Consider the following 67,991-nt stretch of genomic DNA (forward strand, 5'->3'; position numbering starts at 1 on the left):
GGAAGGAGAGGAAGGAGTGATGCAGGTTGGGGAGGAGAGGAAGGAGTGATGCAGGTTGGGAAGGAGAGGAAGGAGTGATACAGGGAGGGAAGGAGTGATACATGGAGGGAAGGAGAGGAAGGAGTGATGCAGGGAGGAAAGGAGCGGAAGGAGTGATACAGTGAGGGAAGGAGAGGAAGGAGTGATACAGGGAGGGAAGGAGAGGAAGGAGTGATGCAGGGAGGAAAGGAGCGGAAGGAGTGATACAGGGAGGGAAGGAGTGATACATGGAGGGAAGGAGAGGAAGGAGTGATGCAGGGAGGAAAGGAGCGGAAGGAGTGATACAGTGAGGGAAGGAGAGGAAGGAGTGATACAGGGAGGGAAGGAGAGGAAGGAGTGATGCAGGTGGGGGAGGAGAGGAAGGAGTGATACAGGGAGGGAAGGAGTGATACATGGAGGGAAGGAGAGGAAGGAGTGATGCAGGGAGGAAAGGAGCGGAAGGAGTGATACAGGGAGGGAAGGAGTGATACATGGAGGGAAGGAGAGGAAGGAGTGATACAGGGAGGGAAGGAGAGGAAGGAGTGATGCAGGTTGGGGAGGAGAGGAAGGAGTGATGCAGGTTGGGGAGGAGAGGAAGGAGTGATACATGGAGGGAAGGAGAGGAAGGAGTGATGCAGGGAGGGAAGGAGAGGAAGGAGTGATGCAGGGAGGGAAGGAGAGGAAGGAGTGATACAGGGAGGGAAGGAGAGGAAGGAGTGATACAGGGAGGAAAGGAGGGGAAAGAGTGATGCAGGTTGGGGAGGAGAGGAAGGAGTGATACAGGGAGGGAAGGAGAGGAAGGAGTGATGCAGGTTGGGGAGGAGAGGATGGAGTGATACAGGGAGGGAAGGAGAGGAAGGAGTGATACAGGGAGAGAAGGAGAGGAAGGAGTGATGCAGGTTGGGGAGGAGAGGAAGGAGTGATGCAGGTTGGGAAGGAGAGGAAGGAGTGATGCAGGTTGGGGAGGAGAGGAAGGAGTGATACAGGGAGGGAAGGCGAGGAAGGAGTGATACAGGGAGGGAAGGAGAGGAAGGAGTGATGCAGGTTGGGGAGGAGAGGAAGGAGTGATACAGGGAGGGAAGGAGAGGAAGGAGTGATACAGGGAGGGAAGGAGAGGAAGGAGTAATACAGGTTGGGAAGGAAAGGAAGGAGTGATACAGGGAGGGAAGGAGAGGAAGGAGTGATACAGGGAGGAAAGGAGGGGAAGGAGTGATGCAGGTTGGGGAGGAGAGGAAGGAGTGATACAGGGAGGGAAGGAGAGGAAGGAGTGATACAGGGAGGGAAGGAGAGGAAGGAGTGATGCAGGTTGGGGAGGAGAGGAAGGAGTGATACAGGGAGGGAAGGAGAGGAAGGAGTGATGCAGGTAGGGGAGGAGAGGAAGGAGTGATGCAGGTTGGGGAGGAGAGGAAGGAGTGATACAGGGAGGGAAGGAAAGGAAGGAGTGATACAGGGAGGGAAGGAGAGGAAGGAGTGATACAGGGAGGAAAGGAGGGGAAGGAGTGATACAGGAAGGAGAGTAGAATAAAGATGGAGCAGAGTGAGTCGGCTATAGACTGACCTCTACTTCTGGCTGTATGGATAACTCTTAGCCTTCATTGAAATAACGTCACGTCAACCTGAGCCAAGGCAACGTACAGACAGTAGAGTAAGTGAATGAAGAGGATGAACTCAAGGATTTTATTTTGACGTTGGTCGTAAATCTTAACGCTCTCCCTCTCATATGCTCTCAAATGGTATGGCAAATCTATCTAGTAGGGACTGGCAAGGGACGATACCATAAATACCATTCTCAATATACAGTGCCTTGCGAAAGTATTCGGCCCCCTTGAACTTTGCAACCTTTTGCCACATTTCAGGCTTCAAACATAAAGATATAAAACTGTATTTTTTTGTGAAGAATCAACAACAAGTGGGACACAATCATGAAGTGGAACGACATTTATTGGATATTTCAAACTTTTTTAACAAATCAAAAACTGAAAAATTGGGCGTGCAAAATTATTCAGCCCCTTTACTTTCAGTGCAGCAAACTCTCTCCAGAAGTTCAGTGAGGATCTCTGAATGATCCAATGTTGACCTAAATGACTAATGATGATAAATACAATCCACCTGTGTGTAATCAAGTCTCCGTATAAATGCACCTGCACTGTGATAGTCTCAGAGGTCCGTTAAAAGCGCAGAGAGCATCATGAAGAACAAGGAACACACCAGGCAGGTCCGAGATACTGTTGTGAAGATGTTTAAAGCCGGGTTTGGATACAAACAGATTTCCCAAGCTTTAAACATCCCAAGGAGCACTGTGCAAGCGATAATATTGAAATGGAAGGAGTATCAGACCACTGCAAATCTACCAAGACCTGGCCGTCCCTCTAAACTTTCAGCTCATACAAGGAGAAGACTGATCAGAGATGCAGCCAAGAGGCCCATGATCACTCTGGATGAACTGCAGAGATCTACAGCTGAGGTGGGAGACTCTGTCCATAGGACAACAATCAGTCGTATATTGCACAAATCTGGCCTTTATGGAGGAGTGGCAAGAAGAAAGCCATTTCTTAAAGATATCCATAAAAAGTGTCGTTTAAAGTTTGCCACAAGCCACCTGGGAGACACACCAAACATGTGGAAGAAGGTGCTCTGGTCAGATGAAACCAAAATTGAACTTTTTGGCAACAATGCAAAACGTTATGTTTGGCGTAAAAGCAACACAGCTCATCACCTTGAACACACCATCCCCACTGTCAAACATGGTGGTAGCAGCATCATGGTTTGGGCCTGCTTTTCTTCAGCAGGGACAGGGAAGATGGTTAAAATTGATGGGAAGATGGATGGAGCCAAATACAGGACCATTCTGGAAGAAAACCTGATGGAGTCTGCAAAAGACCTGAGACTGGGATGGAGATTTGTCTTCCAACAAGACAATGATCCAAAACATAAAGCAAAATCTACAATGGAATGGTTCAGAAATAAACATATCCAGGTGTTAGAATGGCCAAGTCAAAGTCCAGACCTGAATCCAATCGAGAATCTGTGGAAAGAACTGAAAACTGCTGTTCACAAATGCTCTCCATCCAACCTCACTGAGCTCGAGCTGTTTTGCAAGGAGGAATGGGAAAAAATGTCAGTCTCTCGATGTGCAAAACTGATAGAGACATACCCCAAGCGACTTACAGCTGTAATCACAGCAAAAGGTGGCGTTACAATGTATTAACTTAAGGGGGCTGAATAATTTTGCACGCCCAATTATTCAGTTTTTGATTTGTTAAAAAAGTTTGAAATATCCAATAAATGTCGTTCCACTTCATGATTGTGTCCCACTTGTTGTTGATTCTTCACAAAAAAAATACAGTTTTATATCTTTATGTTTGAAGCCTGAAATGTGGCAAAAGGTTGCAAAGTTCAAGGGGGGCGAAAACTTTCGCAAGGCACTGTATATTGTTCCTCTTTATCTCGGCTAGGTCTGTGTTAGAGCATACAAACAGCATGTGCATTCACTGACATCAAAATTCAGGGATTATAAACATTCAGGGACAATAAATAAACCATGTAGAGTATGAATAATGAATGGAAATTATGACCATCAGAGCTACGTTGGTGGGAAATATGACCATCAGAGCTACCTTGGTGGGAATTATAACCGTCAGAGCTACCTTGGTGGGAATTATGACCATCAGAGCTACATTGGTGGGAATTATGACCGTCAGAGCTACGTTGGTGGGAATTATGACCATCAGAGCTATGTTGGTGGGAAATATGATTCATCAGAACTACGTTGGTGGGAATTATGATTCATCAGCTACATTGGTGGGAATTATGACCGTCAGAGCTACATTGGTGGGAATTATGATTTATCAGAGCTACTTTGGTGTGAATTATGACCATCAGAGCTACGTTGGTGGGAATTATAACCATCAGAGCTGCGTTGGTGGGAATTATGAACATCAGAGCTACCTTGGTGGGAATTATAACCATCAGAGCTACGTTGTTGGGAATTATGACCATCAGAGCTACGTTGGTGGGAATTATGACCATCAGAGCTATGTTGGTGGGAATTATGACCGTCAGAGCTACGTTGGTGGGAATTATGACCATCAGAGCTACCTTGGTGGGAATTATGATTCATCAGAACTACATTGGTGGGAATTATGATTCAGCAGAGATACATTGGTGGGAATTATAACCATCAGATCTACGTTGTTGGGAATAATGACCACCAGAGCTACGTTGGTGGGAATTATGACCATCAGAGCTACATTGGTGGGAATTATGACCGTCAGAGCAACGTTGGTGGGAATTATGACCATCAGAGCTACTTTGGTGGGAATTATAATTCATCAGAGCTACATTGGTGGGAATTATGACCGTCAGAGCTACGATGGTGGGAATTATGACCGTCAGAGCTACGTTGGTGGGAATTATGACCGTCAGAGCTACGTTGGTGGGAATTATGACCATCGGAGCTACTTTGGTGGGAATTATGACCAGCAGAGCTACATTGGTGGGAATTATGAACATCAGAGCTATGTTGGTGGGAAATATGACCTTCAGAGCTACGTTGGTGGGAATTATGACCATCAGAGCTACGTTGGTGGGAATTATGATCATCAGAGCTACAATGGTGGGAATTATGATTCATCAGATCTATGTTGGTGGGAATTATGATTCATCAGAGCTACGTTGTTGGGAATTATGAACATCAGAGCTACGTTGGTGGGAGTTAGGATTCATCAGAACTACGTTGTTGGGAATTATGACCATCAGAACTACGTTGTTTGGAATTATGACCATTAGAGCTACGTTGGTGGGAATTATAACCAAAAAAGCTATGTTGGTGGGAATTAGAACCATCAGAGCTATGTTGGTGGGAATTATGACCATCAGAGCTACGTTGGTGGGAATTATGACCATCAGAGCTACGTTGGTGGGAAATATGACCATCAGAGCTACGTTGGTGGGAATTAGGACCATCAGAGCTACGTTGGTGGGAAATATGACCATCAGAGCTACCTTGGTGGGAATTATAACCATCAGAGCTACATTGGTGGGAATTATGACCGTCAGAGCTACGTTGGTGGGAATTATGACCATCAGAGCTACGTTGGTGGGAAATATGATTCATCAGAACTACGTTGGTGGGAATTATGATTCATCAGCTACGTTGGTGGGAATTATGACCGTCAGAGCTACGTTGGTGGGAATTATGATTTATCAGAGCTACTTTGGTGGGAATTATAATTCATCAGAGCTACGTTGGTGGGAATTAGGACCATCAGAGCTACGTTGGTGGGAAATATGACCATCAGAGCTACCTTGGTGGGAATTATAACCATCAGAGCTACATTGGTGGGAATTATGACCGTCAGAGCTACGTTGGTGGGAATTATGACCATCAGAGCTACGTTGGTGGGAATTATGATTCATCAGAACTACGTTGGTGGGAATTATGATTCATCAGCTACGTTGGTGGGAATTATGACCGTCAGAGCTACGTTGGTGGGAATTATGATTTATCAGAGCTACCTTGGTGGGAATTATGATTCATCAGAACTACGTTGGTGGGAATTATGACCATCAGAGCTACGTTGGTGGGAGTTATGACCATCAGAGCTACATTGGTGGGAATTATGACCGTCAGAGCTACGTTGGTGGGAGTTATGACCATCAGAGCTACGATGGGGGGAATTATGATTCATCAGAGCTACCTTGGTGGGAATTATGATTCATCAGAACTATGTTGGTGGGAATTATGACCATCAGAGCTACGTTGGTGGGAATTATAACCATCAGAGCTACGTTGGTGGGAATTATGACCATCAGAGCTACCTTGGTGGGAATTATAACCATCAGAGCTATGTTGGTGGGAATTATAACCATCAGAGCTACGTTGGTGGGAATTATGACCATCAGAGCTACATTGGTGGGAATTATGACCGTCAGAGCAACGTTGGTGGGAATTATGACCATCAGAGCTACTTTGGTGGGAATTATAATTCATCAGAACTACGTTGGTGGGAATTATGATTCATCAGAGCTACATTGGTGGGAATTATGACCGTCAGAGCTACGTTGGTGGGAATTATGACCATCAGAGCTACTTTGGTGGGAATTATGATTCATCAGAGCTACGTTGGTGGGAATTATGATTCATCAGAACTACGTTGGTGGGAATTATGATCATCAGAGCTACGTTGGTTGGAATTATGACCATCAGAGCTACATTGGTGGGAATCATGACCATCAGAGCCACAGATACAAAACATTTATTCAAGAGAAATAGAATAGGCCTTGGTCATTCTCTTTAGATTGAATGTGGTTTACAAAAACACCTACTGTAGGTCAAATTAAAGCAGGGGTGTCAAACTCATTCCATGGAGGGCCGAGTGTCTGTGTTTTTTTTTTCTTCTTTCAATTAAGACCGAGACAATCAGGTGAGGGGAGTTGCTTTCTAATTAGTGACCTTAATTCATCAATCATTTACATTTACATTTAAGTCATTTAGCAGACGCTCTTATCCAGAGCGACTTACAAATTGGTGCATTCACCTTATGACCTCCAGTGGAACAGTAGTGCATCTAAATATTTTCAGGGGGAGGGGGGGTGAGAGGGATTACTTTATCCTATCCTAGGTATTCCTTAAAGAGGTGGGGTTTCAGGTGTCTCCGGAAGGTGGTGATTGACTCCGCTGTCCTGGCGTCGTGAGGGAGTTTGTTCCACCATTGGGGGGCCAGAGCAGCGAACAGTTTTGACTGGGCTGAGCGGGAACTGTACTTCCTCAGTGGTAGGGAGGCGAGCAGGCCAGAGGTGGATGAACGCAGTGCCCTTGTTTGGGTGTAGGGCCTGATCAGAGCCTGGAGGTACTGAGGTGCCGTTCCCCTCACAGCTCCGTAGGCAAGCACCATGGTCTTGTAGCGGATGCGAGCTTCAACTGGAAGCCAGTGGAGGGAGCGGAGGAGCGGGGTGACGTGAGAGAACTTGGGAAGGTTGAACACCAGACGGGCTGCGGCGTTCTGGATGAGTTGTAGGGGTTTAATGGCACAGGCAGGGAGCCCAGCCAACAGCGAGTTGCAGTAATCCAGACGGGAGATGACAAGTGCCTGGATTAGGACCTGCGCCGCTTCCTGTGTGAGGCAGGGTCGTACTCTGCGGATGTTGTAGAGCATGAACCTACAGGAACGGGCCACCGCCTTGATGTTAGTTGAGAACGACAGGGTGTTGTCCAGGATCACGCCAAGGTTCTTAGCGCTCTGGGAGGAGGACACAATGGAGTTGTCAACCGTGATGGCGAGATCATGGAACGGGCAGTCCTTCCCCGGGAGGAAGAGCAGCTCCGTCTTGCCGAGGTTCAGCTTGAGGTGGTGATCCGTCATCCACACGGATATGTCTGCCAGACATGCAGAGATGCGATTCGCCACCTGGTCATCAGAAGGGGGAAAGGAGAAGATTAATTGTGTGTCGTCTGCATAGCAATGATAGGAGAGACCATGTGAGGTTATGACAGAGCCAAGTGACTTGGTGTATAGCGAGAATAGGAGAGGGCCTAGAACAGAGCCCTGGGGGACACCAGTGGTGAGAGCACGTGGTGTGGAGACGGATTCTCGCCACGCCACCTGGTAGGAGCGACCTGTCAGGTAGGACGCAATCCAAGCGTGGGCCGCGCCGGAGATGCCCAACTCGGAGAGGGTGGAGAGGAGGATCTGATGGTTCACAGTATCGAAGGCAGCCGATAGGTCTAGAAGGATGAGAGCAGAGGAGAGAGAGTTAGCTTTAGCAGTGCGGAGCGCCTCCGTGATACAGAGAAGAGCAGTCTCAGTTGAATGACTAGTCTTGAAACCTGACTGATTTGGATCAAGAAGGTCATTCTGAGAGAGATAGCGGGAGAGCTGGCCAAGGACGGCACGTTCAAGAGTTTTGGAGAGAAAAGAAAGAAGGGATACTGGTCTGTAGTTGTTGACATCGGAGGGATCGAGTGTAGGTTTTTTCAGAAGGGGTGCAACTCTCGCTCTCTTGAAGACGGAAGGGACGTAGCCAGCGGTCAGGGATGAGTTGATGAGCGAGGTGAGGTAAGGGAGGAGGTCTCCGGAAATGGTCTGGAGAAGAGCGGAGGGGATAGGGTCAAGCGGGCAGGTTGTAGGGCGGCCGGCCGTCACAAGACGCGAGATTTCATCTGGAGAGAGAGGGGAGAAAGAGGTCAGAGCACAGGGTAGGGCAGTGTGAGCAGAACCAGCGGTGTCGTTTGACTTAGCAAACGAGGATCGGATGTCGTCGACCTTCTTTTTCAAAATGGTTGACGAAGTCATCTGCAGAGAGGGAGGAGGGGGAGGGGGAGGAGGATTCAGGAGGGAGGAGAAGGTTGCAAAGAGCTTCCTAGGGTTAGAGGCAGATGCTTGGAATTTAGAGTGGTAGAAAGTGGCTTTAGCAGCAGAGAGAGAAGAGGAAAATGTAGAGAGGAGGGAGTGAAAGGATGTCAGGTCCGCAGGGAGGCGAGTTTTCCTCCATTTCCGCTCGGCTGCCCGGAGCCCTGTTCTGTGAGCTCGCAATGAGTCGTCCGAGCCACGGAGCGGGAGGGGAGGACCGAGCCGGCCTGGAGGATAGGGGACATAGAGAGTCAAAGGATGCAGAAAGGGAGGAGAGGAGGGTTGAGGAGGCAGAATCAGGAGATAGGTTGGAGAAGGTTTGAGCAGAGGGAAGAGATGATAGGATGGAAGAGGAGAGAGTAGCGGGGAGAGAGAGCGAAGGTTGGGACGGCGCGATACCATCCGAGTAGGGGCAGTGTGGGAAGTGTTGGATGAGAGCGAGAGGGAAAAGGATACAAGGTAGTGGTCGGAGACTTGGAGGGGAGTTGCAACGAGGTTAGTGGAGGAACAGCATCTAGTAAAGATGAGGTCGAGCGTATTTCCTGCCTTGTGAGTAGGGGGAAGGTGAGAGGGTGAGGTCAAAAGAGGAGAGGAGTGGAAAGAAGGAGGCAGAGAGGAATGAGTCAAAGGTAGGCGTGGGGAGGTTAAAGTCGCCCAGAACTGTGAGAGGTGAGCCGTCCTCAGGAAAGGAGCTTATCAAGGCATCAAGCTCATTGATGAACTCTCCGAGGGAACCTGGAGGGCGATAAATGATAAGGATGTTAAGCTTGAAAGGGCTGGTAACTGTGACAGCATGGAATTCAAAGGAGGCGATAGACAGATGGGTAAGGGGAGAAAGAGAGAATGACCACTTGGGAGAGATGAGGATCCCGGTGCCACCACCCCGCTGACCAGAAGCTCTCGGGTGTGCGAGAACACGTGGGCAGACGAAGAGAGAGCAGTAGGAGTAGCAGTGTTGTCTGTGGTGATCCATGTTTCCGTCAGTGCCAAGAAGTCGAGGGACTGGAGGGAGACATAGGCGGAGATGAACTCTGCCTTGTTGGCCGCAGATCGGCAGTTCCAGAGGCTACCGGAGACCTGGAACTCCACGTGGGTCGTGCGCGCTGGGACCACCAGATTAGGGTGGCCGCGGCCACGCGGTGTGGAGCGTTTGTATGGTCTGTGCAGAGAGGAGAGAACAGGGATAGACAGACACATAGTTGACAGGCTACACAAGAGGCTACGCTAATGCAAAGGAGATTGGAATGACAAGTGGACTACACGTCACGAGTGTTCAGAGAGTTAAGCTTACGTAGCAAGAATCTTATTGACTAAAATGATTAAAATGATACAGTACTGCTGAAGTAGGCTAGCTGGCAGAGGCTGCGTTGTTGACTAAGTAGGCTAGTTGGCATTGGCTGCGTTGTTGACACTACACTAATCAAGTCGTTCCGTTGAGTGTAATAGTTTCTACTGTGCTGCTATTCGGGCTAGCTGGCTAGCTAGCAGTGTTGATTACGTTACGTTGCGTTAAAAGAACGACAATAGCTGGCTAACTAACCTAGGAAATCGCTCTAGACTACACAATTATCTTTGATACAAAGACGGCTATGTAGCTAGCTATGTAGCTAGCTACGATCAAACAAATCAAGCCGTTGTACTGTAATGAAATGAAATGAAAAATGTGATACTACCTGTGGAGCGAAGCGAAATGCGACCGGATTGTTGAGTGCAGAAGTTCTGTTCGGTAGACGTTGGCTAGCTGTTGGCTAGCTAGCAGAGTCTCCTGCGGACCGAGTGCAGATGCGACCGCTCGCTCCAACCCGGAAGTTGATACTACCTGACAAAAATCGCCGCTGTGTACTTCGCTCTTCGTTTTTGAACATCAGCGTCAACTAGCTAGCTGTAAATTTAAATGAATCAATAAAGTACAAGGGTAGAGCGAAAACCCACAGACACTCGACCTGCCGTGGAATGTGTTTGACACACGTGCCTTAAAGTGTTTGTAGGGTTTTTGTATTCAAAGGGGCAATTTTTGGGATGGTTCATTCCACTCCAACAAATGACTTTTAACCAATAAACCAGAAACCGACAGACAGATGCCTGCATCATCTGTCCATCCTTTCCTATTCTCCAAGCACGAGATAGGCCATGTGACCCAGTCACAAACAGTTGCCATGGTGAATTGTGCTGGGGGAAAAAAACAGAAACAGCATCTTCAGAAAGAAAACCAGTGAATGAGGAAAACTCCAAACTGTGACTTCTAATCAAAGATTTAAGAGAGGACCACATCAGATTTTTCTTTTTTTCTTTCAAGCCTCAATTACCCAGAAAAACAACAACAAAACATGAAAAGTAAATAGGTTATATCCGTTATGTTTAACCCTCTAATGACGGGTTTCTGTTTAACCCTCTAATGGTTGATTAATGTTTAACCCTCTAATGGCTGGTTTCTGTTTAACTCTCTAATGGCTGACTTGTGTTTAACCCTCTAATGGCTGTTTTCTGTTTAACCCTCTAATGGCTGGTTTCTGTTTAACTCTCTAATGGCTGACTTATGTTTAACCCTCTAATGGCTGGTTTCTGTTTAACCCTCTAATGGCTGGTTTCTGTTTAACCCTCTAATGGCTGGTTTCTGTTTAACCCTCTAATGGCGGGTTTTTGTTTAACCCTCTAATGGCTGGTTTCTGTTTAACCCTCTAATGACTGGTTTCTGTTTCACCCTCTAATGGCGGGTTTCTGTTTAACCCTCTAATGGCAGGTTTTTGTTTAACCCTCTAATGGCTGGTTTCTGTTTAACACCAGTCTAATTGCTGTTTTTTGTTTAACCCCAGTCTAATTACTGGTTTCTGTTTAACTCTGTAATGGCTTGTTCCTGATTAACCATCTAATGGCTGTTTAACCCTCTAATGGCTGGTTTCTGTTTAAGCGTCTAATGGCTTGTTCCTGTTTAACCCTCTAATGACCGATTAATGTTTAACCCTCTAATGGCTGGTTTCTGTTTATCGGTCTAATGGCTTGTTTCTGTTCGACCCTCTAATGGCTGGTTTCTGTTCGACCCTCTAATGGCTGGTTTCTGTTTAACCCTCTAATGGCTGGTTTCTGTTTAACCCTCTAATGGCTGGTTTCTGTTTAACCCTCTAATGGCTTGTTTCTGTTTAACCCCAGTCTAATTGCTGGTTTCTGTTTAACCCTCTAATGGCTGGTTTCTGTTTAACCCTAAATTGCTGGTTTCATTGACTCCCGCTTGGCTGTAGCACACCACCCATTCACAGAAGATCCTGTTTGTCCAGTTGAATTAACTGAAGGACATGAAGCAGAACAGGGTGTGTTTCTGTTTCCACTAGAAGGAAGATGCAAAAGCATTGTAAATTTGGTACTACAACATTACAAACAGAAGAATGGTGTAGGAAGACTATGACATTTCAAAGTGAACAAAAGGGTCGGTAATTAATTACAAGGTAATAGAGAAATTATGTCACTTGAACCCAACATTTTGAAAGAATAACCTTTGGCAGAAAAAAGGGGTTGTAGGCTACAGCAGTAAATTCGATTACTTTGGTAGCTTTTCAAAGTTATATCTCTGAGGGAGGTTCTAAAAAAACAGGAATGAGGTGGACAGAGAAGGAGGGGAGGGGGAGGACAGAGAAGGGGGACAGAGGAGTGAAAGATAGTGGAGGAGGACAGAGGAGCAGGAGGACAGAGGAGCGGGAGGAGGACAAAGGAGCGGGAGGAGGAGGACAGAGGAACAGGAGAACGATGACAGAGAAGGAGGTCAGAGGAGCGGGGGGAGGAGGTCTAAAGTGAGTCAGCTATCATACTCTGATGTGAGAGTTACAGTTTGGTGTAAACTGTGATGCTTAGAGAGCCCATAGAGTTGCACTGTGGCCCATAGGCTCTCAAATGATCAATAGGCTCTACTCAAGAATACATATAATGCATCCCTTGCCATAAATGGGCTATTTTTGCATTTTTTAAAACACCTTTTTCCTGCAACCTAGAGACATAATCATTATACTTAATTCTATGTAAAAAATAAAAAAGTATATTTATCTGCATATCTAAGCATACCTCTTCAACTGTCCGTTCCTCCTGCTTCTTTTTTTAGAGAAGCAAAATATGTTTCTCTGCTCAAATTTGGGTAAAAGATTAAAAGGAATGTGAGTCTTATTCAGTACATTTAGTTATTGCTTGCTTTTCTGAAGTCTACAAACCTGGCCAACAGGCATGTCAGCTAAGATAGTTAGAAAAGTTAACTACTCTAACTTGATTGACAGCCTGAAAAGGCTTCTTGGTAGCTAGTTATGATGTTGGGAACCTATCTGAGCTAACTTCATAAAATGTCAAGGTGTCTAGTCATATTACAGAAAAAACATTTTAAAAAAATGAAAATTCTGAAGGGGCACATGCCCCTGTTTCCCCTATGGGCATGAGGCCTCTGGGTGGAGTCCCCCGCCAAAGTGAAGCAGATGCCTTTTCTTTCCTTTTTAATCCCCACTTTCACTACCAAATGCTGTGCAGTTTATTCTAACAGTTGGAATTAACTGTATTATTTGGAGACATAAACAATGGTACTGTGCGCTTGTTCAATCTAATTGCGTTTACAATACGCCATATTCTAGTTAGGCTACATAATGAACTCCTGTGAATAAAAAATAAATACAAATTGTGTAGCGGCGATCGCGTGCACAAATCAACGCTGTTCTTCCGAGCTGCGGCCAGATGCCAGAGGGTATGGAAGGGAGGGGTTATGATTGGCTGAAGTGGGTTTGTTGCCTTGGCGACGGAGAGGGGTTTGGTAGCGTTGCTGTGCGGCGTGATCTGCGCGTTGCGTGTATGAGGAAGCAGCTGCGGATGTGATCTCCGACACTGAGAAACTGAGACAGACACCTGAACACACGATTCCAGCCATACTGCTATTTTACAGGAACCGCGTGCATGATTGTAAGTAGTTGAAAATATATGCTTATTTCATTTCATGGTGTGAGATATAACGGAATGCGTTGTGTTTTCCATGGCCGGTGAAAGGCAGCGCGAAGTAAATGAGAGCAGTAACATGGCAGCATGGCAGTTCTATAGCGGACAAACATGTAACGTTACTTCCCCCATTTGTTATCCGAACTCTAGCTTTGCGTTATGGTAAGCTACATAAACAATGTTCCATGGAAACGTTTCAATGATTTAGTATGCGTTTTAATATGTTTTTACTTGAGTTGCTCAACTCCACAATATATACTGTACTAGAGCTAGAGCCTTGTGCTGAGAAGTTGTTTTGGCGTCTTGTCGTCCATGTGGCATTAGCTATCGAGCTAACTTGTAGCGAACTAATTTTGTGACCGAGCAGTAGCCAACAAGATACAATTGACCGTCCAATGTTTTTATTCCGATTTGAGCATGCATTAAACACATTTACAGACGTATATATCAATTGCAACAATGTGTAGCGACGGTGGAAGTAGCTTCGCTACTTTCCTAACAGTTTTAAGGGTCATATCAAATGGCAAGTTTTCGCATGCAGTCATTCGATGAACACGTATCGTTGTCGTTTCTTGAATGTGTTATGTTTACTCCCCGGTTTCATTCGACGTTAGATTGCCATGAGTCATGACACGAGTCTGCCTGCAAGTTCAACCATTTGTCAGACACCACATCGATAACTGCCTGAACTTTATTCATGTATTAAATGAGGTCATGCCATCTGTGTAATTTGCAGCATGGAGATTTTTTAAAGTAATCTGAAATAGTATTTTAAACCTTAGCAATAACGCTTTTTCATTTGAGGAGAAAATGTAGGACAATTTTGTTGGACGACAGTTGCAGTGTTACCATGTCTGACTCTGTAGCCCATTTGCGGTGTTGTCGGTCTATCAAACGGCGATAGTCGCTTTGATAACTTTTTTTTTTTGTGTGTGAAAATGATGAGTGGATTATTTCTCTGTTATTGATTCCTCATTGAGTGAATTTTCCCGTGACACGTGGTCCAGGGGATATCGAAGAGCTGATCAAGCGAAAGATTGGTTGCTAACCTTTAATTTCTTCCGCTCAACCTCCTCTAATGTCCCATGAGTTGGCCTGCACTCAATGCAATATATATCTGTATGGACGTTGAGTCAAATCTTCAATCACTCACATGCAGATTGTCCCACGTTGCAATTTTGTCAGTTGAAATGGAGCGTGGTCTTTGACAATGCATTATGGGACAGCGACACAGCTCACTGATGATGGAAGAAGTCACCACAGCAACTCTGAAGAAGACCCTCATATATTGGAACATATCAGCACATCCCAAGACATTCAATGGGTTTAGTGTCAAATTGCCTTTGGAGTAGCTACATGTAACTGCCAAAATAAAGGGAACACCAACGTGGTGTCTTAAAGGAAAGATTTGGACTGTTGTTTTTGTGCATCTCTAAGCAATGTTCTATCGATTTCCATTAAAGCAGGTAGAAATTCAGCCGGTATGACTTAGCTTTGCGATAAAGCCGCTCTCATTACACTGGAAGTTAATCAGAATGTGACTTCTAGCAAAAACATATATCATGCATGTCGGATGTAAATATTTTTGCGATATTCCTACGTCAAGATATGTGTAATTTAAGAGGTGCCACCTTTTCAGTCTAGGGTGCATTGCATGGTACTGTTGTGAATGTCAGATTCCACACTCCACACATTGATCTGCAGGTTGAACATGGTGAAATTGTAGACTCCTGAATTTGTTTACCGGATTTTTACAGCCATTGTATTGTGGGTTTTGTAGTTGACTTGAGCTGCAACAGATTTCCACAACAATTTTCACATGTTGCTACCAACCTTATTAAAACTATAAAATGAATGATTTGTTAACAAAAACTATTATTCTCACGTATTAGTGTTATATAACATGGTAAATTATAGGAATGAGTGGTTTTGGGTGGATCATTCCAATTAATAGGGCATTGGGCCACCACGAGCATCCAGCACATCTTCAATGCGCCTTGGCATAGATCAGGGATGGGCAACTGCCCCCCCCCCCCAAAAATAAAATAAAAAATAATATAATAATATATACACTGGGGCTGCGGGAACTTAAAACAAATTCTGTAATCCTCCAACCAGGAATTCTGGGAATTTATTGAAATATCCTGGAATTTTGCTACCCACACATTTTTTGGGAACTTAGTCGGGGTCTCACCTTATTGTTGAGAGTTATATTTCTATATTTGGTTATCAGTATTTATTTTCTTATCAGTCACTCAATTAGCCGTGTCAGCTAAAAAAGAAACAACCTTAAGTGTTCAATTGAGTTGAGATCTGGTGATTGAGACACTTAGACACACACACTTTAAACCCCCTATGCTCCTTTGAGACCACTATTTCAAAGTCACTGAGATCTTGTCTACCATGGTAGCCAGAATAATGGCCAACTGGGCATTTTTATACATGAACCTAAGCATGGTGGGATGTTAATTGCTTAATTAACCCAGGAACCACACCTGTGTGGAAGCACCTGCTTCCAATACACTTTGTATCCCTCATTTCCTGAAGTGTTTCCTTTATTTCGACAGGGGGACTCTGAATTTGTGAGGTGGGCACTGCCTTGTGCTTGACCTCAACGGTTGATGAAACCAGTTTTAAAATGTCTGTAGCAAATTGAGTTATAAAACTATGATTTAACAGCAAAAATCAACCATCATTCTGAGGACTAAGATGTCACATTTTTGGGCAAGTGCCATATTTTAAATGGTACGTTTTCACCCCAAAGTTATAGTATGGAGTACGCACTAACACTGTGTCTGTGGACATGTCTTATTACGTAACACTTTCAAGTTCCTGTAAAAACTTGTCAGTTTTTAAATAACGTTTTATTTACCCATCATCTAAATGAGTAGTCCTTAGATGAGCACAAGTTAAGTTAATTTATTTGCTTATATGCCTTCAGAATGAAGTTATATTCTCAAACACCCCCTTGGGTGTCAGATTATTAAAATTATATTATTATTGATAACTTCATTTGAAATATTTTTTTTGTTTTCGGCATTATGTTTGACCCAGGCCTTTTCATTAGGGTAGCGTTGTTTATAAAAAAAATATAAATATTAATTTGTAACTTTTCGGGATTTATGGTAATGATATTTGGAATGTTTTTAAAATGCGTAATATCTGACCGCAAAACATAATATTTATGAAATAGATAAGTACATATCCTAATCTCAAGAGATTCCAGAGGGCATTTTGTGAAAGTTGATTCTTGAGATTATTTATTTTATTTGACCTTTTATTTAACTAGGCAAGTCAGTTAACCTCTTGCTCCTACCTGACAAGCAGGCGTCCCATCTGGAAATGCAAATGCGCTACGCTAAATGCTAATAGTACTAGTTAAAACTCAAACGTTCATTAAAATACATATGCAGGGTAGTGAATTAAAGCTACACTCGTTGTGAATCCAGGCAACAAGTCAGATTTTTAAAATGCTTTTCGGCGAAAGCATGAGAAGCTATTATCTGATAGCATGTAACACCCCAAAAGACCCGCAGGGGACGTAAACAAAATAATTAGCATAGTCGGCGCTACACAAAACGCACAAATAAAATATAAAACATTCATTACCTTTGACCATCTTCTTTGTTGGCACTCCTAGATGTCCCATAAACATCACTATTGGGTCTTTTTTTCGTTTAAATCGGTCCATATATAGCCTAGATATCAATCTATGAAGACTGTAATCAAGGAAAAAAACAGTTTTATAACGCGACGTCATTTTTTTAAATAAAAAAAGTAGACGGTAAACTTTCACAAAACACTTCAAAATACTTTTGTAATGCAACTTTAGGTATTAGTAAACGTTAATAAGCGATCAAATTGATCACGAGGCGATATATATTCTATAGCTGTACGTCTGGAAATAATGTCCGGGTAAATCTCAACCAAAATATCCGGTCGGAGACCTGAAGAAATGGGCTGTCTCTTGTTCGTTTGACCAAGAAACAAAGCCTAGGCAAATGACAAGACTGTTGACATCGTGTGGAAGCTGTAGGTATTGCAACCTCGGCCCCATTTAATGTGGTTCACCTTTATCAATCGGTTGAAGTGGCGCATGGATATATTTTTCAATTTTCAGTGATCAGATTTTCCTGCACTTTTCGGTGAAACGCACGTTCTGTTATAGTCACAGCCGTGATTTAACCAGTTTTATAAACGTCTGAGTGTTTTCTATCCACACATACTAATCATATGCATATACTATATTCCTGGCATGAGTAGCAGGGCGCTGAAATGTTGCGCGATTTTTAACAGAATGTTCGAAAAAGTAGGGGGTAGGAGTAACAGGTTAAGAACAAATTCTTATTTTCAATGACGGCCTAGGAACAGTGGGTTAGCTGCCTGTTTTCTGAGAATGACTGCTACACTAAATCCATGAGGTAATGGATTATCACAAGATTGTCTGACTGTTGGTGGCCAATTCAAAATTTTTTGTTCTCCATTAGGTGTGGCAGTTGGTGTGATAACATACAATAATAATCAAATCAAATCAAATTTTATTTGTCACATACACATGTTTAGCAGATGTTAATGCGAGTGTAGCGAAATGCTTGTGCCTCTAGTTCCAACAATGCAGTAATAACCAACAAGTAATCTAACTAACAATTCCAAAACTACTGTCTTATACACAGTGTAAGGGGATAAAGAATATGTACATAAGGATTCCCATAAGGATTCGTGTCCCTTTCTCTTACAAAACAGGATGATGATTTGGATTGAAACGTGTTGCCTACTGTAGTTGTCTTGTTACGCAGGCAAGTGCGTGTGTGAGATTAGGGTGGGGAGGGGCAGTGTTCCTGTTTTGTCAAACAGATGCTGTTTGCTGACAAATGTGCCACAGATAAACAGGCCTGAGACAAAAGTAGGGAAACAGAAGTGATCAACCTGTCATTAGTTTACTGCCAGGAATTCAGGCCCATCGTGTGTTTGTGTGTGAGCACACTGTACATGATTGGTTTTCTTTGAACCATATGCTGTTAAAAATGTTTCTACCCTGTGCGTTTGCAAGGGAAAAAAATGTATGTACCATAATGTGCACAAGTATACATACTTCTAGAGGAGGGCTGCAGTCAGACGGGTAAGTATCTTAGCTGCCTGAAGTAGTTTGAGACGTTCTCTCTTTCATGGCATTCATGACTATAAATATGCCCTGCCCATAACCCTAGTAATGCTGCTGCTAACCCTGCTATGTAATGGCTATCTCTCAGCACAGGCACGTGGTGGAAAGATTGTCACAAGTGTGTGTGTGCGTGCGTGTAGGGGTGTATGTGTTGTTGATCATCTTGGCTGCTCAACATAATAAGGTTATTTCAATCGCTGGCATTAGATTCTAGAATCGAAATCCCCCCCTCACCCCTTTATTTGCACTCAGCACTATGTTGACAACAACACACTAACCATTTTGGTGAATATTCTGTCCTTGTCTTCTGGGACATGTTGAAGTGTACCAGACTGACATTATCCATCTCACTCTGGAGACTAGGGAATGGAACACTAATGGTTCTGAGACATGTAGGAGGCTATAGGTGCTTTGTTACTCTTAATACATTCATCATGCCTTGCCTATAGGCGATAGTTCCATCATAAACATGTGTTTCACAAGGTAATATGCCAGTTATTCCGCTTTCCAAGAAGTAAATACTGTTAGATTGCATGTTCTTCACGTGCATTAGTGTTAAGGACTTATAAGGCTTGTATGTCTGTTACTTTAAGGCCTACCAGTCTGTGAATACAAAGCATTCCCTATTACGTTAACAACAATGCCATGTTATCACAGTGTGATGGACTTCGACCCAGAATGATGAAAGGTTAGCCTATACCTCTTCAGAACTATAGTAGTGGTCTGTATAGGGGATTGTGTTTCAGCTGGGGCTGTTTAATGGAGGCCATTAGGATTAGCAGCAGTCCTTAAATAAGTTGACATGTCTGGAAGTCTGTTACGGAGACCGAAATAGTTAACTAACCTCTGTCACTCCTATTATTCTATTGACTCCGGTGTGCTAAGGTGCTGCACTCAACACCCTTTATACCCAATTAACACTCAAGGTGTGAAAATAACTGGTGGTCTGATGATGTGTGTAGCGACTGGGCCTATCTGAACATTCTGGAGTAGCGTTTGGGGTTTGAGATGGTGTTAGAATTAGAAAACACACTACCTGTAGGAACAAAAACGGGTGAGTTTTGTGCCGTTCATGTAGTTAACTAAAGTACCAGTCTGATCAACAGCCAGTCTTGAAAAGGTCTGTGATTTAACAATGACCTTCAAACATTGTGTTCTCTATGCGTGGTTGGTTGGTTTATTTTTGTAATTAAACTAGTAATATCATCAACCACGTGTAGTTATCTAGCTTCTCCTGCGTTGCATTTAATCGATGCGGTGCCGGTTAATTTCTCATCGAATCTACAGCCTACTTCTCCAAACGTGTGAAGATTTCTCGAAAAAAGCACTGTCGTTGCACCAATGTCGACCTTGCCATAAACATCAATGCCTTTTTAAAAAATCAATACACAAGTATATATTTTTGAACCTGCATATTTAGTTAATATTGCCTGCTAAAATGCATTTCTTTTAACCTCTCTTGGGTAGTGGGCAGTATTTTCACGTCCGGATGAAAAGCGTGCCCAGAGTAAACTGCCTGTTATTCAGGCCCAGAAGCTGGGATATGCATATAATTGGTAGATTTGGATAGAAAACACTCTAAAGTTTCTAACACTGTTAAAATGATGTCTGAGTATAACAGAACTGACATGGCAGGCAAAACCCCAAGGACAAACCATCCCAAAAATATATAATTTCAGCCTTCCACCGTTTCCAATGGCTTTCATGTTTATTATGAGAAGTCCTCCCAGATTGCAGTTCCTAGGGCTTCCACTAGATGCCAACAGTCTTTAGAAAGAGTTTCAGGCTGGTTTTTGGGAAAATGGAGCTAGAGGTTGTAGTTTTTCTAAGTGGCTCCCATTTTGGCTGTAGTGTTTCCATGCGCGTGGGTGAAAGTGCATTCTTTGTTATTTATCTCCAGGTAATGAACATACTATTGTCAGTCTTAAATTTGATAGTTAATTTACGTATTAGGGTACCTGAGGTTTGATTATAAACATTGTTTGACTTGTTTGGATAAGTTTATTGGTAACGTTTGGGATTCATTTTGAAGGAGGGAAACCGGTGGACTATTGAATGAACCGCGCCAGCTAAACTGAGTTTTTATGGATATAAAGAAGGACATTGTCGAACAAAAGGACAATTTGTGATGTAACTGAGGCCTTTTGGAGTGCCAACAGAAGAAGATCAAAGGTAAGGCATTTATTATACCGCTATTTCTGACTTTCTGCAATTGCTCTGCAATTTCACCGGATGTTGGCCAGGTGGGACGCTACTTAACATTGAAGGCTGTGCAATGTAACAGCAATATTTAGACTTAGGGATGCCACCCGTTTGATAAAATACGGAACGGTTCCGTATTTCACTGAAAGAATTATAACCTTTTGTTTTCGAAATGATAGTTCCCGGATTTGACCATATTAATGACCTAGGGCTCGCATTTCTGTGTCTTATGTTATAATTAAGTCTATAATTTGATACAGAAGTCTAACTGAGCGGTGCTAGGCAGCAGCAGGCTCGTAAGCATTCATTCAAAAAGCACTTTCGTGCATTTGCCAGCAGCTCTTTGCTGTGCTTCAAGCATTGAGCTGTTTATGACTTCAAGCCTATCAACTCCCGAGATTAGGCTGGTGTAACCAATGTGAAATGGCTAGCTAGTTAGCGGGGTGCGTGCTAATAGCGTTTCAAATCGGTGACGTCACTCGCTCTGAGACCTTGAAGTAGTTGTTCCCCTTGCTCTGCAAGGGCCGTAGCTTTTGTGGAGCAATGGGTAACGATGCTTCGAGGGTGGCTGTTGTCAATGTGCTCCTGGTTCGAGCCCAGGTAGGGGCGAGGAGAGGGACGGAAGCTATACTGTTACACTGGCAATACTAGTGCCTACGAACATCCAATAGTCAAAGGTATATGAAATACAAATGGTATTGTTGTAATTGTCATTACAAATTTATTAATAAAAACAATTATTTTGTCCAATTAATCGGTATCGGCTTTTTTTGGTCCTCCAATAACCGGTATCTGCGTTGAAAAATCATAATCGGTCGACCTCTACTTCTGACCCACTGGAATTGTGATACAGTGAATTATAAGTGAAATAGTCTGTCTGTAGACAATTGTTGGAATGCACAAAGTAGATGTCCTAACCGACTTGCCAAAACTATTTTTTTTGTTAACCAGAAATTTGTGGAGTGGTTAAAAAAATTAGTTTTAATGGCTCCATCCTAAGTGTATGCAAACTTCCGACTTCAACTGTAGACGTAGAGTAATGGGTGTGCATATAGGATGTAGAGTAATGGGTGTGCATATAGGATGTAGAGTAATGGGTGTGCATATAGGACGTAGAGTAATGGGTGTGCATATAGGACGTAGAGTAATGGGTGTGCATATAGGACGTAGAGTAATGGGTGTGCATATAGGACGTAGAGTAATGGGTGTGCATATAGGACGTAGAGTAATTGGTGTGCATATAGGACGTAGAGTAATTGATGTGCATATAGGACGTAGAGTAATTGATGTGCATATAGGACGTAGAGTAATTGATTTATTGATGGTCTCAGCATGACTCCCTGGCTAAAGGGTTAACTAGTGATTATTTTAAGATTGATTGTTTTTTATAAGGTAACTTTAATGGTAGCTAGCAACTTACCTTGGCTTCTTGCTGCACTCGCGTAACAGGTAGAGCCTGCCACGCAGTCTCCTCGTGGAGTGCAATGTAATCGGCCACAATCGTTGTCCAAAAAATGCTGATTACCGATTGTTATGAATACTTGAAATAGGCCCTAATTACTCTGCCATTCCGATTAATCAGTCAACCTCTAGTCAGAAGTTTACATACACTAAAGATATCCTATCAGAAGCTTCTAAAGTCAATTGACATAATTTGAGTCAATTGGAGGTGTACCTGTGGATGTATTTCAAGGCCTACCTTCGAACTCAGTGCATCTTTGCTTGACATCATGGGAAATTCAAAAGAAATCAGGCAAGACTCCAGAAAAAAAATAGTGGACCTCCACAAGTCTGGTTCATCCTTGGGAGTAATTACCAAACGCCTGAAGGTACCATGTTCATCTGTACAAACAATAGTACGCATGTATAAACAAAATGGGACCACGCAGCCGTCATACCGCTCAGGAAGGCGACATTTTACATTTACATTTAAGTCATTTAGCAGACGCTCTTATCCAGAGCGACTTACAAATTGGTGCTTTCACCTTATGACATCCAGTGGAACAGCCACTTTACAATAGTGACCCGTTCTGTCTCCTAGAGACGAACGTACTTTGGTGCGAAAAGTGCTAATCAAATCAAATTTATATAGCCCTTCGTACATCAGCTGATATCTCAAAGTGCTGTACAGAAACCCAGCCTAAAACCCCAAACAGCAAACAATGCAGGTGTAGAAGCACGGTGGCTAGGAAAAACTCCCTAGAAAGGCCAAAACCTAGGAAGAAACCTAGAGAGGAACCAGGCTATGTGGGGTGGCCAGTCCTCTTCTGGCTGTGCCGGGTGGAGATTATAACAGAACATGGCCAAGATGTTCAAATGTTCATAAATGACCAGCATGGTCCAATAATAATAATCACAGGCAGAACAGTTGAAACTGGAGCAGTAGCACGGCCAGGTGGACTGGGGACAGCAAGGAGTCATCATGCCAGGTAGTCCTGAGGCATGGTCCTAGGGCTCAGGTCCTCCCGAGAGAGAGCAAGAAAGAGAGAATTAGAGAGAGCACATTTAAATTCACACAGGACACCGAATAGGACAGGAGAAGTACTCCAGATATAACAAACTGACCCTAGCCCCCCGACACATAAACTACTGCAGCATAAATACTGGAGGCTGAGACAGGAGGGGTCGGGAGACACTGTGGCCCCATCCGATGACACCCCCGGACAGGGCCAAACAGGAAGGATATAACCCCACCCACTTTGTCAAAGCACAGCCCCCACCCTATTTCATTGTGGAGCTTTTTTACTAGGATTAAATGTCAGGAATTGTGAAACTGAGTTTAAATGTATTTGGTTAAGGTATATGTAAACTTCTGAATTCAACTGTTTATACACATCAATTAGTCTTCAGTGGAAGAAAGATTACTAAGACACACTCAATCACATGAAGGCACAGATGACTGGTTTTCATGGACAGACACAGTAGCAAGATGTTCACCACTCTGTTTACTGTTTCTCAGGCCATCTAGACTTAACCGTTCATGTAGTTTTAGTATTCTGATCTTAGAGTTTTGATCATGGAATTCCCAGTGCGTCATGCATCTGCAACTGCATGTAAATGTGTCCACAGTGTGTCCAGATGACCTTTTCCCGGGCTGTATTCAAATGGAATTGGCCAGTCCGCAAACGAGCAGGCAATGTTAAAGGGATTGCAAATGGGTTAGCTTAACTCTTGGATTTCTAAATATTAGTTAGCTTGCTAGCATTTGAGGCCAGCACACACGTTCCTCACACGCTGGGAATGAATTTCCTCCAACATTATTATGCCTCTGGAGAATTGTGGGAAAAGTGCTGATGATTTCACCCACTGTATGTGCTTTTGGTAGCCTGATTGCGTTCAGACTGAGGAGAAATCCGCACACGGATGCATCCCTGACTACCCCCTGACGTGTCAGCCAGATCTGAACACAATCGGACCATAAAGCGACTTGTGCGTCTAGACCCGTATTTTCAATGTGATCTTTGTATTAGGATAGCAGAAGTCCCATGTAAGTGTCAAGTGTAGACACCACCTCAGTGTTGCATGAAAAAGTGTAACAATTCAACCTGTATTCAACTCAGGCTGTGTGATTTAAAGGTATGTGGAAATCGCACCGCTATTTCCTGGTCGCAAAATTATAATAGTTCGCCAAATTTTAGTTTGTGACAAAAGAAGTATAGAGAATCATTGTCCCTTGTATCTAATCTGCTGTGAAGTATCTTTTAAATAACCAAAAATATTGTATTTTAAGCTTTTTGAAGCTGGTGTACAAAACTGAAAGTATGACACAAACAAAACTAAGAACGGGAAGTATAGAACAGATCTAACGCTTCTTAGACTTGCTTTCAATGAGAGAGACAGATCTACTGTCTAACTCACATTTCTATGTGAATTTGGTCAGTCAGCCCAAAAAGTTACATATTGCAGCTTTAAAGGAAGTGAAAGAAGAGCAGAAAAACAACAGCGGTGTGCTGTCTTGGTTCTTTATTTTAGTCTTCCTGATTCATGTCAGGACCATATCTCCTTCTTGTCTTCTCTGAGAGTTGTCCCCTTTGGGTTAGTAAGCTCTCCTCTTCTCCTGCTCCTCTCTGGCCATATCTGGTGGTTTCTGGTTTATCCCACTGAAGCAGCCAATTTGTCTGTTGCCGCTGCCTCCTCTATCAACCCATCAAGGCTCTTGTCTGTCTGCTGATATGATCTGGCCTTTGTTTGGAGGTTACTGCTTTTAATGACTGCAGCTGCTCACATATTTCATCTCCTAACACACACACACACACTGCTCAGAGCCACGGACCAGACGTTGTGTACCTTCTGAAAGCTTCTCTGATCCTGTCTATTTAAGACTAGTGTGACTTTATTAGTAGTGGAGGAAAAATTGATACAGTTACATACCGTGATATTGTACTGTATAATATTGACAATATCGTAATATTTTTGTGCTAGTTGCACCAAAAATCCAGTTTCTTTCATAGCTTAACCAAGTTTATAATGGTGTAGGCCTATGTTCAAAGAATGCACAACGACTCACATTGGTGTCAAATTATTACATTGGTGTCAAGTTATTACATTGCAATCTATGTCAAGAAAAAAGCTGAGACGAGAGGGTTTCTAGATGAAATAATTATTCTGTTACGTCATTGATTTGAATAGACTAGTATTAACAAGCGTTGCTGAAATTCTCCACATGTTTCTCCCACATCTTCTGGAATGAGCACATGCATTTTAATTTGTTCCGAAAGTTGCGTAGTACTACCCTTTTAATACATGATTCTGCAGCTTGTGAGTGTTCTGCCACGTAGCCCTGTGTTAGCTGGGGCAATGTTTGCACACAGACTGACTGAACTCTAAATCACATGACCCTTAAGAGAGAGCCATCGCTGAACACTGATAGTCTGAGTTGTACTTTGGAAGGCCAGAGCTGGCAAGTGTCTTCGCTGACATTTTCAACCTCTCCCTGACCCAGTCTGTAATATGTACATGTTTCAAGCAGACCACCATAGTCCCTGTGCCCAAGAACGCCAAGGTAACCTGTCTAAATGACTATTACCCCGTAAAACACTCATCTGTAGCCATGAATTGCTTTGAAATGCTGGTCATGGCTCACATTTTATTTATTTTATTTTACCTTTATTTAACTAGGCAAGTCAGTTAAGAACAAATTCTTATTTTCAATGACGGCCTAGGAACAGTGGGTTAACTGCCTGTTCAGGGGCAGAACGACAGATTTGTACCTTGTCAGCTCGGGGGTTTGAACTTGCAACCTCCCGGTTACTAGTCCAACGCTCTAACCACTAGGCTACCCTGCCGCCCCACATCAACACCATCATCCCAGACACCCTGGACCCACTCCAACTTGCATACTGCCCTAAAAGATCCACAGATGACGTAATCTCTATTGCACTCAACACTGCCCTTTCCCACCTGGACAAAAGGAACACCTACGTGAGAATGCTGTTCAGACTACAGCTCAGCGTTCAACAGTATAGTGCCTTCCGAGCTGACAAGGTAAAAATCTGTTGTCTGCCCCTGTTGTCTGCCCCCCTTTTCTCCCCAATTTCGATCTTGTCTCATCGCTGCAACTCCCTAACTGGCTCGGGAGGCGAAGGTCGAGTCGTGCATCCTCCGAAACGTGACCCTCCAAACCGCACTTCTTAACACCCACTTAACCCGGAGGCCAGCCGCACCAATGCGTCGGAGGAAACGCCAACCGATGTCAGCCTGCAAGTGCCCGGCCTGCCACAAGGAGTCGCTAGAGCGCGACGACGCTGGGCCAATTGTGCACCGACCAATGGGACTCCCGATCATGGCCTGTTGTGATACATCCCGGGATCAAACCCGGGTCTGTAGATGCAGTACCTTAGACCGCTGCACCACTGGGGAGGCCTAGGTTAGGCTATCCATCTCACTCTCTCCACTAGTATGTGAGCTAAAGGACCGTGTTTGTCCTCACCACATACTTTCCCTAACGGACTCGCGCTATATATACCCTGCTCAAAAAAATAAAGGGAACACTAAAATAACACATCCTAGATCTGAATGAATTAAATATTCTTATTAAATACTTTTTTCTTTACATAGTTGAATGTGCTGACAACAAAATCACACATTATCAATGGAAATCAAATTTATCAACCCATGGTGGTCTGGATTTGGAGTCACACTCAAAATTAGTGGAAAACCACACTACAGGCTGATCCAACTTTGATGTAATGTCCTTAAAACAAGTCAAAATGAGGCTGTGGTGTGTGTGGCCTCCACGTGCCTGTATGACTTCCCAACAACGCCTGGGCATGCTCCTGATGAGGTGGCGGATGGTCTCCTGAGGGATCTCCTCCCAGACCTGGACTAAAGCATCCGCCAACTCCTGGACAGTCTGTGGTGCAACGTGGCATTGGTGGATGGAGCGAGACATGATGTAGGACCATGCCCCAGGACTACCTGACATGATGACTCCTTGCTGTCCCCAGTCCACCTGGCCATGCTGCTGCTCCAGTTTCAACTGGCCTGGGTCCTAGGACCATGTCCCAGGACTACCTGACATGATGACTCCTTGCTGTCCCCAGTCCACCTGGCCATGCTGCTGCTCCAGTTTTAACTGTTCTGCCTTACTATTATTCAACCATGCTGGTCATTTATGAACATTTGAACATCTTGGCCACGTTCTGTTATAATCTCCACCCGGCACAGCCAGAAGAGGACTGGCCACCCCACATATGCTCTCTCTAATTCTCTCTTTCTTTCTCTCTCTCGGAGGACCTGAGCCCTAGGACCGTGCCCCAGGACTACCTGACATGATGACTCCTTGCTGTCCCCAGTCCACCTGACTGTGCTGCTGCTCCAGTTTCAACTGTTCTGCCTTATTATTATTCGACCATGCTGGTCATTTATGAACATTTGAACATCTTGGTCATGTTCTGTTATAATCTCTACCCGGCACAGCCAGAAGAGGACTGGCCACCCCACATAGCCTGGTTCCTCTCTAGGTTTCTTCCTAGGTTTTGGCCTTTCTAGGGAGTTTTTCCTAGCCACCGTGCTTTTACACCTGCATTGTTTGCTGTTTGGGGTTTTAGGCTGGGTTTCTGTACAGCACTTTGAGATATCAGCTGATGTACGAAGGGCTATATAAATAAATTTGATTTGATTTGATTTTGATGTCCCAGATGTGCTCAATTGGATTCCGGTCTGGGAAACGGGCGGGCCAGTCCATAGCATCAATGCCTTCCTCTTGCAGGAACTGCTGACACACTCCAGCCACATGAGGTCTAGCATTGTCTTGCATTAGGAGGAACCCAGGGCCAACCGCACCAGCATATGGTCTCACAAGGGATCTGGGGATCTCATCTCTGTACCTAATGGCAGTCAGGCTACCTCTGGTGAGCACATGGAGGGCTGTGCGGCCCCCCAAAGAAATGCCACCCGGCACCATGACTGACCCACCGTCAAACCGGTCATGCTGGAGGATGTTGCAGGCAGCAGAATGTTCTCCACAGCGTCTCCAGACTGTCACGTCTGTCACGTGCTCAGTGTGAACCTGCTTGAATCTGTGGAGAGCACAGGGTGCCAGTGGCGAATTTGCCAATCTTGGTGTTCTCTGGCAAATGAAAAACGTCCTGCACGGTGTTGGGCTGTAAGCACAACCCCCACCTGTGGACGTCGGGCCCTCATACCACCCTCATGGAGTCTGTTTCTGACCGTTTGAGCAGACACATGCACATTTGTGGCCTGCTGGAGGCGGAGGTAGCGGTCCTGCTGCTGGGTTGTTGCCCTCCTACGGCCTCCTCCACGTCTCCTGATGTACTGGCCTGTCTCCTGGTAGCGCCTCCATGCTCTGGACACTACGCTGACAGACACAGCAAACCTTCTTGCCACAGCTCGCATTGATGTGCCATCCTGGATGAGCTGCACTACCTGAGCCACTTGTGTGGGTTGTAAACTCCGTCTCATGCTACCACTAGAGTGAAAGCACCGCCAGCATTCAAAAGTGACCAAAACATCAGCCAGGAAGCATAGTGGTCCCACCTTCAGAACCACTCCTTTATTGGGGGTGTCTTGCTAATTGCCTATAATTTCCACCTGTTGTCTATTCCATTTGCACAACAGCATGTGAAATTTTTTGTCAGTGTTGCTTCCTAAGTGGACAGTTTGATTTCACAGAAGTGTGATTGACTTGATGTCACATTGTGTTGTTTAAGTGTTCCCTTTATTTTTTTGAGCAGTGTGTGTGTGTGTGTGTGTGTGTGTGTGTATATATATATATCTCAGTACCAGTCCTACTCATTCCATGGTTTTTCTTTATTTTTTACTTATATTCTACATTGTGTAATATTAATGACATAACACATGGCATCACGTAGTAACCAAAAAAGTGTTAAATCGAAATATATTTAGATTCTTTAAAGTTGCCACCCTTTGCCTTGATGACCGCTTTGCACACTCTTGGCATTCTCTCTGGTGCTCATCCTTGTTCTGTCATTTTGTTCTCATCCTCAACTGTGTTTGTATTTCCCCATATGCTTGCCATGTGGGGACTGTTTGTCTGACAGTGCATGCTGTGGTAATGGGTACATTCTGTAGACGCACACACATAGAGCTTTTGAAAGGCTTACTCTCCCTGAAGTAGGGAACTCCACCTAACCTCCACTCCTGTCACTGGTCAAGTCCACAGTCCCATAGAGGTGTTTCTCTGTGAGTTGCTCTGTGTGAGTTGGTCTGTCTTTGTAAATGAACTTCCTCACCAGGCCTGAGGCGTTTCCCCCTTGCTCAGTTCTCTGTTTAGAATACTGTTGGGCTTGTGAAATGTCGCCAGAGCAAAAACAACCGCTCCTTTGTATGAGGAGAAAGCGAGGCTGAATCTAACATCTTTGTTTCAACTCAACTCTGTTTGCTTTTACCTCTAGCACACATTCGACCCCATCCATTTCTCAGTGTCAGAAAATATTCAACCTAAATGAGGAATACTGTAGCATCTCTGACCTCTCATCAGTGGACCTGCCGGTCTACTGCACTCCGACAGACTAGACACACAAACCAGTTTGACCAACAGAGTAAGACACACACTACTCTCTCTTACTACTTGTTTGAATGACAGACCAGGTTGTAAAGTAACCCCCACTCTAACAAGTATCAGCTGAAATCTAACCAACCCTTTGTCATAATGTGTGCTTCAGTATTGTGACACACAGTATCTATTACAGAGGTGTTAGAGGTTTGAGTCAATCGCTTTGATACAGTGTGTCTCTGTGCCTTTATCCACTTCTATCAACTCAAAATGGCATGTTTAGATTTCAATGCATTTGAATTGTAGTGTGGGGGTCATTTAAATAGTTTTAAGGGAGGATCTCATGCTTTTACTGCATTCTCAAATAATGTTTTTTTTTCTGACAGCTGGGCTGATGTCTCTTTCTCTGTCAGTGTATCGTCGTCTTTGTGAGGGAGGTTTGAGGAGAATGCTGGCCTCAGCACTTTGAGCGGAGCGTGTATTGATTTCTCCACATTAGCCTTTCTCCTCATGCCTCGCTCCGCCATAGAGTACAGCACAATCACTTCCCTTTACAGCTAGGCCCTGCTGCCACGGCAACCACTGCAGATCGGGAGATGGAGCAGAAGCCAGTCTCCTCTTCTGTTGTCACTGAGGAAATCACTCCATAACCTGGGTGGTGTTTAAAGGCACCAAAGCTAAGAAAACCACTGCTTCGACTGTACCCACTAAGGCCATCACATTTTTCTGTACATACAGTGCCTTGCGAAAGTATTCGGCCCCCTTGAACTTTGCGACCTTTTGCCACATTTCAGGCTTCAAACATAAAGATATAAAACTGTATTTTTTTGTGAAGAATCAACAAGTGGGACACAATCATGAAGTGGAACGACATTTATTGGATATTTCAAACTTTTTTAACAAATCAAAAACTGAAAAATTGGGCGTGCAAAATTATTCAGCCCCTTTACTTTCAGTGCAGCAAACTCTCTCCAGAAGTTCAGTGAGGATCTCTGAATGATCCAATGTTGACCTAAATGACTAATGATGATAAATACAATCCAACTGTGTGTAATCAAGTCTCCGTATAAATGCACCTGCACTGTGATAGTCTCAGAGGTCCGTTAAAAGCGCAGAGAGCATCATGAAGAACAAGGAACACACCAGGCAGGTCCGAGATACTGTTGTGAAGAAGTTTAAAGCCGGATTTGGATACAAAAAGATTTCCCAAGCTTTAAACATCCCAAGGAGCACTGTGCAAGCGATAATATTGAAATGGAAGGAGTATCAGACCACTGCAAATCTACCAAGACCTGGCCGTCCCTCTAAACTTTCAGCTCATACAAGGAGAAGACTGATCAGAGATGCAGCCAAGAGGCCCATGATCACTCTGGATGAACTGCAGAGATCTACAGCTGAGGTGGGAGACTCTGTCCATAGGACAACAATCAGTCGTATATTGCACAAATCTGGCCTTTATGGAAGAAAGCCATTTCTTAAAGATATCCATAAAAAGTGTTGTTTAAAGTTTGCCACAAGCCACCTGGGAGACACACCAAACATGTGGAAGAAGGTGCTCTGGTCAGATGAAACCAAAATTGAACTTTTTGGCAACAATGCAAAATGTTATGTTTGGCGTAAAAGCAACACAGCTCATCACCTTGAACACACCATCCCCACTGTCAAACATGGTGGTGGCAGCATCATGGTTTGGGCCTGCTTTTCTTCAGCAGGGACAGGGAAGATGGTTAAAATTGATGGGAAGATGGATGGAGGCAAATACAGGACCATTCTGGAAGAAAACCTGATGGAGTCTGCAAAAGACCTGAGACTGGGACGGAGATTTGTCTTCCAACAAGACAATGATCCAAAACATAAAGCAAAATCTACAATGAATGGTTCTAAAATAAACATATCCAGGTGTTAGAAAGGCCAAGTCAAGGTCCAGACCTGAATCCAATCGAGAATCTGTGGAAAGAACTGAAAACTCCTGTTCACAAATGCTCTCCATCCAACCTCACTGAGCTCGAGCTGTTTTGCAAGGAGGAATGGGAAAACATTTGTCTCTCGATGTGCAAAACTGATAGAGACATACCCCAAGCGACTTACAGCTGTAATCACAGCAAAAGGTGGCGCTACAAAGTATTAACTTAAGGGGGCTGAATAATTTTGCACGCCCAATTTTTCAGTTTTTGATTTGTTAAAAAAAGTTTGAAATATCCAATAAATGTCGTTCCACTTCATGATTGTGTCCCACTTGTTGTTGATTCTTCACAAAAAAATACAGTTTTATATCTTTATGTTTGAAGCCTGAAATGTGGCAAAAGGTCGCAAAGTTCAAGGGGGCCGAATACTTTCGCAAGGCACTGTATCTAAAGAGTCATTAAGTCACCACAAACCTAATGCCGCTGTATGTTCTTTTGTCTTTTAAATCAGTGCATTGCTAGGATAAAGTTTCCAAGGGAAATTAGCCTAATATGCCTCTGCACCTGTCTTTTGTCTGTCTGTTACCACATTTATAATGGAGGGGCTGGCCCGATGGAGAGGGTGGTAGTTTTAACTTGCAGGTGAACCGATAGGCTACCATCCGGGCCAGCTTCGGTAGCAATTTGCTTAGCACTGAAGTCAACAAGCGAATATCTCTCATTAGCTCTCACTCACTCACACGTGGCCCATTAACCAGCTAGCGGACCCCTCGCTCGCCTTGCCGCATCCCGCTTTGATGCCTTTTGATAAGAGCAAGGATAATGATGATACTCATAACAGCGATGATAATTCACTACGCAGCGGGAATGTGATAATCAGCTAAGAGCACTTCCTTTGTGATCTTGGGATGGGTTCCCTTCAGCGGGTGTTTTGGTCTGTTTTATCTAGCATAAATAACACACACACTGCATTCAGAAAGTATTCTGACCCCTTCACCTTTTCCACAATTTAGGTTAAAGCCTTATTCTAAAATGGATCAAATTCATTTGACCCCCCCATCAATCTACACACACTACCCCATAATGATAAAGCAAAAACAGGTAAATAGAAATCTGAATCACATTTACATAAGTCTTCAAACATTTTACTCGTTACTTTGAAGCACATTTGGCAGCAACTACAGACTCAAGTCTTGGATTTGATGCAACAAGCATGGCACACCTGTATTTGGAGTTTCTTCCATTCTCTGTAGATCTTCTCAAGCTCTGTCAGGTTGACTGGGGACCGTCGCTGCACAGCTATTTTCAGGTCTCTCCAGAGATGTTCGATCGGGTTCAAGTCTGGGCTCTGGCTAGGCCACTCAAGGACATTCAGAGACTTGTCCCAAAGCCACTCCTGCATTGTCTTGACTGTGTGCTTTGGGTTGTTGTCCTGTTGAAAGGTGAACCTTTGCCTCAGTTTGAGGTCTTGAGCACTCTGAGCAGGCTTTCATCAAGAATCTCTCTGTGCTTTGCTTCGTTCATCTTTCCCTCGATCCTGACTGGTCTCCCAGTCCCTGCCGCTCCCAGATGTGACATTTGGAATTCAGGCCAAAGAGTTCAATCTTGGTTTCATCAGACCAGAGAATCTGATTTTTATGTTGGCTAACTCCAAGTGGGCTGTCCTGTGCCTTTTTTACTGAGTGGCGGCAGAGATGGTTGTCCTTCTGGAAGATTCTCCCATCTCCACAGAGGGGCTCGGTCGGAGTGACCATCTGGTTCTTGGGCACCTCCCTGACCAAGGCCCCTGATTGCTCAGTTTGGCTGGCTGGCCAGCTCTAGGAAGAGTCTTGGAGTTCCAAACTTTGTCCATTTAAGAATGATGGAGGCTACTGTGTTCTTGGTGACCTTCAATGCTGCAGAAATGTTTTGGTACCCTTCCTCAGATCTGTGCCTCTACACAATCCTGTCGCTGAGCTCTACGGACAATTCCTTCCACCTCATGGCTTGGTTTTTGCACTGACATGCACTGTCAACTATGGAACCATATATAGACAGGTGTGTGCCTTTCCAAATCATGTCCAATCAATTGAGTTTACCACAGGTGGGCTCATCAAGTTGAAAAACATCTCAAGGATGATTAATAGAAACAGGATGCATCTGAACTCAATTTCTTGTCTCATAGGAAAGGGTCTGAATACTTAATGTAAATAAGGTATTTCTAAAAACCTGTTTTCACTTTGTCATTTTGAGGTATTGTGTGAAGATTGATCAGAAAAATATGTGTTTAGTCAATTTTATAACTAGGTTGTAATGTGAAAGTCAAGAGGTCTAATACTTTCTGAATGCACTATACACAAATAAATAGACCAAAAATATAACAGCGGCTTGCTGATGTTCATGTTGTGAACAATGCCCCATGTTGGCGGTTGGGTTATGGTATGGGCAGGCATAAGCTAAGGACAACGAGCACAATTACATTTTATTGATGGAAATTTGAATGCACAGAGATACTGTGATGAGATGCGGAGGCCCATTGTCGTGCCATTCATCCACCGCCACAACCTCATGTGAATTCCATAGATTAGGGCCTAATGGATTTATTTCAATTGAACTGTAACTCTGTGAAATCTTTGAAATGGTTGCCTGTTGCATTTTATATTTTTGTTCAGTATATGTACATACCCACTAGAACACCATGCACATTAAAAAACAGACTGTTGATATTTAAATGTGGCTGGTGGTGTTTTACCTGAAGGATGTTGGGGGCGTGGGCCCTGGACCGGTGGTGGTGGAGCCGAGAGGGGGAGGAGGGTCTTTGTGCTACTAATTGAGGTTAATCACCACCCGGCCTGTTTGTTGTCCCAGACCTCCACATCATAACACAGTGGTTCTAATTGTTGAGTAGCAGCAGCAGATATGCCTCATCAGCCAGCTAGAAGAACTGCATTAGAAGTGAAACATGGGATCAACACTTTACATCATGCGGTTAGATTCAAGTTCAGTGTATTTTTGTTGATTGTCAGTTTTCAAATAACTTATTTAAAGATAGAGCTATATACTTTTCAGATTTTTGTCCTTTAAGTTTACACTGAATATTTGACCATCCCCAAAATAATAAATACATATGATGGATTTTTTTTTTCCTGGAGTGGTGGCAATGAATATATATAATATAGAGGAAACACTTCCATCTCTCTCTGGAGCTCCATCTCTCTGGAGCTCGGTCTCTCTCTGGAGCTCGGTCTCTCTCTGGGGCTCGGTCTCTCTCTGGAGCTCGGTCTCTCTCTGGAGCTCGGTCTCTCTCCGGGGCTCGGTCTCTCTCCGGGGCTCGGTCTCTCTCCGGGGCTCGGTCTCTCTCCGGGGCTCGGTCTCTCTCCGGGGCTCGGTCTCTCTCCGGGGCTCGGTCTCTCTCCGGGGCTCGGTCTCTCTCTGGCTCGGTCTCTCTCTGGCTCGGTCTCTCTGGAGCTCGGTGTCTCTCTGGAGCTCGGTGTCTCTCTGGAGCTCGGTCTCTCTGGAGCTCGGTCTCTCTCTGTGGCTCGGTCTCTCTCTGTGGCTCGGTCTCTCTCTGGCGCTCGGTCTCTCTCTGGCGCTCGCGCTCTCTCTGTGGCTCGCGCTCTCTCTGTGGCTCGCGCTCTCTCTGTGGCTCGCGCTCTCTCTGTGGCTCGCGCTCTCTCTCTCTCTGTCGCGCTCTCTCTCTCTCTGTCGCGCTCTCTCTCTCTCTGTCGCGCTCTCTCTCTCTCTCTCTCTGTCGCGCTCTCTCTCTCTCTCTCTCTGTCGCGCTCTCTCTGTCGCGCTCTCTCTCTCTCTCTCTCTGTCGCGCTCTCTCTCTCTCTGTCGCGGTCGCGCTCTCTCTCTCGCGATCTCTCTCTCTCTCTGTCGCGATCTCTCTCTCTGTCGCGATCTCTCTCTCTCTCTGTCTCGCTCTCTCTCTGTCGCGCTCTCTCTCTGTCGCGCTCTCTCTCTCTCTGTCGCGCTCTCTCTCTCTCTTGCGCTTTCTGTCGCTCTCTCTCTCTTGCTGGATGGCTCGTTCTCTGGCTGGTTGGCTCGCTCGCTGGCTGGTTGGCTCGCTCTCTGGCTGGTTGGCTCGCTCTCTGGCTGGCTGGCTGGTTGGCTGGCTGGTTGGCTTGCTCTCTGGCTGGTTGGCTTGCTCTCTGGCTGGTTGGCTGGCTGGCTCGCTCTCTCGCTGGCTGGCTGGCTGGCTCGCTCTCTGGCTGGCTGGCTGGCTCGCTCTCTGGCTTGCTCTCTGTTGCTCGCTCTCTCAACCCTTTTCTTTCTACTACACTCTGTTTGTAAGGACACTTGCTGTTAGGCTATGTACAAATGTTTTCCTCTTCCTTTGAAAAAAAATCTCTACAGGAGGTTGCCTGTGGCTGACCCCCCCTGTAAACCCTGAAAGTGAATACCCAACTCCAGACCTAGACTGATCCTCTCTCTCTGAGATGTGAGATGAATGTCTAGGGCTGAGGGGTATACTGGTGCACATCACATCCCTGCCCTCTTTTCTGCTCCCTCCATCTCATCACCAGGTCCCCAGAGCCTGCTCTCTCTCTCCCACTCTATGCCCTCACTCTCCCGTCTCCCCCCTTTCTCCTTCTTTCTCTGTCCAGAGCAGAGCTTGACCCAATTCCTCTTCAACGACGGCGAAAGGATGGGCCCAGCCATCCTCTATCCCTCTGTGTCCCTCAACCCCCAGCCCAAGCATCAGGCTCAGCCCAGACATAACCCAAACCACCCTAGCCCAGCACTAGTCTAGTCACAACCCACCCCAGCCTCAGCATCACTCCAGCACCACCCCAGCCTATACCGGGAAGTTTGGTGGTTCCCCACAGACACTACCCGGTCACTGTAGGGTTTCCTCAAGCTGAATGCTGATTGGTTGTTGGCTACAGTTGACAGACACAGCCCAGCGTAGATGGATTACTTATTTTCCCACTTTCTCTCGTTGGGAGGATTTGTGCCCTTAATTGAAGTGACCGCAGCAGGGTTGTCATGGTGACATGGGACAAAGACTAAAGTTTGTTGTGAGCAGGGAGGAGGAGAGGGGGGGTCTCTTGCTGGCTGCGTTCTGTGCTCTTGCTTGATTGTACTATATTTTCCGCTAGTCTTATGAAGTAGCTACTGAATGTGTACAAACATTCCAGAGGAGGAAGTAAATTCCATGTACTGTGAGACTATTTCCTGTGTGTTCTCCTTTAGGCTACTGTGTGAGTCAATGTATTGTGTTACGATACAAAATAATGTTTTGCTGTTTTGTGGTTCATTCATTGTAAACACACAAAAAAAATGTATTTCACCTTTTATTTAACCAGGTAGGCTGGGTCACATTTGCAACTGCGACCTGGCCAAGATAAAGCAAAGCAGTTCGACACATACAACAACACACAGTTACACATGGAGTAAAACAAACATATAATCACAGTCAATAATACAGTAGAAAAATAAGTCTATATACAATGTGAGCAAATGAGGTGAGAAGGGAGATAAGGCAATAAAATAGGCCATAGTGGCGAGGTAATTATGATATAGCAATTAAACACTGGAGTGATAGAAGTGCAGAAGATGGTAGGTGGATGGGCTATTTACAGATGGGTTATGTACAGGTGCTCTGACAGCTGGTGCTTGAAGTTAGTGAGGGAAATGTAAGACTCCAGCGATTTTTGCAGTTTGTTCCAGTCATTGGCAGCAGAGAACTGTGAGGAAAGGCAGCCAAAGGGGGAACTGGCTTTGGGGGACCAGTGAAATATACCTGCTGGAGCGCATGCTGCGGGTGGGTGCTGCTATGGTGACCAGTGAACTGAGATAAGGCGGGGCTTTACCTAGACTTGTAGATGACCTGGAGCCAGTGAGTTTGGTGACGAGTATGAAGCGAGGGCCAGCCAACGAGAGCGTATAGGTCGCAGTGGTGGGTAGTATATGGGGCTTTGGTGACAAAATGGATGACACTGTGATAGACTGCATCCAATTTGCTGAGTAGAGTGTTGGAGGGTATTTTGTAAATGCCATCGCCAAAGTCGAGGATCGGTAGGATGGTCAGTTTTACGAGGGTATGTTTGGCATCACTACTCTGGACGGTTCTGACTTAAAATATACTACAAATACCTAGGTGTCTGGTTAGACTGTAAACTCCCCTTCCAGACCCACATTAAGCATCTCCAATCCAAAATTAAATCTAGAATCGGCTTCATATTTCGCAACATGAAGCCGATTCTAGAGGGAGGTCTAGAACTTAGGGAATTATTTGTACCAAATACAATGCTCTTCAGTTTGAGATTTTCAGGACCTGTTTATAACTGGACACCCATTCCAAAACAGACTGCAAATCTTTTAAGGGTTTCAGTGACTTCATTAGCTGTGGTTGATGATGCGTATATGGTTGAATCATCAGCATACATGGTTTGTTTAATGCCAGTGGAAGTTCATTGGTAAAAATAGAAACGAGTAGAGAGCCTAGAACTGCCCTGCGGTACGGTACACCCCACTTGACTTATTTTGACATTAGAGAAGAAAAGAAATGCCCGAGTTCTATTAGATATATAGCTCTGAATCCACAACATGGCAGAGGTTGAAAAGCCATAACACCCACATTTATTTCAACAACAGGTTATGGTCAATAATATTAAAGGCTGCACAGAAATCTAACGGTACAGCTCCCACAATATTCTTATTATCAATATCTTTCAGTCAGTCATTTGTGTCAGTGCGGTGTATGTTGAGTGCTCTTCTCTATAAGCATGCCCAAGGTCTGTTGTTAATTTGTTTACAGAAAAATAGCATATTTGTTCAAGCACTTTTTTACAACCGTTTGCTAGGAGCTGGCAGAAAGCTGATAGGTCTGCTGTTAGGACAAGTAAAGGTTGCTAGGAGCTGGCAGAAAGCTGATAGGTCTGCTGTTAGGACAAGTAAAGGTTGCTAGGAGCTGGCAGAAAGCTGATAGGTCTGCTGTTAGGACAAGTAAAGGTTGCTAGGAGCTGGCAGAAAGCTGATAGGTCTGCTGTTAGGACAAGTAAAGGTTGCTAGGAGCTGGCAGAAAGCTGATAGGTCTGCTGTTAGGACAAGTAAAGGTTGCTTTGCCACACTTGGGTAGCAGAATTACTTTGGCCTCCCTCCAGGCCTGAGGATGAAGACTTTCCACCAAGCTCAGATTTCAACATATGACAGATAGCAGTGGCTACAGAGTCGGCTACCATCCTAATTAGCTTTTCATCTAAGTTGTCAGTGCCCGGAGGTTTGTCATTGACCGATAACAATTTTTCCACCCCTCACACACAAACTTTACAAAATTCACAGTTGCAATGCTTTTCTTTCATTATTTGTTTTTTTTTGTGCATGAATACGATGGCTCACTGTTCATTGTTGGGATTTTCTGCTTAAGTTTGCCCACTTTGCTAATGAAGTCATCATTAAAATAATGAACATCAAATGGTTTGTGATGAATAAGCCATCTGATTGGATGAAAGATGGAGTTGAATGTCTTTCTGCCCATACTTTTATTAAGGTACTAAAGGTTTTCCCCCACCATTGACCGTAGCTTCATAATGGTTTATTGTTGTTGAGTTTAGTCACATCATTTCTCAATTTTCAGTAAGTCAACCAGTCAAATGTGCAGCCAGACTTATTAGCCACTCCTTTTGCCCCATGGATCCTTAACAGTCAGATTGCATGTTTAATCTATCATTGGAAGAAGCAATTTCATAAATGCATCAAGTGCAGAGTCTGGATGCTCCTCATTAATCACACCAGACCAACAAATATCATCCACATAAGAATCAAAGCAACATCTTTTGTATGATTTCTTATACACTATTTTAGGCCCAGCGTTGGCTGGCTTTCCTGGATATAGCCACTATATTGTGATCACTGCATCCAATGGGTAAGGATACAGCTTTAGAACAAAGTTCTACAGTATTAGTAAAAATGTGATCAATGCATGTGGTGATCTTGTTCCTGTAGTGTTTGTAAACACCCTGGTACATTGATTAAATCATTTGAACCAGATTACAGGCACCGTTTACAGTAAGAAGCTTCCTCTTGAGCGGACAACTTGATGAAAACCAGTCAATATTCAGGTCCCCAAGAAAGTAGACCTCTGTTTACATCACATATAATATCAAGCATTTCACACATCATTTAGATACTGACTGTTAGCCTATAGCTACACCCCAAAAGAAAAGGCTTTAGATGTGCCAGGTGAACCTGCAACCACAACACTTCAATAACACTTGACATAAGATATTCTCTAAGCATTACAGGAACATGGCTCTGAATTTATACAGCAACACCTCCCCTTAAGCATTTCTGTCTCTTCTATAGAAGAGAGAGCCTTGTTTTGCTACTGCTGTATCATCAAATGAATTATCGGAGTCTCAGAAATGGCTAATATATGAAGGTTATCTGCAAGTTAGCAAGTTAAGGATTTCATGAACCTGATTTCTAAGACTACGTATTAATATGGGCTGTTTCAGCCCTTTCCTGGGAACTCATCAGAAAGACATAATACTGAACAGAGCAAACAATCAATAGGTGAGTGTGCTGCGGGGTTGAAGCTGCTAACCAATAGGCTTGGCTCGCTCATCCCTTAGGTTTCTGGGAGGTTGGACGATGAGCCCGTCACAGCGGATGTAAGTAATGTCCCCACGCGCTCTCTGCCAACTTTCATGGCTGTGTATAAGTTCTTTCCTCTTCTGTCACACAACTTCAGGATAGTCCTTATGGAGGAAGATATACATTCCTCTCAAGTTCTTGGCTCTTTCCAGACCAGCTACCTTGTCCTTGAACCTCTGGAACTTGACAACTATGGGCCTTGGCCTGTCACCTGGGTTTTCCAGTCCTGTGGGTGCGCTCCACCTCAATCTTCCTGTGGTCCATCTTCAATTTCTCAGAAATAATTTCCCTCACTTTGTCCTCAGACTCCGTCCATGTTCCGCCTTGATTGTCCATCAAGTTGATTTATCTGTCATTGTTATCATGGATTCCTCCACACAATTGATGTCCTCTTTCACTGCCTTACAGATTGCTGTCATCTTGCGGTTCTCCTGTTTCAACTCATCGAGCTGATCCTGAGAGAACAGCAAACTGTTATTCAGGTCCTGGACCACTCTGGTCAGGTTGTCTATTCTTTTATTAGTTGAATCCACCAGTAATTTGGACAAAACACTTGATGCTATTTTCTTGTTGTAACAACTGCTTTGTAAAACTATTTTAGTTTGTTTTAAAACATCCTTCACCTGTTATAGAAACACCACTGTCCTCAACGGTACTCTCGACGGCGTTGGTCTTTGTCATGGTAGCTCCTCGCAGTTCCAGACATGGCAGGTAACCGGGAAGATTGAAAACGACAAACGGCAGGGATCGAGACAACCACAAACCCGGGACAATCCGTGGTCCCAGCCGCAATGGCTAATCGCGTCGAGCCCTCAAGAAAACCCTGCCAGCTTACATGCAGCTAGCTGCATCACCAAATTGCTCCTCAGACCCATCTTTGGTCTGAGTACTTATGTAAATTTGATATTTAAACGTTTTTTTGTTTTGTCATTATGGGGCATTGTGTGTAGATTGAGGGGAAAATAACTAATACATACATTTTAGAATAAGGCTGTAACGTAACAAAATGTGTAAAAAGTGAAGGGGTCTGAATACTTTCTCTGTTTGTGTACACAGTGGCAAGAAAATGTATGTGAACCCTTTGGAATTACTTCATTACTTCAGATCAAATTTGATCTGCTCTGCATCTAAGTCACAACAATAAACAAACAGTGTTCTTATACTATTAACACAAATTAATGTGTTTTTCTTGTCTTTATTGAATACATAAACATTCACAGGGTAAGTTGAAAAAGTATGTGAACCCACTAGGCTACTGACTTCTCCAAAAGCTAATTGGAGTCAGGAGTCAGCAAACTTGGAGTCTAATCAATGAAATGAGTTTGGAGATGTTGGTTAGAGCTGCCTTGCACAAGAAGCATTGCCTGGTGTGAACCATGTCTCGAACAAACAAGATCTCAGAAGACCTCAAATGAAGAATTGTTGACTTGCATAAAGCTGGAAAGGGTTACGAAGGTTTCCCTAAAAGCCTTGATGTTCATCAGTCCACGGTAGGACAAATTGTCTTTATAAATGGAGAAAGTTCAGCACTGTTGCTACTCTCCCAACGAGTGGCTGTCCTGCAAAGATCACTGCAAGAGCACAGTGCAGAATGCTCAATGAGGTGTCAGCTAAAGACTTACATAAATCTCTGGAACATGCTAACATCTCTGACGAGTCTAGGACACGTAAAACACTAAACAAGAATGGTGTTCATAGGCAAAATATTCTGTGGACAGATTAAACTAAAGCTGAGTTGTTTGGAAGGAACACAACATCGTGTGGAGAAAAAAAGGCACAGCACAGCACAGCACACCAACATCAAAACCTCATTCCAACTGTAAAGTATGGGATGGTTTGGGGCTGCTTTGCTGCCTCAGAGCCTGGACAGCTTGCTATCATCGACGGAAAAATTAGTTCCCAAGTTAATCAAGACATTTTGCAGGAGAATGTAAGGCTCTCTGTCCGCCATTTGAAGCTCAACAGAAGTTGGGTGATGCAACAGGACAACGACCCAAAACACAGAAGTAAATCAACAACAGGATGGCTTCAACAGAAGAAAATATGCCTTCTGGAGTGGCCCAGTCAGAGTCCTAACCTCAACCTGTTTTGAGATGCTGTGGCATGACCTCAGGAGAGCAATTCACACCAGGCATGCCAAGAATATTGCTAAACTGAAACCGTTTTGTAAAGGGGACTGGTCCAAAATTACTCCTGACCGTTGTGAGGGTCTGATACGCAACTACAGAAAACGTTTGGTTATTATTGTTGCCAAAAGGAGGGCAAACCAGTTATTAAATCAAAGGGTTCACATACTTTTTCCACCCTGGACTGTGAATGTTTACACAATGTGTTAAATAAAGACATGAAAACATATTGTTTGTGTGTTATTAGTTTTAAGCAGACTGTGTTTGTCTTGTTGTGACCTAAAATTTTATGACCAATTTATGCAGAAATCCCAGTATTTCCAAAGGGTTCACATATTTCTTCTTGCCACTGTATATGCAGGAAGTTCGCTGTTTTCCCCCAAAGAAATCTTTCCCCGTCCCCCCCAAAATAAATATTTTAATATGGAGGGGGGCATACACCCCCCCCATATACCCCTCGAGGGGCATAGTAAGTAGTGTCAAACTGTGTAGAAATGCATTTCAAAAGGAAAAAAAAATAAGGACCCCGTCTACCGTTCTCCCACCCAGTATCACCCTTGATATATCAACACCAAACTGGATGCCATCTCTCAGCCCAAGCAAAACTTGGCAGCTGCCTAGATGACATCAGGTCATGGATGAAAGAGAACTTACTCCAGCTGAACAACTGCAAGATTACGTCAACGCCCTGTTCGTGGGCCTTCCAGTCAAAATCACTGAAGAGGCTGCAACTTCTCCAGAATTATGCTGCCAGAGTCCTAATCAGCAAGTCAGTCCACACCACCCCCACCCCTGCAGAACTCCACTGGCTACCGGTTAACTATAGGATTTACTTTAAATTCCTCCTAGTGTTTAAAGGCTTGAATGGATTGAGTCCCACCTACATCAGGGACCTAATTCCTATTACTGCTCTAGCCAATCCCTACTGCGTCAAGTCCCCAAGACACGTCTCCCTGGGGGACTGAGCCTTCTGCTCCCTTGACCCTCACCTATGGAATGCTCTCCCTGACCATCTGAAAGCCACTCCATCATTATGAACTTTTAAAACGGGACTTAAAACCCATTTCTACAGAATGTCGGTCTTTTCTAGTCCTAATCTTGGAAGTCCCTTTAGAATGTATTATTGCTGTCTCCTACCTTGATTCTAAATGATGTTTATATTGTATTTCTAATCTCCAGTCAAGCGGTATCCGTTGGGTTGTGCCAAGATAAGTGGTAGTCCTGACTCCTAGATGATTGCAGGGCAGGCAGCTCTGTATTTGAGAGCTGTCTACTTAAGGCAGTGTAAGAGGGAAGGATCCTTTCTCTGTCAGTTCTCTCTCATCGTGACCGGGATGGTTTAATGCTCATTGGCATCTAACAAGCAGGCGCATCTGGTCAGACGAGGTGGGCGGAGAGGAGAGCAGGCTGGAGAGATTGGAGTTGTCTCAGACTCTTCAGAGGTCCTCATCAAAGGCTCTTGGCTGGAGAGAGGAGGGGAGGGGAGTCTACATGTCAGCCTGCATGTGAAGGAGAGGGGGCAGAGGGAAGAAGGAGGGGAGGGTAGCCCTGCCTGCCCTCGGGGCAACCTTAGTAAAACACATTGAGTGCTTGGTAAAGCACATAATTTCAAATTGTCACATCCATGTATTTCATGTTTCCAGTCGTGTTGGGAAAGCTGCTCTCTGCTGTGATTGTGCCTCTGTGTGAAGGAAAGTTCAATGCTACCAGCCCTGTTTTTATCTAGCTACTAGTATCCAACTGTTCTAGCCTATGCAACCCCTTTCTCTGTGTAGCCCCTCTGTCAGTTATTTTGGAACCAACTCTAAACCTTTCTTCTCTTCTTTCTCCAGACCTCCCTGGTTTAATGGGTCCAATCATCGGGATGTCGCCGGATAAGAAAGCGGAAACGCCGGGGATGCAGGGGGAAAGGGTGGGACTTAGGGGTTTGTGTGGGGGGGCGGGGACTCTCCCAGAGGCAGAGTGCGGTGCAGCCAGCCCATTGGCCACCAGTCTGGACCGGGGTTCCGTTGGTTCCGGGGGCTCTGAGGATGACGAGCTCACCAACCTCAACTGGCTCCATGAGAACCTGCTCCAGAACTTTACGCTAGGGGGGGCCGGCGAGGCCGGGGCCCAACACAGTGCCAGCCCCCTCTTTGACATTGAGGGCAACACCGGAGCCCCTCAGAACCCCCCCTCTTCATCCTCTTCCTCCTTGTCACAGAGGGACTCGTTGAAGTCCAAGCCTCCCTTCTCATTCTCTCTGTTGATCTACATGGCCATAGAGCAGAGCCCCAGTAAGAGCCTGCCAGTGAAGGACATCTATGGTTGGATCGTACAGCACTTCCCATACTTCTCCTCGGCCCCCACTGGCTGGAAGAACAGCGTCAGACACAACCTGTCACTCAACAAGTGTTTCCGTAAGGTGGAGAGGAGCCTGGGAAAGGTAAGGGAACTTTGAGATGCACGTGCACACACACCCACACTTTGTTTGTTTACCCTGCAAAGAGTTGGCAGTGCCTAGGTTGTGGGTTCGATTCCTTGCAAGGATAACCAGTTCTCATCTGACTAGGGGTTGCTGTTAGTAATCCAGTACTCCAACGGATGTCAATGCTTGATCTTTAACCAGAGATTAAAAATTAAATTCAAATACTGTAATACCATTTGGTGAAATGTGCTTTGTGACAGCCAGAATGGGCAAATAAAATATCAAAATGTTTTTTGTTTGTCTTGAAGATGACCATTAATTTGCTAGTGTTGTATTTGTATAGTGCATTCGGAAATTATTCAGACCCCTTGACTTTTTACACATTTTGTTACGTTACAGCCTTAGATTAAATCATTTTTTTTGCCCTCAATCTACACACAATGCCACATATTGTCAAATAAAGTTTTTTTCCCCCTGACTATTCTACTGAGGATCCCGAATGGCGCAGTGGTCTAAGGCACTGCATCTCAGTACAAGCGGCGTCACTACAGGCCCTGGTTAGATTCCAGGCTGTATCACATCCGGCCATGATTGGGAGTCCCATAGGGCAGCGCACAATTGTCCCAGCGTCGTCCTGGTTTGGCCGGGGTAGGCCGTCATTGTAAATAAGAATTTGTTCTTAACTGACTTGCCTAGTTAAATAAAGGTGAAATAAAAATACCAGTCCTTGCCACTGAAAAACATCCCCACAGCATGATGCTGTGCATCCAGATGTGACGCTTGTCATTCAGGCCAAAGCATTCAACCTTGGTTTCATCAGACCAGAGAATCTTGTTTCGCATGGTCTGAGAGTCTTTAGGTTCCCTTTGGCAAACTCCAAGAGGGCTGTCATGTGCCTTACTGAGGAGTGGCTTCTGTCTGGCCACTCAACCATAAAGGCCTGATTGGTGGAGTGCTGCAGAGATGGTTGTCCTTCTGGAAGGTTCTCCCATCTCCACAGAGGACCTCTGGAACTCTGTCAGAGTGACCATCTGGTTCTTGGTTACCTCCCTGACTAAGGCCCTTCTACCCGATTGCTTAGCCATGCGGCCGGCTCTGGGAAGAGTCTTGGTGGTTCCAAATGTCTTCCATTTAAGAATGATGGAGGCCGCTGTGTTCTTGGACCTTCAATGGTGCAGACATTTTTTGGTACCCTTCCCCAGATCTGTGCCTCGACACAGTCCTGTCTCGGAGCTCTACGGACAATCCCTTCAACCTCATGGCGTGGTTTTTGCTCTGACATGCACTGTCAACTGTGGGACCATATATAGGCAGGTGTGGGCCTTTCCAAATCATGTCCAATCAATTGAATTTACCACAGGTGGACTCCAATCAAGTTGTAGAAACATCTCAAGGATGATCAATGGAAACAATATGCACCTGAGCTCAATTTTGAGTGTCATAGGAAAGGGTCTGAATATTTATGTAAGTAAGGTTGTCTGTTTTTATTTTTATTACATTTGAAAATATTTAGGCCTATGGATAAATGCTCACATTTCTCTCCAGTGTGGGCGTTATGTTATACAAATACAGTGCCTTGCGAAAGTATTCACCCCCATTGGCATTTTTCCTATTTTGTTGCCTTACAACCTGGAATTAAAATGGATTTTTGGGGGGGTTTGTGTAATTTGACACAACATGCCTACCACTTTGAGAATGATACATATTTTTTTGTGAAACAAACAAGAAAAAGATGACATTGAAAACTTGAGCGTGCATAACTATTCACCCCCCAAGTCAATACTTTGTAGAGCCACATTTTGCAGCAAATACAGCTGCAAGTCTCTTGAGGAATGTCTCTATAAGCTTGGCACATCTTGCCACGGGGGTTTTTGCCCATTCTTCAAGGAAAAACTGCTCCAGCTCATTCAAGTTGGATGGGTTCCTGCTGGTGTACAGCAATCTTTAAGTCATACCACATATTCTCAATTGGATTGAGGTCTGGGCTTTGACTAGGCCATTCCAAGACATGTAAATGTATCCCCTTAAACCACTTGAGTGTTGCTTTAGCAGTATGCTTAGGGTCATTCTCCTGCTGGAAGGTGGACCTCTGACCAGTTCCCCAGTTCCTGCCGATGGAAAAACATCCCCACAGCATGATGCTGCCACCACCCTGCTTCACTGGATGGTATTCTCAGGGTGTTGGTGTTGGGTTTGAGCCAGACATAGCGTTTTCCTTGATGGCCAAAAAGCTCAATTTTAGTCTCATCTGACCAGAGTAGCTTCTTCCATATGTTTGGGGAGTCTCCCACATGCCCTTTGGCGAACACCAAATGTATTTGCTTATTTTTTTATTTAAACAATGGCTCTTTTTGGCAACTCTTCTGTAAAGCCCAGCTCTGTGGAGTGTACTGCTTAAAGTGGTTCTATGGACAGATACTCCAATCTCTGCTGTAGAGCTTTGCAGCTTCTTCAGGGTTATATCTTTTGTCTCTTTGTTGCCTCTCTGATTAATGCCCTCCTTGCCTGGTCCGTGAGTTTTGATGGGCGGCACTCTCTTGGCAGGTTTGTTGTGGTGCCATATTCTTAAAATGTTTTAATAATGGATTAGAGGTCGACCGATTAATTGGCATGGCCATTTAATTAGGGATTTTCGACGATTTTCATAGCAATCGTTCATCTGCCTTTTTGGATGCTGATTATGGCTGATTACATTGCAATCCATGAGGAGACTGTGTGGCAGGCTGACCAACTGTTACGCGAGTGCAGCATCAAAAGGAACTTGTGGCTGCAAGGAGCCAAGGTAAGTTGCTAGCTAGCATTAAACTTATCTTATAAATAAACAATCAATCTTCACATAATCACTAGTTAACTACACATGTTTTTTTTAAATATAAGTTAACTATCTTGTTCTGCGTTGCATATAATCAATGCGGTGCCTGTTAATTTATCATAGAATCACAGTCTACTTCAACTTTGCCAAACGGGTGATGATTTAACAAATGCGCATTTGCAAAAATCACAATTGTTTCAATAATGTACCTAACGATAAACATCAATCCCTTTCTTAAAATCAATACACAGTATATATATATTTTTTAACCTGCATATATAGTTAAAAGAAATTCATGTTAGAAGGCAATATTAACTAGGGAAATTGTTACTTCTCTTGCGTTCTGTGCATGCAGAGTCAGGTTATATGCAGCAGTTTGGGCCGCCTGGCTCTGTGCGAACTGTTGAAAGGCCATTTATCCCTAACGAAGACCGTAATTAAATTGCCAGAATTTTACATAACTGACATAACATTGAAGGTTGTACAATGTATAACAGCAATATTTAGACTTACGATTGCCACCCCTTCGATAAAATACAGAAAGGTTCCGTAGTTCACTGAAAGAATAAACATTTTCTTTTCGAAATGATAGTTTCTGGATTTGACCATATTAATGACCAAAGGCTCGTATTTGTGTGTTTATTATAATTAAGTCTATGATTTGATATTTGATAGAGCAGTCTGACTGAGCAGTGGTAGGCAGCAGCAGGCTCGTAAGCATTCATTCAAACAGCAGCTCTTAGCAATGCTTGCAGCACAGCGCTGTTTATGACTTCAAGCCTATCAACTCCTGAGATTAGGCTGGCAATACTAAAGTAAATATGAAATACAAATGGTATAGAGGGAAATAGTCCTCTAATAACTACAACCTAAAACTTCTTAACTGGGAATATTAAAGACTCGTGTGAAAAGGAACCACCAGCTTTCATATGTTCTGAACAAGGAACTTAAACGTTAGCTTTTTTTACATGGCACATATTGCACTTTTACATTCTTCTCCAACACTGTGTTTTTGCATTATTTAAACCAAATTGAACATGTTTCATTATTTATTTGAGACTAAATAGATTTTATTTATGTATTATATTAAGTTAAAATAAGTGTTCATTCAGTATTGTTGTAATTGTCATTTATTGCAAATGTATATATATCGGTATCTGCATTGAAAAATCATAATCGGTCGACCTCCATAATGGATTTAATGGTGCTCCGTGGGATGTTCAAAGTTTCTGATATTGTTTTATAACCCAACCCTGATCAGTACTTCTCCACAACTTTGTCCCTGACCTGTTTGGAGAGCTCCTTGGTCTTCATGGTGCCGCTTGCTTGGTGGTGTTGCAGACTCTGGGGTCTTTCGAACCAAATGTGTATATATACTGAGATCATGTGACAATTAGATTGCACACAGGTGGACAATATTTAACTAATTATGTGACTTCTGAAGGTAATTGGTTGCACCAGATCTTATTTAGGGGATTCATAGCAAAGGGGGTGAATACATATGCACGCACCACTTTTCCATTTTAAATTCTTTCATTTTTTAAAATTTCACTTCACCAATTTGGACTATTTTGTGTATGTCCATTACATGAAAATTCATTTAAATTACAGGTTGTAATGCAACAAAATGTGAAAAACGCCAAGGGGGGTGAATACTTTTGCAAAGTACTGTATATACCTTATTACATTTGTATACTAAAATAAATCATGTGAAGTACTCGAACTGTCAAACGTAAAATGCCAATCTCTAATGCTGAGATTGAGACGATGGACGTCATTCAGTGGATTTAAAGTTGTCCCTTGTGGCTCAGTTGAGCATGGCTGAGCATGGCGCTGGCAACGCCAGGGTTGTGGGTGCGATTCCCACGGGGGGCCAGTACTATAAGTCACTCTGGATAAGAGGATCTGCTAAATGACAAAATATTCAAATATTGTTCAAATTAGCTGATAGTATCCTACCTTGGCTGTGTGAAAGTGTCATGAAGAATCATTGGAGCGCTATACTGATATTCTGTAGTCGCAGAGGCAGTAGTGTAACATTGATAATGTGCTCACTGTATTTGCAGCTCTGTGTTTTCACAGCATCAACAGTACTGTGGCACGGTGCACCAACAGTACTGTGGCACGGTGCACCAACAGTACTGTGGCACGGTGCACCAACAGTACTGTGGCACGGTGCACCAACAGTACTGTGGCACGGTGCACCAACAGTACTGTGGCACGGTGCACCAACAGTACTGTGGCACGGCGCACCAACAGTACTGTGGCACGGCGCACCAGCAGTACTGTGGCACGGCGCATCAGCAGTACTGTGGCACGGCGCATCAGCAGTACTGTGGCACGGCGCATCAGCAGTACTGTGGCACGGCGCATCAGCAGTACTGTGGCACGGCGCATCAGCAGTACTGTGGCACGGCGCATCAGCAGTACTGTGGCACGGCGCATCAGCAGTACTGTGGCACGGCGCATCAGCAGTACTGTGGCACGGCGCACCAGCAGTACTGTGGCACGGCGCACCAACAGTGCAGACAGGCTCTCTGGGCTCAATATGCAGGTGCTCAGTGTGAGCACACCTGTCTGCTGAACTGAGCGATCAGCACTGGTTTGAGATGATACACTACCTGGTGGTTTGCGTTGCCATGGTGACATTTCCTCCTTCCTGCCTGTGTGCCGGCTAGTATTCTGAGTCAAGGTTACATCCCTCCTCCCTCCCTACTCCTCTCGCTTCCTTCTCCTCTCTTCCTCCTCATCTGGGCTGAAAAAGAACACCAGATATAGATGAGAGAACCGTTTACACACTTTCTCTCTCACACACACACACACACACACACACACACACACACACACACACAAACAAACAGATGTACAAATGTGAACATATTGTTTTACATCATGGAGATGTGTGTTGTCTCAGTGGTAGTTAATGAACCTGCATATGGGATATATAACAACATCTTGGCTACAGTAGGGAGGTTCTACAAATGCAAGTCGTATGAAAAGGACTTTCCCAGTGCGTATAAAAAGCTAAACTCAGTCCAACCCTGTAATAAGCCATTTAAGGACGGCATGGAATGTTTATCGACAGTTTTCCTCCCATCATGCAGTTCACCCAGCAGGGCCTGGATTGGTAATCACATGCTCAGGTGACTGCATTATGAGTTATTATGGCAGCTAGAGAAACTAAAGCCCTGGTGAGGCTACAGTGAGAGTCAGCCATGCAGGCAAAACAGCTGTCTGCTGCTGCCTATCAAGAGGTCCTGTATGGCTTAGTTTATAGAGCATGGCACTAGCAATGTCAGGATTGTGGGTTTTTATTCCCGGGCCACCCATACATAAAATGTATGCATGCATGACCAAGTCGCTTTGAATAAAAGCATCTGCAAAATGGTATTTATTATTAGTGTTAAGCTTAGTCATGAAAGCTTTGCCAGAGTCTTGTGGTACTACAATGAGATACTATATGAATGTATCCACTAAGAAATGCTCAGTTGAAACTTTTAGCTACAGTGTTCTCCAACTGAACACCACCCAGGTCAGTCTTATTGTATTTTGTAATGTAGTGTGTGATGTTTATTTCAGCTGAATGGTAAGGGTTCTCTGTGGTGTGTGGACCCAGAGTACAGGCCCAACCTGATCCAGGCGCTCAAGAAGCAGCACTTCCCTGCAGCACATGCCTTCTGCACACCGCCTGCCTCCCCACCGCCTGCCTCCTCACCGCCTGCCACCTCACCCCATAGACATCTCTTCCTGCCGGGCTGCTCTCTCAAAGGTGAGTCCTACTTAACTTGCAAGAACACTTTTAGCACTCATCTGTTGTTCTTGTGAGGCACCAGTGTGACAGTGGACAAGGAGTAGCTGCAGCGAAAACCAGCAAACCTTTACACAACAACTCTTCAAAGAAACAGGTAGCGAAAACCAGCGACCCTTTACACAACAACTCTTCAAAAAAACTGCGCCCTGGCCAAGAAAGTGAAGCAGTGCGACAAAAATAAACAGTTACACATAATCTCTGCTGATGATCACACCTCAGATTCTCTAGAAATGTGATTCATATTAAATTAGATCCAGTTTCAGCTGTCTCGCTGCATGTAATTTCAAATTCACATGGTTGTTGCCTCTGCACATTTTCGTCATGCAACTTTGGCCGACAAGACATTCAACATAACCATCCTCTTTAGGTTACTATAGCGACCAGCGAAGGCCTTTAGGTTACTATAGCGACCAGTGAAGGCCTTTGGGTTACTATAGCGACCAGCGAAGGCCTTTAGGTTACTATAGCGACCAGCGAAGGCCTTTAGGTTACTATAGCGACCAGCGAAGGCCTTTGGGTTACTATAGCGACCAGCGAAGGCCTTTAGGTTACTATAGCGACCAGCGAAGGCCTTTAGGTTACTATAGCGACCAGCGAAGGCCTTTAGGTTACTATAGCGGCCGTGAATAGTCTTGTTTTTCTAACAATATTATCTGTGTGAATATCGCAAAATGTACTGCGAACAACCTGTTGTATTTGCGTGGCTTGACAAGGTGAGTGAAATAAGTCAACGACAGATATATATGTATATGTTTGTTGCGGTCAATGTTTGGTGCTGTGAAAGTCCTGTCATGTCATTGTAACTTGGTTGGTACAGGTGAGCACATCAGCGGTGAAGCTCGAATGATTGCTCTCTGTCTCATGGATAGTTGCAGTGTTTAGCTGTATATATTCTGCTAACTAGTTGGTTGTCTTGATGTGATTCATATGGAAACAGCCCAAGCTGCTTGCTATAGCTAGCTAACTAGTTAGTCTGTCAGACAAGAAAAGTTGTTTAGTGGTACATTTTGGCAGCGCTCACAAAGCGTCAACCTCAGCTGTCATTTTCACGAGCTAGCCATACAGACAACCAGCTGAATTGAAGGCTAGAGTAATTTGTGTTTATCTATTGGGTTTAGGTTATGGTTTGTTAGGTTGACATTGCCTCATTTTCCTATTATTTGACAGCTTAGCGGTCGTGTTAGGGTAGTGGGTGCCAGCGCAGTGGAGCTCATTTGATGAGTTGGATATACGTTTACATAGCCAGCTAACAAGTTGCTTGTTTTGTCCTGTTTTCCTGATGCAATTCATTTGGAAACTAATCAGCTAACATTAGAGAAAGAGATGAACGATCGGAGAGACAAGGCAAGAAGGGCATTCTGCCATTAAAAGGAACATAAAATTCAACATACCAATTAGGATCTGGCTAAAAATACTTGAATCAGTTATAGAAGCCATTGACCTTTATGGTTGTGAGGTCTGGGGTCTGCTCACCAACCAAGAATTCACAAAATGGGACAAACACTAAATTGAGACTGCATACAGAATTCTGCAAAAGTATCCTGTGTACAACGTAAAAAAACAAATAATGCATGCAGAGCAGAATTAGGCCGCTACCTGCTAATTATCAAAATCCAGAAAAGAGACGTTAAATTCTACAACCACCTAGAGAGAGAAGTAGTTGTAGAATTTTGATAATTAGCAGGTATCGGCCTAATTCTGCTCCGCATGCATTATTTGGTGTTTTACGTTGCTTTATCTTGAACTCAGTAATCTACAGCAGCATTCTAGAATTCTATTGGGGTCTGAAGGGTTAATTGTCATTTTAGTCATTTGTTTTATTTCAAACCATAGAGGCCTCAATGTAGATGATTCTGATCTGAATCCTCTCCTTTCTTTCTCACCCCTACCCTCTTGTTTGGTAACCTTGACTACAGAGGCCCTGCCGATAATTCTCCAATCCTCTCGGTGATTAGAAATCATTTAGAGAACCTGAAGTGTGGTATGGCGAGAACTAGGAGACCTCCCTCTAGCCCCTCCTTGACTGGCCACACACACACACACACACACTGGCTATTTCACTGACCACCATGCATGTTCTCTCCTCTTGCAGAGTCTGACATAGATGCTGCCACTGCCATGATGCTCTTAAACGCCGCCCCTGGCCATCACCATGCCAATCCATGTAAGAGACTCCACCCCACACCACTTCTCTCTCTACACCTTCTAACTACTCTCTTTCTTTCTCAATTTAAGGGCTTTATTGGCATGGTTAACATCGTCAAAGCAAGTGAAGTAGATCATGTTTGTTTATTTCACTTTTGTTTATTAACAGTAAACATTACACAAGTTCCAAAAGAATAAAGACATTTCAAATGTCATTATGTCCATTGTCCTATTACAACACCGTGTTGTAACGATGTGCAAATAGGACAAAAGGGAATATAAATAAGCATAAATATGGGTTGAATTTACAATGGTGTTTGTTCTTCACTGGTTGCCCTTTTTATTGTGGCAACAGGTCACAAATCTTACTGCTGTGATGGCACATTCTGGTATCTCTCTGTGTCACCCACCCGTTTTCACACTTTCATCTTTCTTTATTGCTTTTGCATCCCTCACCCAGCATCTATCCACCCTTGTAACACATATTTACCTTTATTTAACTAGGCAAGTCAGTTAAGAGCAAATTCTTATTTTCAATGACGGCCCTAGGAACAGTGGGTTAACTGCCTGTTATCCCCCTCTCCATTGATTTATATGCACTCAACAGCACAGTTTAAGTCCCACTCACATATTGTCATTCTAAGCCAGACAAGGTTGCATATAGAATTCTCTTCCTGTGAATAACCGGAAGACTTAGAGGGCGAGCACACCATCCACTGCTTCCGAGCATATTACTCGCCAATGGCCAGACAACAAGGTGGACAAAATTAGGGCACGAATTGCCTTCCAGAGAGACATCAGAGATTGTAACATTCTCTGTTTCACGGAAACATGGCTCACTCGGGATGTGTTGTCAGTCGGTACAGCCACCCGGTTTCTTCACACATCGCGCCGACAGAAACAAACATCTCTCTGGTAAGAAGGGCCGGGGTGCGTGGTGTAATCATAACAACATACAGGAACTCAAGTACTTTTGTTCACCTGACCTAGAATTCCTTACAATCAAATGCCGACCGCATTATCTACCAAGAACATTCTCTTCGATTATTGTCACAGCCATGTATATTCCCCCAAAGCAGACACATCGACGGCCCTGAAAGAACTTCACCGGACTCTATGTAAACTGAAATGGTCCACCCACACAGACAGCATCGTGAAGAAGGCGCAGCAGCGCCTCTTCAACCTCCGGAATCTGAAGAAATTTGGCTTGTCACCTAACACTCAAACTTTTACAGATGCACAATCGAGAGCATCCTGTCGGGCTTTATCACCGCCTGGTACGGCAACTGCGCCGCCCTAAACCGCAAGGCTGACCAGAGGGTGATGCGGTTTGCACAATGCATCACTGAGGGCAAACTTATCTGCCCTCCATGACACCTACACCACCCGATGTCACAGGAAGGCAAAAAAAGATCAAGGACAACAACCACCCGAGCCACTGCCTGTTCACCCCGCTATCATTCAGAAGGCGAGGTCAGTACAGGTGCATCAAAGCTGGGACCGAGAGACTGAAAAACGGCTTCCATCTCAAGACCATCAGACTGTTAAACAGCCATCACTAACAGACTCAAATCTCTGGCCACTTCAATAAATGGATTTAATAAAGATATCACTAGTCACTTTAAATAACGCCACTTTAATAATGTCTACATATCCTACATTACTCATATGTATATACTGTATTCTATACCATCTACTGCATCTTGCCTATGCCGTTCGGCCATCACTCATTCATATATTTATATGTACATATTCTTATTCATCCCTTTACATGTGCGTGAATAAGGTAGTTGTTGTGAATTTGTTAGATTACTTGTTAGATATTACCGCACTGTTGGAACTAGAAGGAAAAGCATTTCGCTACACTCTCATTAACATCTGCTAACCATGTGTATGTGACCAATAAAATGTGATTTGATTTGTTGTATTTTCTCCCATGTCTTCTGCCACTGCTGTTGCCATCAATTGTTAATTACTGTTGTCTGCTGAACAGAGACACTGCCTAGCCCGCCGCTTATTTGATTAAAAACACTTGTCTTTATCACACAACCCAATCCTACTGCCCTATTGCACCCTGAAACGATCCTTCTTTAGTGTCAGGATGTTCTCCTCCTCCCTCTAAATCTCGCTATCCTCTTCTTTCCCTCCCTGTCCCAGGTGATCCAGAGAGTCCCTTGGACCTGTCCCGGCCAGACTTGGTCCTGGTGAGCAGCGATCCTAACCAGGACCACAACTACAGCAGTATGGCCCTGCAGCGCTGCTCCTCCCGCTCCTCCTCCTCCTCCCTCGACGATGGAGGCCCCTCCCCTGGCCTTGCCCACCACAGGCCCCGTACATGCCGCGCTGGCAGTGAGGGTTTCCATAGTGACGAGGACGACTCCGACCTCGGGGACCGGGATGAGAGAGGCGGCCGCCCCCAGCCTGCTCCTCGCCGCTCCTCCTCCTCTTCGGTGAAGCACCCGGCGGGTAAGAGGGCCCGTAGGGAGCTGACAGCCAACCCAGAGCTGGATGAGGAGCTGAAGGAGGCGGCCGGGTCTCTGCTCCACCTGGCTGGGATCCGTACCTCCATGGACCTTAACAAACGGAGTGCCAAGAGCAAAAAACTGAACAGGAAATGAGGTTGTCATACTTTCCTGCCCTTGCCCTCAGACTCCTGCCCCTGTAACCCCTGATCTGATCATGTGTCCTGATTGGTCTTGGTTGTGCCTCCTTTTCTGGTTGCTGATTTTAAGCCTGTTTTTGGTTTGACACATGATGGGATATCCCTCACTATCCAACACAACAAATGGCAATAGTATCATTGACACAGGAGAACAAAGCCATATTGAGACTTTTGAAACTGGGGTGTATCAGGTGGGTGGGTCTGTCAGGGTAAGACAGAGACTACTGAGAAGAACCATCACAAACCTGCTTGTTGTTTCTGATGGCTTCGCTGCAGATCCTTACAACTCAAATAATGTTTTGAGGGATAAGACGGGAAAAGCTGAAATTTTTTAAAACTCAAAGCGTTGCATGCTTCCTCAACTTGTATCCTCTTCCAAGTGAACCTATTTCTAAGAGAATGAGTGCATGTCTCTAACAAACTAACCTCTCCTCATGTTGAAGTCGGTTTCTCCATGCTGAAGATACCACTGTTTTTTGATAGGTGACATCCTTGGTCTGGAAAACCTTCCAATGAGAGATGCAATAACTTAAACCACTTTTTGTATTTTTCCTGGGTTGATGATGGTACTGCTGTTTAAAAACAACAGATTAAAGTAGTGCGGCTGATCGTAAACATCCTTCCACGGAGTGGAACGCTGGACTGGGTCCATGTCAGGGTTTAATAGCAGGGAATGGCAACGTAACCAAGGGAATGTTGGAACTCTGCTACTGCCATGGTGGGCAGGGAAATGAAATAAAGGTGTCCGACTGCTAGATCAGGAAGAGTCCACTCTAGTCCTACTCTGAGAGAAACAGAATTACATCTAGATCAGGAAGAGTCCACTCTAGTCCTACTCTGAGAGAAACATCATTACATCTTCATTGCATTAGAACCTACTCCTCTTCATCGCTCTTCCTCTGCTGACCCCTCTAATTCTGTCATACATTGTGTTTAGTGTGTAAACTGAGAAATGACATTTAATATATTCTATCCTGTCTTGTCCTATTATGTCTTGTTCTATCTTATCCTATGCAAGGTGTAGTGTAGACTAATCTGGCTGAAACTAAGCAAATGTTGTTGTAACCATAGTGATACCAAGACAATGCGCTTGGCATGAGGGCACTCACTGGCAGATGTGCTGCTCAGTTTTCAATCATGTAATACTAGTCACACCTACTCGAATGTTAGTATTCAGGCCAAAGGGAAGTTAAAACAAAGATGTTATAATAATGTTGTTGTGAGGTTAGATGGACAATGTTGTGAGAGACTTATTGTACTACTGCCCCTCCTGAATGGTGTTGGCTGACCCTGTGGCAGATTTCAGACTGTGGTGACAGAAAGAGGCTTTGCTTCGTCTTGTTCCCCGTTAAGGAAACACGGAGGGCAAAATCAGGAAGTGCACCACTTCTCTACACTGTACAGTAATGTGTTTAGGGCCAGTTGATTACATCGAGTTCAGTGACTGAAAGTACAGGATGTGGAAACAGAACTTGTGTAGTGATGAGGCCAGACTGATGCTCTTTGGGGCTTGCATGTATTAACTTGCATTAGTAAGAAAAATGCCAATATGCCCATATGATTAGAATAGCTTTTAGTTGGTGCACTGCAGTACAGTGTACTGTCCTCTGTCATGAGCCAACTTAAGTGCAAGTTAGGTTTCCACTTGTGTTGTATCACAGGAAATGTTAAATTAAGTCACGTTAGTAAGCATAGATTGTATGCAGTGCCAAACATGAATGTGTCACAGAAGTGGAACTACCAAGGCCATTGCAACCATCTTCCTCTTCTCACAGCATTTGTGACTGACAGTAACATTGTTGCCCCTGTTTTTTAGAAGCCTGCCAACAGGAAATGTATGAGAACTCTGACCTAGTCTGATATTCAGTTTATTTTGGTTGTTCTGGAATGGGAATCGCCGTATTCTTTGAAAGGGGATTTTGTTCTTCGAACTAAACTGCAGTTCTCCTAAATAATATGGTCATGGAATACACTGGTCTTAACTGACTGTGAATAAACAAAGAACAAATGAATGGTGTCCATTAAATGTATAATTAATTTATAATGGACTATTGAAAGGAACTTCTATCAAATAAAAGGTCATTTGAAGTGAGTGGAAATGTTACTTCCTCTCTCCCTTCTGGAAAATCCTTTTGAGACCTATTTAGTTTTATTTCCTAAATGATATTTTACTGCCATAGACCACTATTTTCACTATGTGTTATAGTGATAGTGTGTCTGAGAAAGTACTGTATATGGCCAATATTGTCTTTCGAGCGGGTGTTTTTCAATTTAACCATGACTGCCAAGTTTTCCAATGTTTTGTTGTTGGATAAAAGACTATTGATTAACATGGATTCTGAACCATTTTTTTTTTGTGCCAACTGATGTTGTACAGAGAAGCAAAGGTGGACATTTCAGATGGCATTCCTATCTTGATAGGGAAAGTTGATTTAATCATCATAAAGGTGTTGAAGTTTATCTGAATTTGTACTGTTTATGTTTTAGATAATATTCTGACTGCCCTAAGTAGTCACACCATAGATTTTAGTTGGCACCCCCTCTCCATGTTAGGATCCTGCCACCATAGATGTCGCCTACACTTACTGAAACTAAAAACCCACATTTGAGGGTTGTCCTGGTGTTAGTCTTGGTACCACCATGGACTTCTGTTTAAACTTAGATAGTTGAGGACAACTTCCAGTAACTTGTTCATGCTGTTGCTAGAAGAAAGCTCTTATCAGACTCAACATGAAGATGATCCTGAGTCTCTCAGTAAGTTTTTTTTATACTGAACAAAAATAATGCAACAAGCATTTTTACTGAGTTTGTTTATAAGGAAATCAGTTAAAATAAATAAATTAGGCGCTAATCTATGGATTTCACAGGGGTACAGCCATGGGTGAGCCTGGGCGCCAGACCCAGCCAATCCGAATGAGTTTCTCCACAAAAAGGGCTTTATTACAGACAGAAATACTCCTCAGCATCTTAGACTAATAAACACGATGAGGCACCCTAGAGGTCTGTATCGTCACCAATAATGTTCACTTGACATGGTGACAGATTATGCTAAACTCAAAGCTACATACATAGGATGCTTCATTGTTTGAAAATGTGTTGTATTGATTATGCGTTTTTATTTTCTGTTGCAATTTATTGATTATGATAAAGCGTTTTGTCGCATTGAACTAACTAAAGCTGCCGACCCAGTATCCTTCAGTCGTCTGCCATGTCTGTTAGACAGACCTTTTGGTTTTTGTATGCTAACCTCTTAATAAAATGTTTATAAAGTTTATTTTCACCAAAGATATGCAATTTGCATTATATACGGTATCACAAAATAAATAAAATCTTGTTTTATTTTTGGGCCTGTTTGTTTTTCAATTGTTAATGTTTACTTCGATGAAATGGTCAAATTATAAAGACACATCTCTCATAACAGGATATACTGTATCAAGATAAATCTAGCATTACCACTGACCAAAAATCCTTAATGACATTGACATGGGTGCATTTGGGAAAATGATGTATTCAAAAACCTACACATTTGAACAACCAAAAATGTGGGACAAAGTCCTTGGTTATGAAATCCCAAAAGTTCATGCTTTATTAATAAAATGTTGATTAACATCCCCACCTGCTGTTTAGAGCAGGTAATGACCAACCTTATGAAAGGGAGGTCAGAAGTGACTTGTAAATGCAAATAATTATAGGTCCCATTGTCCCAAGGGACAAACGTCTTAGTCTGTAACATATTTTACTTCAAAGCTTTATCCCATTTGACCACTCAGTGCTAACTATGTGAAAATTGTCCAAATAATGAATTTCTACAATAAGGAACTCAGCCCTTTCTTGTGATAGTTACACATCAGGCAGTGCACTGCTCATGACTGCCAATTTAAGCCCCCCCAAAAATTTGTTCATGAAATTCTTGACAATTCTAAAATAATAAAAGCATATTCTACATCCAAGAGGAAGTCTTACCTGATATGCCATTATAGTCCTAGATAATACAGCGTCCTCTAGTGGTGAACCACTATTACATCAATGAGTTTACTTCTAAGATCAATCTGTTTTAGCAACTAGATAACAGAAAAATGCTATCTTATCCAGCATTAGGCCCTCGTGTAAAAATGTATTAAGCCTTAAGGCTGAGTTGGTAAAATTGTATTGCAATACTGACACATTGTGTTCTAAGGATGTGTATTGATTGGCTTTGTATTGTGTGTGTGAGAGATCACACACAACCCCAGGAAACATGCAAGTAATGACGGGATGCCATCTCTTACAGTAGCCATTCATGGTTCTACACTACAGCACAGAGCTAAGCTGATGTAAGAAACACAGCAGCGATACACACTGACTGGTGGTTGATAGTGTGATGTGCATTTGATGGTAAGCGTGATTGAGCAGAGGGAATCTCACTGCTTCTGTATTTTGTTGACAGTGCTGTTGATGGTGATGCTGTCAAAGAAGGAGCTGACAGACAGGGGAACAGTTAGTAGTCTCTTCCTACAGCTGAGCATGACTGAACAGTTAGTAGTCTCTTCCTACAGCTGAGCATGACTGAACAGTTAGTAGTCTCTTCCTACAGCTGAGCATGACTGAACAGTTAGTAGTCTCTTCCTACAGCTGAGCATGACTGAACAGTTAGTAGTCTCTTCCTACAGCTGAGCATGACTGAACAGTTACAAACAATGAATCAGTAAAGATTTGCATCCATCTGATCTGTCCCTCTTCATTAGAGATGACATCTGATATGATGAAGAGACACCAAGCTAGTTTTTCTTACTTTCAGTAACTATACTAGTGCATCAGGATTAGGGTCAATTCCATTTCAATATAAGTAAATTGAATTTCATATTCTCATTCATAAGCAATTGGGATCAGAGGAATTGGTTTCAGTTTCTGAATTCAAATGCAATTTACCCCATGCCTGGGCAATCCTTGGTTTGAGGCAAAGATGGTGGATAATGAAGCTGTCTCATAAAAGCAATTTACTATTGGCAGGGGAGCAACTTGGTTTTAGAAGTGGGGGGGGGGGGACATAATCATTTTTATCCATTTGGATACACTCCAAACAGCCTACCCAACGCTCAGAGACTACTGTTGCCTTGTTTTGTATCACATTCCAATGACAAAACTGTGTCGTGGGCATGTCCCTCCCGTCCCCAGTGAAAGTTGTGCCCCTGACTATTGGACAAAATGGTCAAGTGTGTGTTCCCTCTCTTGCGTGAGCATGCTTTCCCACGTGAGCTCACGGTTCCTCCATCATCTCTGGCATGCTCACTCAAGAGATGGAACTCCCACATACACAGATAGGATGTTTTCAGTGGGAAACTGCCGAAATCAGCCGGCTCTGGTATACTTATCCCCCCCACCCTCAACCATAAAAAGATTTGCTTGTGAGAAGTCTCGCTTTCTCTTCCATCTCTGGTTTGAGGTTTACGTCACCATTAGGCCAACTCCCAACAGATGGTGTCCTTTCCTACATGACATTACTAGTCCTTCACAATGATCCTTCCACCAACTGGACTCAAGGAAAGCAGAGCCTGGTGCCTCAGAGTAGAGTATAGGTCCATCTGTGGGTGAACATTCACCAGACTGGAGTGCATGAATAGATAGACTACCTCCTCTCAGTTAAATGTCTATTACCCATGATGCCATCCAAGGTCCCATACATGAAAGCTTCTTCGCTTTATTTCACTGACATGAATCATGAATGAGCTTTGCTCAGCAATTTCACAGATCAATGATCCATACATGAAGGCATTGAACCTCACCATCTGACTGTCAGTATTTTTGCCTCAACATAACAGGGCTATCTGACTGTCCGTATTTTTGCCTGATAATTGCCAAGTGACTGTGTCCCAAATGACCTTCGGGCCCTGTTCAAAAGTAGTACACTAAATAGGGAATAGGGTGTCATTTGTGACACAGAGAGTGTCTTTTGAGTGAATACACAATCAGTTTGCCACCAACCTCACAACATGGGCTCTATACAGCTGTCAGTCAGGAACTAAGCATCATGACAGCTGAACACAAAGGAGGGGACCTCTGCTGATAAGTTTGTACTTGTGATTGGTAAAGAAGTATGTTTTTATTACACCAATTTACATAGACAGCTGAGCTGTGATAAAGGCCATGTACAGGAGTACTGCTGTCTGTAGGATTATTTGACTGGCATTAGCAGATCATCTCATGGTTCGAATCACAGTGACTCTTTGGGTGCCCAACGTGTCTTATGTCTTATGGGTGCCAGATGTCAATATCTTTGAGGGGGGCCGTATTGATATTTCAATTCTCATGGGGCCTGTTTAAATTTATTATTATTTTTTTAATTTTACCTTTATTTAACCAATCAAGTCAGTTAAGAACAAATTCTTACTTTCAATGACGGCCTGGGAACAGTGGGTTAACTGCCTGTTCAGGGGCAGAACGACAGATTTGTACCTTGTCAGCTCGGGGGTTTGAACTCGCAACCTTCCGGTTAGCCTACCTGCCGGGTAGCCTAGTGCCCCCTCTAGCTCCCCTGTAAATCCGAACCCTGTACACAATCATGTGTGTCAGGGGAAAGAAAAGGGTCATCCTGTCTATCCTACAGCAGGCAATCGGTTGTGTCAGATATGTCAGGAAGACTGTAATAATAAACCTATGCCATCTTCTACTTCAGACAACACAAAGAAAACACATTGACCAAATATATTTCCCCAATATCAGATGAATTGACAAATTACCTAGATCTACTTTGAAATGGAGTAGGCCTATAGCGCATGGCTTGGGCTTCAAATCAAATCCAATCTTTGTTGCATGCCCCAAATTCAACAGGTGTAGACCTTACAGTGAAATGCTTACTTAAAAGCCCTTAAGCAACAATGCAGTTAAGAAAAAAATGAAATAAATATAACTAATAATTAAGGAGCAACAATAAAATAACAGTAGCGAGGCTATATACAGGGGGTTCCGGTACAGAGTCAATGTGCGGGGGCACCGGTTAGTCAAGGTAATTGAGGTAATATGTACATGTAGGTAGAGGTAAAGTGACTATGCATAGATAATAAACAGAGTGTAGTAGCAGTGTAAAAATAGGGTGGGTGGGAACAATGCAAATAGTCCGGGTAGCCATTTGATTAACTGTTCAAGAGTCTTATGGCTTTGGGGTAGAAGCTGTTAAGCCTTTTTGACCTAGACTTGGCACTCCGGTACCACTTTCCGTGCGGTAACAGAGAGAACAGTCTATGACTAGGGTGGCTGGAGTCCTTGGTAATCTTTTGGGCCTTCCTCTGACACTGCCTGGTATAGAGGTCCTGGATGGCAGGAAGCTTGGCCCCAGTGACTTACTAGGCCATACGTACTACCCTCTGTACTGCCTTGCGGTCGAGTCCAAGCAGTTGCCATACCAGGGGGTGATGCAATCAGTCAGGATGTCCTCGATGGTGCAGCTGTAGAACTGAGGATCTGAGGACCCATACCAAATCTATTGAGTCTCCTGAGGGGCAATAGGCGTTGTCGTGTCCTCTTCACAACTGTTTTGGTGTGTTTGGACCATTATAGTTTGTTGGTGATGTGGACACCAAGGAACTTGAAGCGCTCAACCTGCTCCACTACAGCCCTGCCTATGAGAGTGGGGGTGTGCTCGGTCCTCCTTTTTCTGTAGTCCACAATAATCTCCTTTGTCATAGTTATCCTGGCACCACTGCCAAGTCTCTGACCTTGTCCCTATAGGCATTAACCATATACAGTGGGGTAAAAAAGTATTTAGTCAGCCACCAATTGTGCAAGTTCTCCCACTTAAAAAGATGAGAGAGGCCTGTAATTTTCATCATAGGTACACTTCAACTATGACAGACAAAATGATACATTTTTTTCCAGAAAATCACATTGTAGGATTTTTAATTAATTTATTTGCAAATAAGAAAATAAGTATTTGGTCACCTACAAACAAGCAAGATTTCTGGCTCTCACAGACCTATAACTTCTTCTTTAAGAGGCTCCTCTGTCCTCCACTCAATACCGGTATTAATGGCACCTGTTTGAACTTGTTATCAGTATAAAAGACACCTGTCCACAACCTCAAACAGTCACACTCCAAACTCCACTATGGCCAAGACCAAAGAGCTGTCAAAGGACACCAGAAACAAAATTGTAGACCTGCACCAGGCTGGGAAGACTGAATCTGAAATAGGTAAACAGCTTGGTTTGAAGAAATCAACCGCCAGGGACTCAAATCCTGCAGTACCAGACGTGTCCCCCTGCTTAAGCCAGTACATGTCCAGGCCCGTCTGAAGTTTGCTAGAGAGCATTTGGATGATCCAGAAGAAGATTGGGAGAATGTCATATGGTCAGATAAAACCAAAATATTACTTTTTGGTAAAAACTAAACTCGTCGTGTTTGGAGGACAAAGAATGCTGAGTTGCATCCAAAGAACACCATACCTACTGTGAAGCATGGGGGTGGAAACATGTTTTGGGGCTGTTTTTCTGCAAAGGGACCAGGACGACTGATCCGTGTAAAGGAAAGAATGAAAGGGGCCATGTATCGTGAGATTTTGAGTGAAAACCTCCTTCCATCAGCAAGGGCATTGAAGATGAAACGTGGCTGGGTCTTTCAGCATGACAATGATCCCAAACACACCGCCCGGGCAAATAAATTCATTTAAAATCCTACAATGTGATTTTCAGGATTTTATTTTCTAATTTTGTCTGTCATAGCTGAAGTGTACCTATGATGAAAATTACAGGCCTCTCTCATCTTTTTAAGCAGACTAAATATTTTTTGCGCCACTTAGGCCTATAGCCCATGGCTTGGGCTTCATTAACCATATGTAACAGTATAACTTTAGACCGTCCCCTCGCCCATACCCGGGCGCGAACCAGGGACCCTCTGCACACATCAACAACAGTCACCCACGAAGCATCGTTACCCATCGCTCCACAAAAGCCACGGCCCTTGCAGAGCAAGGGGAACCACTACTTCAAGGTCTCAGAGCAAGTGACGTCACCAATTGAAACACTATTTAGCACTCACCACCGCTAACTAAGCTAGCGTTTCACATCCGTTACACATAGAGCCAGATCCAGATAGCAGATGTCCTGAAAGAGCTGCAAAACCTGGACCCGTACAAATCAGCTGGGCTTGACAATCTGGACCCTCTCGTTCTAAAATTATCTTCTGCCCGTGTTGCGACTCCTGACCCCTGAAGGCTGAGACCCCTCCTGTCTACAGGACTACCTGACATGATGACTCCTTGCTGTCCCCAGTCCACCTGGCCGTGCTGCTGCTCCAGTTTCAACTGTTCTGCCTTATTATTATTCGACCATGCTGGTCATTTATGAACATTTGAACATCTTGGCCATGTTCTGTTATAATCTCCACCCGGCACAGCCAGAAGAGGACTGGCCACCCCACATAGCCTGGTTCCTCTCTAGGTTTCTTCCTAGGTTTTGGCCTTTCTAGGGAGTTTTTCCTAGCCACCGTGCTTCTACACCTGCATTGCTTGCTGTTTGGGGTTTTAGGATGGGTTTCTGTACAGCACTTTGAGATATCAGCTGATATACGAAAGGCTATATAAATACATTCAAAGGGGGTGACACTCTAGACCCAAACTGTTTCAGACCTATATCCATGCTGCCCTGCCTTTCCAAAGTCTTTGAAAGCCAAGTTAATAAACAAATCACTGACCATTTCGAATCCCACCGTACCTTCCCCGCTGTGCAATCCGGTTTCCGAGCTGGTCACGGGTGCACCTCAGCCACACTCAAGGTGCTAAATGATATCCTAGCCGCCATCGATAAAAGACAGTACTGTGCAGCCGTCTTCATCGACCTGGCCAAGGCTTTTGACTCTGTCAATCACTGTATTCTTATTGGCAGACTCAACAGCCTTCGTTTCTCTAATGACTGCCTCACCTGGTTCACTAACTACTTTTCAGATAGAGTTCAGTGTGTCAAATCGGAGGGCCTGTTGTCTGGACCTCTGGCGGTCTCTATGGGGGCACCACAGGGTTCAATTCTCGGACCGACTCTTTTCTCTGTATATATCAATGATGTCGCTCTTGCTGCGGGTGATTCCTTGATCGACCTCTGCGCAGACGACACCATTCTGTATACATCTGGCCCTTCTTTGGACACTGTGTTATCTAACCTCCAGACGAGCTTCAATGCCATACAACTCTCCTTCCGTGGCCTCCAACTGCTCTTAAATGCAAGTAAAACTAAGTGCATGCTTTTCAACCGATCGCTGTCCGCACCCGCCCCCTCCCGACGAGCGTCACTACTCTGGACAGTTCTGACTTGAATAGAATATGTGGACAACTACAAATACCTAGGTGTCTGGCTAGACTGTAAACTCTCCTTCCAGACTCATATTAAGCATCTCTAATCCAAAATTAAATCTAGAATCGGCTTCCTATTTTGCAACAATGCCTCCTTCACTCACACTGCCAAACATATCCTCGTAAAACTGACTATCCTAGCGATCTTCGACTTCGGCGATGTCATTTACAAAATAGCCTCCAACACTCTACTCAGCAAACTGGATGCAGTCTATCATAGTGCCATACGTTTTTGTCAGCAAAGCCTCATATACCACCCACCACTGCGACCTGTATGATCTTGTCACCAGACCCACTGGCTCCAGGTCATCTATAAGTCTTTGTTAGGTAAAGCTCCGCCTTATCTCAGCTCACTGGTCACCATAACACCCACCCGTAGCAAGCGCTCCAGCAGATATATCTCACTGGTCATCCCCAAAGCCAATATGCCCTTTGGCCGCCTTTCCTTCCAGTTCTCTGCTGCCAATGACTGGAACGAATTGCAAAAATCTCTTAAATTGGAGACTTATATCTCCCTCACCAACTTTAAGCATCAGCTATCTGAGCAGCTCACCAATCGCTGCAGCTGTACACAGCCTATCTGTAAATAGCCCATCCAACTACCTACCTCATCCCCAAATAGTTTTTAATTTACTTTTTTTGCACACCAGTATTTCTACTTGCACATCTATCACTTCAGTGTTAATTTGCTAAATTGTAATTACTTCACTACTATGGCCTATTTATTGCCTTACCTCCTTACTCCATTTGCGCACACTCTATATAGATTTTTTTCTATTGTTATTGACTGTACGTTTGTTTATCCCACGTGTAACTGTGTTGTTTTTTGTCGCAATGCTTTGCTTTATCTTGGCCAGGTCGCAGTTGTAAATGAGAACTTTTTCTCAACTGGCCTACCTGGTTAAATAAAGGTACAAATAAATAAATATATATATATATTTAATTTTACCTTTATTTAACCAGGCAAGTCAGTTAAGAACACATTCTTATTTTCAATGACGGCCTGGGAACAGTGGGTTAACTGCCTGTTCAGGGGCAGAATGACAGATTTGTACCTTGTCAGCTCGGGGGTTTGAACTCGCAACCTTCCGGTTACTAGTCCAATGCTCTAACCACTAGGCTACACTTGTTTGGCTATATATATATATAAGCCATGGTCTATAGGCCTATATTTGGTTAATGAAGCCCAAGCCATGGGCTATAGGTCTATATATATATATATATATATATATATATATATATATATATATATATATATATATAATATAATATATATATATATATATATATATATATATATATATATATATATATATATATATATAGACCTATAGCCCATGGCTTGGGCTTCATTAACCAAATATAGGCCTATAGACCATGGCTTGGGATTCATTAACCATATTGACCATGGCTTGGTATTCATTAATCATATATAATCCTATAGAGCATGGCTTGGGCTTCATTAACCATATAGGCCTTTGTTCTTCAGTCCTATTGTGGGCTACTAGCCCCCCCCCTTGCACAGGACACATGCTTTTATGATTCAGTAGACTGGTCTGTACA

General features: G+C 43.9%; 1 protein-coding gene across 1 annotated transcript; it reads left to right on the forward strand.

Annotated features, from left to right (window-relative positions):
• Positions 1-13,141: 13,141 nt before the first annotated feature.
• Positions 13,142-59,454, forward strand: LOC115112838 (forkhead box protein N2-like). Its single transcript, XM_029639835.2, has 5 exons — positions 13,142-13,292; positions 44,111-44,703; positions 51,077-51,266; positions 53,401-53,472; positions 55,611-59,454. Exons 2-5 carry the CDS (start codon positions 44,125-44,127, stop codon positions 56,069-56,071), a joined length of 1,302 nt encoding a protein of 433 aa, XP_029495695.1. The 5' UTR covers positions 13,142-13,292; positions 44,111-44,124; the 3' UTR covers positions 56,072-59,454.
• Positions 59,455-67,991: the final 8,537 nt, after the last annotated feature.

The sequence above is a fragment of the Oncorhynchus nerka genome, linkage group LG28 (assembly GCF_034236695.1).
Source record: "Oncorhynchus nerka isolate Pitt River linkage group LG28, Oner_Uvic_2.0, whole genome shotgun sequence".
NCBI lineage: Eukaryota > Metazoa > Chordata > Actinopteri > Salmoniformes > Salmonidae > Oncorhynchus > Oncorhynchus nerka.

Bases quoted from the DNA above. Each gene is read 5' to 3' on its own strand.
- LOC115112838 (XM_029639835.2), top strand. From the start codon at position 44,125: ATGGGTCCAATCATCGGGATGTCGCCGGATAAGAAAGCGGAAACGCCG. The intron at 44,704-51,076 runs GTAAGGGAACTT...TGTTTATTTCAG, and splicing joins TGGAGAGGAGCCTGGGAAAG to CTGAATGGTAAGGGTTCTCT. The intron at 53,473-55,610 runs GTAAGAGACTCC...TCCCTGTCCCAG, and splicing joins CCATCACCATGCCAATCCAT to GTGATCCAGAGAGTCCCTTG.